The following is a 72,089-nucleotide window of genomic DNA, read 5'->3' as shown; positions in this document are numbered from 1 at the left end:
TACGTGACTTAGTTGTTATAATTTGATTCAGTAATTGATTCAATCACAACATATTAGACTAGCGTGAGGCGTCAATCTGGGTAGAGCCCTAGACCATTGTCTTATAGAATATGAAGGAATTGAATGACAGTAGAGAATGGGAATGGGTAGTTGCATGTGCATTGAATCTTATCATGATTTATTCTATTCTTAACTTTAGTTGTAGTCATTATAAATTGCTTTACAAAAAGATTAATAAATAATTTATAAATTCAAATATTTTTGGAATCTTGACTTTAGGGTTGGGAATCGCCATCACAATTCCGTTCCAAAGTTGGATTCTAGTATTACTCACTAGGTTTTCCAAACCTAACATACTATTTTGGACATGTACTCACAGATTGAGCATCGGAGATTAGGTGCATGCATTTGGACATTTTGAAGGCAATGCATGCATGGTTCATTTAAATTATGTTATGATTAGTTTCATTTATCTATATGTGATATGTGATGTAGTTGTTTATAACGATGAACAATGTTTTTTTATTGGATTTAACTTGTTCCACCTTTTATCCAATGAATATTTTCTTTTCTTTTGTTACTGTAAGTTATATGTTTTGATGTTGTTTAGTTTTACATGCATGTTATTATATAAAATCATGATTGTTATGTAGATTATATGTAAAATTTGTAATCATAGTTCATTTAAACAATTATGATAATTTTGTTTTTGTTACTTGATGATATTGTTAAATTACTTGTTTTTGTTCATCTGATTATGATTGAATCATATACTCATTGTGGATCATATGTATTTGTTTAATCCTAGAATCAGATCTGTTTGAATTGTTTTTTATTGGATCAGATGGTTAAGTTTATTATTTCTGAATCATAGATTGATGATTGTATCGTATGGTTATTTACATCATATACTAATTATTGATTATTTACTTATTATGGATCATATGAAATTTTTTACTTCTAGTTCGTTTAATAAGTTTTGATCATTTGCTTTATTAATGGATGATTTTATTATATTTCTTATTGTGGATATTATGTTAATGATTATATCATATTCTTAATTTGGTTATTATAGATCATGTTTAAATTGTTTATTATGGATCCTATATTGACATTTTTTTGTCTATGTACAAATTCTTCAAAGAAAAGGCATAAACTGTCTCTTCCAAAAGAACACATTTAGAAAGAAAAAGAAATTTTCTATGGTCTGAAACTTTATGCCACTCTCATGAAAGATAATAATATTGAATGTGAGTTATGTCTTATGAGGTGTATGGAAGTGTATCTTAGTGGTAGAACTATTAATATTGAGGTTGAATTATAACTTGAATCTAATGATCAAGCCCCACATTTGGCTAACATAAGGAAAAATATGTTGCAAAGATGTTGTTTGATTTTAATCTATGCAAACCTAGCTTTTTGATAACTTTAGAGGATTTTGATAATTTGTCAAGTTACAATAATAACAAGATTTATAGTGAAGCACATATGAAAGAAAGATCAAGTTATAGGTGTTTGATTTACCTCTTACTCGATCCGAGTCGAAGCGTTTGATACCATCAAAATAACATCTTACTCGGTCCTTATGCATCTGTCCGAGTCATCTAAATAACATAGTTGATTGTGAAATTATATAGAATTTCCCTTTTGGCCATGCCTGCTCCTTATTCCTTCTTTACTAGCCAAATGCCAACGCCCTTTGACGAAACCCTTACACAATGCTTTCCTCCTCTGCTGCCTTTCTTCTCTGACACATTTCTTCTATGGCATTGCCTTCCTTCGGTGTCGCCCTTTTTCCGTCACTTAATAGGCTAGCCTATTCCTTCAAGCAACTCTTCTCGCGTCGTTAATTTTGATTCCAGCTGTTAATTCAAGTAGTTATTCCCACCTTGCTCATTCAAGCATCACCCTCCTTCCGCCCTGTCCCTCCATCACTCCTCCCCTCGTTAGTTTTCATTCCCGAGTTTCTAAAATCATTTTTCTTGAAATCAATTTTCTTAATGCTTGAAGTCATTTCTATTTGTGGTTGATTTGATGATTAATTCATTATCTGTTTTTATTTGCAATCAGAAACCTAGAAATTAAATTGGGTATTGTTGTAATCATCCACTTTGATTCTATCTATTTTCCCCATTGCCCTCTCTTCTCTTTTATTTGATTGATTCGGTAGTCATTGGATTTGTCCTTCCCTGTGACAACCCGAAATTTCTATTCTGTACAACCATTCACTTCAATTGAAGTCAGAACTGTTTCTACTAACTTTCAAGCTTTTTTGGAATAAGTTTGAGTGTTTTAAAGTTAGTACTTCAGGAGATAACAGGAGAGAGGATGCCCTAGGGTTTATTGTGCAACAATAATATCCCAAAACTCCAAGAGTTTGGAGTTTACGGCCTAAACAAAGGTGTTTACGGCCGTAAACCCTAAAAGGGGGTATAAATATGACACTTAGTCATTATTTACCACTTTTCACATTTTCAAGATCCAAAACCCATTTCTCTCTCAAGTATCATCCGACTTTTCTTCAAGATCTTCAACTGTGTAAGTGTTTCTTGCCCTAATAAGTTGATATCTTACTTAATCTAGTGATCTTACGTGATTCCATCCATTAAATCATTCCATTTGTGTAGATCTTCAAGTGTTCTTAGTTTCACCAAGAACACCAAGAACACACACTAGTGTTCTTGGACTTTTAGCACCTTTTCAAGCTTCTACATAGTAAGTACTCTTACCCTAGAGTATTATAAGACTTGTTACACTTCCAATCATCAAGAAAACACCCAAGAAACACAAGATTAAAGGTGTTTACGGTCCAAGATGTTCTTGGACCGTAAACCCTAAAAAGGGTGCCAAAGTGTGCCCTAGTCCCTTACCAAGCCTTGGAAACTAGCCTAGACCCTTCCTTGATGTGCTTAGTACTTGAAAACATCAAAAGACCATAAACCATTTGGGTTTACGGCCGTAAACCCAAAGACAAATGGTCCAAGGACCGTAAACTCCATAAGGGGGTGAAATGTTGCCACAATCACTTCCTAAGGCTTAGACTTGAAGTAAGGATGCTTCATTATGACTTTTAGGTCTTCAAAACACAAAATGGTAGAATTACCATGAGTTTACGGCCGTAAACTCATGGGTTTACGACCGTAAACTCCAAGGGAGTTGGTCCCTAAACCGTAAACACATGTTAGTGCCATTTCACTTTCCTTTGATGAATCACATGTGATTCCAACACTTGATCAAGGTGTTTCCTAGTCCCGGAAAGTGTTTCCTTTCATATAGTTGTTTATAAACACTATATTCATGTCAATATGTGTCCTTATATGTCATTTATGACTTATTGTGTCTCGGGACTTCATTCGTGGAACTTCTCATCCTTACACGCATACCCGTTTGAATCACCCACATCAGGTGAGTTCATACCCCGTAATGAATCTTTTAACTGTTTTAACTGTTTAAGGGGGCATACAAGTTGAACACAATGTTAATTGTGTAAATGTTTGTTATAAACATCTTTCAAAATGTTACTTATGTTATTTATAAGTTTTCAAAACATTTCAAAAACTCTTTTAAAAGTTATGTTACTTTATAGTTATACAAAACTCTGTTTTTTTTTAAATACAAACATAACTTGGTAGATAAACGAGTCTTTCCAGTAACAGTTCAAGTAGAACATTAGCAAACTATAATAGGTATAGTTTAGGAGAATGCTATTCATTACTTCTAGTACAATGAAGCACATAAAGAGTCAGTTCTTACATGAATCAAACAATACCATACAGAACATATAGTGAAAAGAATCAAACAATACCATACAGAGAGAACGTACAATATACAGTACAAAACAAACAAGTTAGGTTGCTATAGCATGAGAATACATACAGGATCTAATTATACCAATGAATCACTAACTCATTGTTTTAAACAAAAGGTGATAGTTATATTGGGTATACATGATCATATACTTTAATGTGAATTACATGGCTTGCAAGAATTTGCAGAGGTCGTGTTTAGTTCCCCTAATCTCCTGACAGGGAGAGCGTATAGTAAGGGTTCTAGCCTTCACATCATAACCGTAATAAAACAAATATGTTTTTAGGTTATTAGTACATCCGCATGTCATTATAAACGACAACTGTGTACTTACACTTCCCTTTCTTTCATAAAGTGACAGTACCACTTGAAAGTCCAATTCAAACTATTTTCGAGTCAAGATAGTTTAGGGAAAATATACATTCTTACAAACGACAAACGGAACAGTCGAGTCTAGCACATAACAGAAGATGCCTTGGTAGAAGGATACGATTAAAAGATAGGACCATAATGCTAGCCTTATGATTCCTTAATGTATACACCACATGATATATATATACTAATAGGGTCCGACAGGTAATAGGATGTGTGCCCTCCGCTTCACTTCCTGTTCCTTGTTTGGTTGTGGGCTTGGAACGAATTCACCCAATCTATTTTCTACCCGATTCTATATATATGTATGCTTAGTATACATTAAGTCATCATAAGGGTACCAGGTATGGGTCAGGTTATAGCACACAGAGTCAAAGCACAGTTTTTCTAGTACAAAACATACTTTCAGTACTTTTAGTATACAAAACTAGAAACTTCCCGGTAAAGGGTTTAATCCATTTTATTAAACCAGTACAATTTAAAAGACCTTAGGTGAGTAACTCTACAATACCTTAGTTTATACACCATGTTTATGTATAAAACTAATACCCAATAGGTAGTTGGATGTGTGCTTTCCGCCTTAATTTCTGTTCCTCGTTTGGTTGTGGAATTAGGGCAGATTCGCTCAATTAACTTTCTATCCGATATTAGATTATATATAGCAGTATAAACTAAGGTATTATAAAAGTAGTCACTATAGTCGCCATTTTATTATAAGAAATAAGGGTTTTCTTAGAGAACTTCATCATTAGATATAAAGGAAACATTACAACTAACTCCATGAGTAACAAGTGAACTCACCGGGGTTATATATGACGATGATCTAACAACCAATGGAATGTGCGCTATCCGCCTTAATTTCTGTTCGTTGTTTGGTTGTAAGCTTAGGGCAGATGCGCACAATCGATTGTTTGTTTACTCTGAGTCTTATATAACTTGTACCCACTTAGTACCCATAGAAAGGGTTGTAGTGCCATTTTACTTAAACTTCCATCAAAGTAGAAAATATATGATTTTCTAGAGGAACAAGCGTACTTTTCAAAATAGAACTTACCACTTACAACATTTTACATCTACATTTTTAATAACACTTTACAACTTACTTACAGCACTAAACTCTTATGAACTCACCAGCTTAACTGTTGATCAACTCTTTCAAATAACTTGTATTCTCAGGAGACTATTAGACAGGTGCTCGTGCTGGGGATTCAGAAGATGAAGCATTATAACTTCAAGTCTTGTTTTGTTATTTGTGTATGAATTCTATGTTTTGTGAACACAGACATTGTAAACACATTCTTTCGAAAAGAAATGGTTGTTCATTACTTGCTTACCATATACATATCTCGTGATGCTAAACATGACGTCCTCCACCCCTGAACGTTTCCGCCGTTCCGATTTTGGGGTGTGACAGATTGGTATCAGAGCATTGTTTATAGTGAACTAAGTATATCAACCGATAAAAGATATACAACTATAAATACAATGGGGCTTAAGTGCTCCGAATAATGATATATTTTTAAAATATAACTATAGGTTATAAAAATTTACCTACTTTTTTATACATGTACATAATAGAACTAGTATCACGAGGAGAACAGAACTAAAGTATTTAAAGGTTGGACACTGTCGTCAACCTGAACAGTTATGTAATCATAGCTAGGATCAATATAGCTTGATCAACTATATTCATTCGAGATGTGACCGACATGTGTTTGGGAATGATGTGGTGTTGCAACAGTGTTAAAACTTACCTGAACACCAATCAAGAGAACACCAGAACAAGTACATCCAGAGTTAGAATACTATAGGAGTATTTTAGTCCATATAAATAACTTAAGTGATAACCTAAAAAGACCTTTACGGATAAGTCTATAATCTTGCAAGGCATATTCCTAAAGTTTTATATATAATTAAGATCTTATAGACTTAGAATCTGTGGCCTACGCTTCGCTATCCATTGCTCTTAAGGGTGTAGTGTTGGAGTAGGATCACTTATTCGAAGGTCTATTTAATCTTCAATTATATACAAACTTGTGTACCTTGTACAATTATAGGAGGACTCCGTAAGGATCACCCCATAAAGTTACCTTAAAACTCATAGATTCTTTAGTCACTTTCATTCTCGCACGACAAACCCAGATAGATGTAACCACTTCCTCATAGTAGACAACAGAAGAGTCCAGGAGGAACAAAAACAAGTTCATGAGAAGTTTTCAAAGAGGGATCAACCGAAATAACCAAAACGTCTTACACGTCACACTAATAAATAATAATCTGGTTAATTTAATGAGCGAGTGGAAACACTGCTCACATTATTTGTTAAGATTATTTTCTTACATGCAGCTGGTAACAGTTATTCAGGAAACAGATATTCATTCGAGGATAGTCATTTCAAATTCATAGAGTTTATTAGGTATAGACTCTTTTATGAATTGTTTCTAGAACCCTGTGGAAGTCAGGACCCGATACATCCAGAACTAGGATAACCTTGTCTTTTCAGCTTTCGGCTTGTGTCCATTTCTTTAGACTTATTCTGTCTCATCTTTGTGTTCTTTTAGCAAAGATGCCTCCTCGCAGATCTATCAGACGCACTACTCCGATAACTCCAATACCGCCTCCTTCGCAAATCGATATGGCAGCTATAAACGCTGCAGTGGCTGCGGCTGTGGCAACAGCCATGGCTCAATATCACTCCATCAGTACCAGTGGAGGTGGAACGCCTACTGATTCTACTCGAGGTGAGGTCCTCGTGCGCTCGAGAGAGTCCTCCTACAAGGACTTCACCAAATGCCAGCCATTGTCCTTTAATGGGACTGAAGGAGTCATTGCCCTCATGCAATGGTTCGAGAAAACAGAGTCGATATTCGAAATCTGTTTATGCCCAGAAGGAAGTCAGGTGAAGTTTGCTGCCTGCACCTTCTCTGTCAAGGCCCTAACATGGTGGAACAGCCATGTTAAGTCACTGACCCTATCAGTGGCTAATTCAATAGGCTGGGAAAACCTAAAAGAGTTAATGCGGGAGGAATACTGCCCGTTAGGCGAAATTCAAAAACAGGAACAAGAGTTGTGGGATCTCACAATGGTCGGCTCAGACATAGTGACCTACACTGACCGGTTCAGCGAACTAGCAGCTCTATGCCCCGGGATGATTACCTCGGAGAGCAAGAAGAGAGAAAGATACATTTGGGGTCTGACTGCTCCGACCCAAGGAAATGTGTTGTCTTCTAACCCAAGCACGTTCGATAGTGCTAAACGCCTGGCACAGCGACTCATCGACCATGGAGTCCGCCATGGTGTAAAAGTCCTTATTCCCGAACCATCAAGGGACGAGGACTATAATCAGAAGTCGGGGAACAAGAGGAAGAAGAAGTGAACAACACAAGACACCCCGCAAGAGCAATGAGCGAGTACTATGTACGCCGCTACGACGCCTATTGCTTCAGCACCTGCCAGTCGATATGTTGGAAACCTTCCGAAGTGTGGAAAGTGCAACTTTCACCACACCGGAGTATGCCGGGAACTGCAGTGTCTGAACTGCCACAGAAAGGGACACACAGTCCGTTTCTGCAGGTCACCGGCTCAACCGATCTCCCAAGTCCTTGGAGCTGAAGAAAACCAAGCCTGCTATGGCTGCGGTGAGACTGGACATTTTCAGAGGGACTGCCCGATAATAAGGAACTCAGGCGCGGATGGACGCATTCTGATGATCACCGCAGGAGAATCTACCCCGGAGTCGTCGACAAGTAGCGGTACGTTTTCCGAAATAGTAATTACTTTTAAAAATTAATTTATATTCATATAAGATTAAAATTTGGGGATAACACTTAAAAGTAACTATAACAACTCACATGTTGAAATAGGTCACAGTATTCAAGAGAACTAAAAGATCCCTTAGAGAAGCTATTATGGCTTACCATATACATCAGGGTTGTGCACAACTAAGATGTTGCAGACTTAGAGTGAGTGACTCCGCTTAGGTCCCCATTCCTTAATTGGTTGAGGATTTGAGGCAGAGTTACTCAGTCGACTGCCTTGTTCATCTTAAATATTCATAACTTATATATGGTAGGCGATTGTAGTGGTACCAAAGAGGATTATGATATAAAGTATCCCCACCAGTTAGTAGAGCACTTTTGTTTGTATGTATGCGCACATAGCGGTATGATACGTAGGAGTGTTAACTTCAAAGAGAAAACAGGAAACACGGGAACATTTACAAGAGTACATTGTCGAACATAGTAGGAGTACAGTATCGAACATACAAGGGATACATCGTCGTATATCAGACGTTTCTTTCATTTGACCAAAACTTTGTTCAGTAAAGAGTCTGTTGCTTCCATTCGTCATGAGTTGGCGTGGTCCTCACCATACTGAGTTCATATGTTTCTATCGCCTCGATCGGCAAGTTCTAGAAACTTTCGTCCTTCGTATCGAAAGTCCGACCTAAACCTCGATTTTATCTTTCGTATTCTAAACCCCGAAGTACTCATGCGAAGAGTACTTTGTCCTCACAAGCCTTATCGTCAGATATCCGCAGACCGTCACGAAATACCGCTCGTCCAGCAGACCAAGTTCGAGCACAGAGGCTAAGGACGAATACAACCCACCTATTACTATTTAGTGTATACGCGAGGGTGGTATATGATTTTGATTACGCAGATTTAGTATGTGTGTTTCCGCCCTATCTCCTGTTCCTTGTTTGGTTATGGACCTGGGGCAGAGTCGCACATCCGACCGTCTTACTAACCCTAATTATATACGACTTGTATACACGAGGTAATGATAGATGGACCAAGTACGAATCCTATCATGAACAGAAGGGCAAAGTTTCCAAGTCTACGAGTGGGTATTCTGCCAATCAGAAGAGAGCAACCCCAGTAGTAATGCTAAGAAAGCTAATTTCGGGACAAAATTCCTTCTAACGGGGGGATGATGTGACAACCCGAAATTTCTATTCTGTACAACCATTCACTTTAATAGAAGTCAGAACTGTTTCTACTAACTTTCAAGCTTTTTGGAATAAGTTTGAGTGTTTTAAAGTTAGTACTTCAGGAGATAACAGGAGAGATGATGCCCTAGGGTTTATTGTGCAACAATAATATCCCAAAACTCCAAGAGTTTGGAGTTTACGGCCTAAACAAAGGTGTTTACGGCCGTAAACCCTAAAAGGGGGTATAAATATGACACTTAGTCATTATTTACCACTTTTCACATTTTCAAGATCCAAAACCCATTTCTCTCTCAAGTATCATCCGACTTTTCTTCAAGATCTTCAACTGTGTAAGTGTTTCTTGCCCTAATAAGTTGATATCTTACTTAATCTAGTGATCTTACGTGATTCCAACCGTGAAATCATTCCATTTGTGTAGATCTTCAAGTGTTCTTAGTTTCACCAAGAACACACACTAGTGTTCTTGGACTTTTAGCACCTTTTCAAGCTTCTACATAGTAAGTACTCTTACCCTAGAGTATTATAAGACTTGTTACACTTCTAATCATCAAGAAAACACCCAAGAAACACAAGATCAAAGGTGTTTACGGTCCAAGATGTTCTTGGACCGTAAACCCTAAAAAGGGTGCCAAAGTGTGCCCTAGTCCCTTACCAAGCCTTGGAAACTAGCCTAGACCCTTCCTTGATGTGCTTAGTACTTGAAAACATCAAAAGACCATAAACCATTTGGGTTTACGGCCGTAAACCCAAAGACAAATGGTCCAAGGACCGTAAACTCCATAAAGGGGTGAAATGTTGCCACAATCACTTCCTAAGGCTTAGACTTGAAGTAAGGATGCTTCATTATGACTTTTAGGTCTTCAAAACACAAAATGGTAGAAGTACCATGAGTTTACGGCCGTAAACTCATGGGTTTACGACCGTAAACTCCAAGGGAGTTGGTCCCTAAACCGTAAACACATGTTAGTTCCATTTCACTTTCCTTTGATGAATCACATGTGATTCCAACACTTGATCAAGGTGTTTCCTAGTCCCGGAAAGTGTTTCCTTTCATATAGTTGTTTATAAACACTATATTCATGTCAATATGTGTCCTTATATGTCATTTATGACTTATTGTGTCTCGGGACTTCATTCGTGGAACTTCTCATCCTTACACGCATACCCGTTTGAATCACCCACATCACGTGAGTTCATACCCCGTAATGAATCTTTTAACTGTTTTAACTGTTTAAGGGGGGATACAAGTTGAACACAATGTTAATTGTGTAAATGTTTGTTATAAACATCTTTCAAAATGTTACTTATGTTATTTATAAGTTGTCAAAACATTTCAAAAACTCTTTTAAAAGTTATGTTACTTTATAGTTATACAAAACTCTGTTTTTTTTAAAGTACAAACATAACTTAGTAGATAAACGAGTCTTTCCAGTAACAGTTCAAGTAGAACATTAGCAAACTATAATAGGTATAGTTTAGGAGAATGCTATTCATTACTTCTAGTACAATGAAGCACATAAAGAGTCAGTTCTTACATGAATCAAACAATACCATACATAACATATAGTGAAAAGAATCAAACATACCATACAGAGAGAACGTACAATATACAGTACAAAACAAACAAATTAGGTTGCTATAGCATGAGAACACATACAGGATCTAATTATACCAATGAATCACTAACTCATTGTTTTAAACAAAAGGTGATAGTTATATTGGGTATACATGATCATATACTTTAATGTGAATTACATGGCTTGCAAGAATTTGCAGAGGTCGTGTTTAGTTCCCCTAATCTCCTGACAGGGAGAGCGTATAGTAAGGGTTCTAGCCTTCACATCATAACCGTAATAAAACAAATATGTTTTTAGGTTATTAGTACATCCGCATGTCATTATAAACGACAACTGTGTACTTACACTTCCCTTTCTTTCATAAAGTGACAGTACCACTTGAAAGTCCAATTCAAACTATTTTCGAGTCAAGATAGTTATAAACTAGGGAAAATATACATTCTTACAAACGACAAACGGAACAGTCGAGTCTAGCACATAACAGAAGATGCCTTGGTAGAAGGATACGATTAAAAGATAGGACCATAATGCTAGCCTTATGATTCCTTAATGTATACACCACAGGATATATATATACTAATAGGGTCCGACAGGTAATAGGATGTGTGCCCTCCGCTTCACTTCCTGTTCCTTGTTTGGTTGTGGGCTTGGAACGAATTCACCCAATCTATTTTCTACCCGATTCTATATATATGTATGCTTAGTATACATTAAGTCATCATAAGGGTACCAGGTATGGGTCAGGTTATAGCACACAGAGTCAAAGCACAGTTTTTCTAGTACAAAACATACTTTCAGTACTTTTAGTATACAAAACTAGAAACTTCCCGGTAAAGGGTTTAATCCATTTTATTAAACCAGTACAATTTAAAAGACCTTAGGTGAGTAACTCTACAATACCTTAGTTTATACACCATGTTTATGTATAAAACTAATACCCAATAGGTAGTTGGATGTGTGCTTTCCGCCTTAATTTCTGTTCCTCGTTTGGTTGTGGAATTAGCGCAGATTCGCTCAATTAACTTTCTATCCGATATTAGATTATATATAGCAGTATAAACTAAGCTATTATAAAAGTAGTCACTATAGTCGCCATTTTATTATAAGAAATAAGGGTTTTCTTAGAGAACTTCTTCATTAGATATAAAGGAAACATTACAACTAACTCCATGAGTAACAAGTGAACTCACCAGGGTTATATATGGCGATGATCTAACAACCAATGGAATGTGCGCTATCCGCCTTAATTTCAGTTTGTTGTTTGGTTGTAAGCTTAGGGCAGATGCGCACAATCGATTGTTTGTTTACTCTGAGTCTTATATAACTTGTACCCACTTAGTACCCATAGAAAGGGTTGTAGTGCCATTTTACTTAAACTTCCATCAAAGAAGAAAATATATGATTTTCTAGAGGAACAGGCGTACTTTTCAAAATAGAACTTACCACTTACAACATGTTACATCTACATTTTTAATAACACTTTACAACTTACTTACAGCACTAAACTCTTATGAACTCACCAGCTTAACTGTTGATCAACTCTTTCAAATAACTTGTATTCTCAGGAGACTATTAGACAGGTGCTCGTGCTGGGGATTCAGAAGATGAAGCATTATAACTTCAAGTCTTGTTTTGTTATTTGTGTATGAATTCTATGTTTTGTGAACACAGACATTGTAAACACATTCTTTCGAAAAGAAATGGTTGTTCATTACTTGCTTACCATATACATATCTCGTGATGCTAAACATGACGTCCTCCACCCCTGAACGTTTCCGCCGTTCCGGTTTTGGGGTGTGACAGATTGGTATCAGAGCATTGTTTATAGTGAACTAAGTATATCAACCGATAAAAGATATACAACTATAAATACAATGGGGCTTAAGTGCTCCGAATAATGATATATTTTTAGAATATAACTATAGGTTATAAAAATTTACCTACTTTTTTATACATGTACATAATAGAACTAGTATCACGAGGAGAACAGAACTAAAGTATTTAAAGGTTGGACAGTGTCGTCAACCTGAACAGTTATGTAATCATAGCTAGGATCAATATAGCTTGATCAACTATATTCATTCGAGATGTGACCGACATGTGTTTGGGAATGATGTGGTGTTGCAACAGTGTTAAAACTTACCTGAACACCAATCAAGAGAACACCAGAACAAGTACATCCAGAGTTAGAATACTATAGGAGTATTTTAGTCCATATAAATAACTTAAGTGATAACCTAAAAAGACCTTTACGGATAAGTCTATAATCTTGCAAGGCATATTCCTAAAGTTTTATATATAATTAAGATCTTATAGACTTAGAATCTGTGGCCTACGCTTCGCTATCCATTGCTCTTAAGGGTGTAGTGTTGGAGTAGGATCACTTATTCGAAGGTCTATTTAATCTTCAATTATATACAAACTTGTGTACCTTGTACAATTATAGGAGGACTCCGTAAGGATCACCCCATAAAGTTACCTTAAAACTCATAGATTCTTTAGTCACTTTCATTCTCGCACGACAAACCCAGATAGATGTAACCACTTCCTCATAGTAGACAACAGAAGAGTCCAGGAGGAACAAGAACAAGTTCATGAGAAGTTTTCAAAGAGGGATCAACCGAAATAACCAAAACATCTTACACGTCACACTAATAAATAATAATCTGGTTAATTTAATGAGCGAGTGGAAACACTGCTCACATTATTTGTTAAGATTATTTTCTTACATGCAGCTGGTAACAGTTATTCAGGAAACAGATATTCATTCGAGGATAGTCATTTCAAATTCATAGAGTTTATTAGGTATAGACTCTTTTATGAATTGTTTCTAGAACCCTGTGGAAGTCAGGACCCGATACATCCAAAACTAGGATAACCTTGTCTTTTCAGCTTTCGGCTTGTGTCCATTGCTTTAGACTTATTCTGTCTCATCTTTGTGTTCTTTTAGCAAAGATGCCTCCTCGCAGATCTATCAGACGCACTACTCCGATAACTCCAATACCGCCTCCTTCGCAAATCGATATGACAGCTATAAACGCTGCAGTGGCTGCGGCTGTGGCAACAGCCATGGCTCAATATCACTCCATCAGTACCAGTGGAGGTGGAACGCCTACTGATTCTACTCGAGGTGAGGTCCTCGTGCTCTCGAGAGAGTCCTCCTACAAGGACTTCACCAAATGCCAGCCATTGTCCTTTAATGGGACTGAAGGAGTCATTGCCCTCATGCAATGGTTCGAGAAAACAGAGTCGATATTCGAAATCTGTTTATGCCCAGAAGGAAGTCAGGTGAAGTTTGCTGCCTGCACCTTCTCTGTCAAGGCCCTAACATGGTGGAACAGCCATGTTAAGTCACTGACCCTATCAGTGGCTAATTCAATAGGCTGGGAAAACCTAAAAGAGTTAATGCGGGAGGAATACTGCCCGTTAGGCGAAATTCAAAAATCGGAACAAGAGTTGTGGGATCTCACTATGGTCGGCTCAGACATAGTGACCTACACTGACCGGTTCAGCGAACTAGCAGCTCTATGCCCCGGGATGATTACCTCGGAGAGCAAGAAGATAGAAAGATACATTTGGCGTCTGACTGCTCCGACCCAAGGAAATGTGTTGTCTTCTAACCCAAGCACGTTCGATAGTGCTAAACGCCTGGCACAGCGACTCATCGACCATGGAGTCTGCCATGGTGTAAAAGTCCTTATTCCCGAACCATCAAGGGACGAGGACTATAATCAGAAGTCGGGGAACAAGAGGAAGAAGAAGTGAACAACACAAGACACCCCGCAAGAGCAACGAGCGAGTACTATGTACGCCGCTACGACGCCTATTGCTTCAGCACCTGCCAGTCGATATGCTGGAAACCTTTCGAAGTGTGGAAAGTGCAACTTTCACCACACCGGAGTATGTCGGGAAATGCAGTGTCTGAACTGCCACAGAAAGGGACACACAGTCCGTTTCTGCAGGTCACCGGCTCAACCGATCTCCTAAGTCCTCGGAGCTGAAGAAAACCAAGCCTGCTATGGCTGCGGTGAGACTGGACATTTTCAGAGGGACTGCCCGATAATAAGGAACTCAGGCGCGGATGGACGCATTCTGATGATCACCGCAGGAGAATCTACCCCGGAGTCGTCGACAAGTAGCGGTACGTTTTCCGAAATAGTAATTACTTTTAAAAATTAATTTATATTCATATAAGATTAAAATTTGGGGATAACACTTAAAAGTAACTATAACAACTCACATGTTGAAATAGGTCACAGTATTCAAGAGAACTAAAAGATCCCTTAGAGAAGCTATTATGGCTTACCATATACATCAGGGTTGTGCACAACTAAGATGTTGCAGACTTAGAGTGAGTGACTCCGCTTAGGTCCCCATTCCTTAATTGGTTGAGGATTTGAGGCAGAGTTACTCAGTCGACTGCCTTGTTCATCTTAAATATTCATAACTTATATATGGTAGGCGATTGTAGTGGTACCAAAGAGGATTATGATATAAAGTATCCCCACCAGTTAGTAGAGCACTTTTGTTTGTATGTATGCGCACATAGCGGTATGATACGTAGGAGTGTTAACTTCAAAGAGAAAACAGGAAACACGGGAACATTTACAAGAGTACATTGTCGAACATAGTAGGAGTACAGTATCGAACATACAAGGGATACATCGTCGTATATCAGACGTTTCTTTCATTTGACCAAAACTTTGTTCAGTAAAGAGTCTGTTGCTTCCATTCGTCATGAGTTGGCGTGGTCCTCACCATACTGAGTTCATATGTTTCTATCGCCTCGATCGGCAAGTTCTAGAAACTTTCGTCCTTCGTATCGAAAGTCCGACCTAAACCTCGATTTTATCTTTCGTATTCTAAACCCCGAAGTACTCATGCGAAGAGTACTTTGTCCTCACAAGCCTTATCGTCAGATATCCGCAGACCGTCACGAAATACCGCTCGTCCAGCAGACCAAGTTCGAGCACAGAGGCTAAGGACGAATACAACCCACCTATTACTATTTAGTGTATACGCGAGGGTGGTATATGATTTTGATTATGCAGATTTAGTATGTGTGTTTCCGCCCTATCTCCTGTTCCTTGTTTGGTTATGGACCTGGGGCAGAGTCGCACATCCGACCGTCTTACTAACCCTAATTATATACGACTTGTATACACGAGGTAATGACAGATGGACCAAGTACGAATCCTATCATGAACAGAAGGGCAAAGTTTCCAAGTCTACGAGTGGGTATTCTGCCAATCAGAAGAGAGCAACCCCAGTAGTAATGCTAAGAAAGCTAATTTCGGGACAAAATTCCTTCTAACGGGGGGATGATGTGACAACCCGAAATTTCTATTCTGTACAACCATTCACTTTAATAGAAGTCAGAACTGTTTCTACTAACTTTCAAGCTTTTTGGAATAAGTTTGAGTGTTTTAAAGTTAGTACTTCAGGAGATAACAGGAGAGATGATGCCCTAGGGTTTATTGTGCAACAATAATATCCCAAAACTCCAAGAGTTTGGAGTTTACGGCCTAAACAAAGGTGTTTACGGCCGTAAACCCTAAAAGGGGGTATAAATATGACACTTAGTCATTATTTACCACTTTTCACATTTTCAAGATCCAAAACCCATTTCTCTCTCAAGTATCATCCGACTTTTCTTCAAGATCTTCAACTGTGTAAGTGTTTCTTGCCCTAATAAGTTGATATCTTACTTAATCTAGTGATCTTACGTGAATCCAACCGTGAAATCATTCCATTTGTGTAGATCTTCAAGTGTTCTTAGTTTCACCAAGAACACACACTAGTGTTCTTGGACTTTTAGCACCTTTTCAAGCTTCTACATAGTAAGTACTCTTACCCTAGAGTATTATAAGACTTGTTACACTTCTAATCATCAAGAAAACACCCAAGAAACACAAGATCAAAGGTGTTTACGGTCCAAGATGTTCTTGGACCGTAAACCCTAAAAAGGGTGCCAAAGTGTGCCCTAGTCCCTTACCAAGCCTTGGAAACTAGCCTAGACCCTTCCTTGATGTGCTTAGTACTTGAAAACATCAAAAGACCATAAACCATTTGGGTTTACGGCCGTAAACCCAAAGACAAATGGTCCAAGGACCGTAAACTCCATAAAGGGGTGAAATGTTGCCACAATCACTTCCTAAGGCTTAGACTTGAAGTAAGGATGCTTCATTATGACTTTTAGGTCTTCAAAACACAAAATGGTAGAAGTACCATGAGTTTACGGCCGTACACTCATGGGTTTACGACCGTAAACTCCAAGGGAGTTGGTCCCTAAACCGTAAACACATGTTAGTTCCATTTCACTTTCCTTTGATGAATCACATGTGATTCCAACACTTGATCAAGGTGTTTCCTAGTCCCGGAAAGTGTTTCCTTTCATATAGTTGTTTATAAACACTATATTCATGTCAATATGTGTCCTTATATGTCATTTATGACTTATTGTGTCTCGGGACTTCATTCGTGGAACTTCTCATCCTTACACGCATACCCGTTTGAATCACCCACATCACGTGAGTTCATACCCCGTAATGAATCTTTTAACTGTTTTAACTGTTTAAGGGGGGATACAAGTTGAACACAATGTTAATTGTGTAAATGTTTGTTATAAACATCTTTCAAAATGTTACTTATGTTATTTATAAGTTGTCAAAACATTTCAAAAACTCTTTTAAAAGTTATGTTACTTTATAGTTATACAAAACTCTGTTTTTTTTAAAGTACAAACATAACTTAGTAGATAAACGAGTCTTTCCAGTAACAGTTCAAGTAGAACATTAGCAAACTATAATAGGTATAGTTTAGGAGAATGCTATTCATTACTTCTAGTACAATGAAGCACATAAAGAGTCAGTTCTTACATGAATCAAACAATACCATACAGAACATATAGTGAAAAGAATCAAACAATACCATACAGAGAGAACGTACAATATACAGTACAAAACAAACAAGTTAGGTTGCAATAGCATGAGAACACATACAGGATCTAATTATACCAATGAATCACTTTAAACAAAAGGTGATAGTTATATTGGGTATACATGATCATATACTTTAATGTGAATTACATGGCTTGCAAGAATTTGCAGAGGTCGTGTTTAGTTCCCCTAATCTCCTGACAGGGAGAGCGTATAGTAAGGGTTCTAGCCTTCACATCATAACCGTAATAAAACAAATATGTTTTTAGGTTATTAGTACATCCGCATGTCATTATTAACGACAACTGTGTACTTACACTTCCCTTTCTTTCATAAAGTGACAGTACCACTTGAAAGTCCAATTCAAACTATTTTCGAGTCAAGATAGTTATAAACTAGGGAAAATATACATTCTTACAAACGACAAACGGAACAGTCGAGTCTAGCACATAACAGAAGATGCCTTGGTAGAAGGATACGATTAAAAGATAGGACCATAATGCTAGCCTTATGATTCCTTAATGTATACACCACAGGATATATATATACTAATAGGGTCCGACAGGTAATAGGATGTGTGCCCTCCGCTTCACTTCCTGTTCCTTGTTTGGTTGTGGGCTTGGAACGAATTCACCCAATCTATTTTCTACCCGATTCTATATATATGTATGCTTAGTATACATTAAGTCATCATAAGGGTACCAGGTATGGGTCAGGTTATAGCACACTGAGTCAAAGCACAGTTTTTCTAGTACAAAACATACTTTCAGTACTTTTAGTATACAAAACTAGAAACTTCCCGGTAAAGGGTTTAATCCATTTTATTAAACCAGTACAATTTAAAAGACCTTAGGTGAGTAACTCTACAATACCTTAGTTTATACACCATGTTTATGTATAAAACTAATACCCAATAGGTAGTTGGATGTGTGCTTTCCGCCTTAATTTCTGTTTCTCGTTTGGTTGTGGAATTAGGGCAGATTCGCTCAATTAACTTTCTATCCGATATTAGATTATATATAGAAGTATAAACTAAGCTATTATAAAAGTAGTCACTATGGTCGCCATTTTATTATAAGAAATAAGGGTTTTCTTAGAGAACTTCTTCATTAGATATAAAGGAAACATTACAACTAACTCCATGAGTAACAAGTGAATACACAAGGGTTATATATGACGATGATCTAACAACCAATGGAATGTGTGCTATCCGCCTTAATTTCTGTTCGTTGTTTGGTTGTAAGCTTAGGGCAGATGCGCACAATCGATTGTTTGTTTACTCTGAGTCTTATATAACTTGTACCCACTTAGTACCCATAGAAAGGGTTGTAGTGCCATTTTACTTAAACTTCCATCAAAGTAGAAAATATATGATTTTCTAGAGGAACAGGCGTACTTTTCAAAACAGAACTTACCACTTACAACATTTTACATCTACATTTTTAATAACACTTTACAACTTACTTACAGCACTAAACTCTTATGAACTCACCAGCTTAATTGTTGATCAACTCTTTCAAATAACTTGTATTCTCAGGAGACTATTAGACAGGTGCTCGTGCTGGGGATTCAGAAGATGAAGCATTATAGCTTCAAGTCTTGTTTTGTTATTTGTGTATGAATTCTATGTTTTGTGAACACACACATTGTAAATACTTTCTTTAGAAAAGAAATGGTTGTTCATTACTTGCTTACCATATACATATCTCGTGATGCTAAACATGACGTCCTCCACCCCTGAACGTTTCCGCCGTTCCGGTTTTGGGGTGTGACATTCCCTGGTATGATTATGAAGTTTTCTTGGTTTATTTATAAATTTCCTTGGCTGATGTATTGAACAAGCCTTTTATCAACTATACAAAGAGGCAAGAGTGCATGTGGTGTGTCTAATAGAACCATATGTACCTATTGAAAGGGTTTGCTCATAATATTTTTGAAATTGAGTTGCAGATGATTATAGATAATATTTAAAATCAACAATTTTTGCATATTATTGAGGATGGAAGGAGTGACACATTTTCTTAGGAAATGATCAATTTCTAGTTTCCCTGTTATATCTTCCTAGTATTGTGGAATCTTACAAAACTTATGATGAAGATAGATCCATTATTTTGATTTATGTTTGATTTTAGTAGAAATTAATAATAACCTTGGTGAATTGGATACAATCTCAAAGTACAATTCCATAATTGGATACAACTTCATGTTCAATGTCATTCATGGTTGGTTTCATTTATGTAGAAAAAATGAATTTGTATCGTTTGAGTTGCAAATAGAAAAAAAAGGTAAAATTGTCATTTTCATCATCTAACACGAGCATTTAGATGCATAATCAAACACCATAGTTTTAGTTAGATGTAGATTCAATCAGACTTCAGACATAGTTAGGCCTCTGACTTAGTCAAATCTGACTCAATCAAAAACTATCAAACAGCCCCTTAGGATTTCATGAATTAAGGTTTTCTCAATTTTAGTTTGGGTGTATTTTAAGACAAATTGTTTATTTGGCCGTTGTTAAAGAATCTTAGAAATGTTTGGTTTGGTAGTTATTTGCATTTTTAATGGTTTTCATGTCTGGTTGTTCAAGAAAACAATATATTTTGATAAGTTTTTGGGTTATGAACTCTATTAAGATACATTCTCAGTTTTTAGTAATGCATGGTTCATAATGCATGGTTCTGGATATAAAAGATGGTTTTGGATATTAAATTGTGATAATGGTTTTTGGATCTTAAAATTAAATTATTAATTCTGAACTTCTATTATCTATCATATAGAAATTGTTTATCATAATAATAAAAAATTATATCAAGTTAAGTTACATATCATATTAGTTGGATCATTATTTTATGGATCATAGATATGACATAAATTTATTAATATTAAATTATTAATTTTTAGGATGCTAATCTATCTTATATAAATTGTCCAACGAGAAAACTTTATAATCCATTTTGTATTTTTAAATCATAGAAATTTTTTGATCATGTTTTTTTTGGATCATAATTTATAAATATCTGGATCATTCATAGTTTCTTTGTTATAAAAGTACTTCGATTATTTACTTCATAAATAATAAAGATCCAGACTTTTATCTTGTATTTTTTTTATCATAGATAACCTTTTTACAACATAACTTTTGGATTGGAAATTTAAGATCATAAATTTCTATTAATAATAGTCATGATTCAAAACATTATGATTCATCATATATTATGGATCCTAGTCCTTGTACATCATAAATATTAGATCCTAAATTTTGTACATCAAACTATTATTCTAAGTTTCATACTATTGAAAATGTCAAAGTAGTTTATTATAATGAATTAAAACGTGTTATGATCCAAAACATGTTATGCACCAAAACCTATTATGAGTTAAAACCTATTTGAAAAAGCATTCATGATTCAAAATGGTGTGGTTCAATTAGGATATAAACCACATGATAAACTTGATATGAACAAATTCATGTAATATATGATATAATTAAAAGCATGCAACCATTTTCATCATAACTAAATAATAAGCAAATTATCTATAATCTTTTAATCAAATATATAAAATTTTAAATGCTTAAACATCTTAATACATATACAGCATGCCATCCGTTTGATATACAAATTGAGATGTATATATTGTTACATTACATTGATACTTTGATTTTGAGCTTAAGCAACATATCAACATTAAAGGGCGACCATGTTTCAATTGCAAAACAGGCTTAAACTCAAGATATGTAGATGGTGAGGCATATTCAAGAACACAAACAAGGAAGATCTAATTGTTTTCCTATGCATATACAACATTTATATCCAAGATGTTAAAACACACAGTCTGTTGCTTGAAACCAGAAGATGATTGTCACACCCCCGGCCGACGGCAGAAACACTGGGCGGTGTAACATCATTCCTTGTGTCATAGTTATTAAACATACATTGAACAATATAAAAGAATTTTATAAACTACGTACCTTTATTGATGATAGAATGTTACATTATTCCTGTTTCCTTGTAATTATCACATAGTGTCCGAACTATCGCACACGTCTTAACATATATATGTTCCATACGAACAGAAAAGATAATAGTAAAAATTCCCCGGTTCGAGTAGCAATCCAGCTTGTCAAGTTCCTGAAAAAACATGCATTTTGAAAATACGTCAACATAAAGTTGGTTAGTCCACAAGTTTTCACTATGAGTAAAAATAGTACTTTTTCCAAGTTTGAAAAGTATGGAACATAGTTTGAAAATATCATTCTGACTCATACTTGTTTCTAATATATAGTATATATCCTAGGTATAATGGTTTACTTACTAAATAAGTAGTATACCTATAAGTTTCATATACTATGGATATATGTATTTGTAACCCCATACAAATGAAGGTTGCTACGTATAAATCTTATTTCAATTCTATACGAGTAAAAACCGCTACATATAAATCTTATTTTAATTCTATACGAGTATGTGTGCTAGGTATAATTGTTTACTTAATGAATAAGTAGAATACCTACAAGTTCATTGTACTTAGAGTATAAGTGTTTGGGAAACTAATACTTAACAATAATAATTGTATATCGACAACGTATAATTCTTCTAAAATTGTGCTACCATGAGTCCATAACTGCTGCTATACGATGCCACTACCTCTGAATGGTACTACAAGTGTCGCACATTGTGATAGATTTATGCATGCTTCATCGACTTCAGAATAGAATAAATTGGGCAAGTTTGTCACCCGCAAACCGTTGGGTTGTAGTTAGCAACCACGGGTGGGGGTGTCAACCTGCATAGATCTACACACAACTTCCTTGTTTGAAAAATGGGCAAGTTCGTCACCCGTAAAACCGTTGGGTTGTAGCTAGCAACCACGGGTGGGGTGTGAACCCGCGTAGATCTATACACAACTTCCTCGCTCACACGGGATTAGCGGCTACAGGTCAGAGGATTTCCACTAAAATTTCCAATCTTAGTTGATGAATAAAATAGCTCATGTAGACTTTTTCGAGTTCCTATAGTTTTAATAGTGAAACCATATTAGTGTCTAAAACCCTAAGTTACTAGAGTATGCTTTAAATGTTACTCCTAATTTCTATAATACTTAGGCAGTACAACAACTATAACTTGAAGTAAAACCATGTTTTATCTAACATAAAACCAATAGTAGTAACATACTTAACAAGTATATATAGAACTCCCGAGTATAACTCTGGGGCTATAACACAAATAGTATATATAGAACTCTCGAATATAACTTCCGGGCTATATTAGTAACATACCAAGTTTTATCTAACATAAAACCAATAATAGCAACATACTTAACAATTAGTTTATATAACTCCCGAGTATAACTCCGAGGCTATAACACAAAATAGTATATAGAACTCCCAAGTACAACTCTGGGGCTATAACACAATTTAGTATATATAATACTCGAGTATAACTCCAGGGCTATATTAGTAACATTTATGATAACAACAAGCTAACAAGTTTAAGATAGTTGTATGTTTTCAATATATTAGATATACTTTAGGTATATATGATACAAAACAACTATATCCCGGTTAATATAACTATTTATGTTGATACAGATATACTATCATATAACTTTAATATTAACTTGTATACAATATTTAGCATGCATTTTCCCCCGAAAAAAATAAAAAGTGGTGTTGTGAAACTCACCCTAGTAGCATGATTTTATAGAATCTAACTAGAAACGGTCAGCGGTTCGTGATCGTCGGGCTCGGGACAAGGAATGCCTTTAGCAAACGAGAGAAGGAAAGAAGGTTTTGGGTAATGAGAGAAAGGGTCTCACTTGTTATTTATAGGCTGTCCAGGGCGCATTCACGTCGTGGCATACCTATGTTCACATGGTGAACTTCCATGAGTCATCGCGTAGCCTTACCACGTGTTTTCTAGCCTTGATCAATATCCTTGACTACTTTCACATCGTGGACTTAATGTTCACATCATAAACCAAGGCGGCTAGGGTTTCTGCCACGTGTCATGCTCTCAGACAGCTACATCTTCGGAAGATCATAACTTTTGCATACGAGCTCCGTTTTTCACGTTCTTTATATCCACGTGTAGTTATTTTTGAGTACTACAACTTTCTTTAGATTCCAATAGATAATTATAAGTCTATTTTAAATTCCTATTGTTATAGAGGCTATAGTGCTAGAATTTATCATAACTTCTTCATGCGAAGTCAGATTTAGACGTTCTATATATTTTTGGAATCGTATAGACTTGTAGTGTTGAATGAAAATGTCATTAAAGATTAAATTAAATTGATTATAATATGTGTGTTTTTTTAATATTTATGGGAATTATATTTGACCTAATTTTTACTAGTGTTACATTCTCCCCCCGTTGAAACAATTTCGTCCCAAAATTTATCTTGTGGACGAGGAACTGTTAATTAGTTAGGGAAAACATTGTGTATATTGCTTAGTTCTTGAGGTAACTTAAGTTGATATGTGACATAACCAATTCTTGTTATAATTTCAAAGGTACTATATATTGCAGGTTTAGTTTGCCTCATTTGCCAAATCGAATCATGCCTTTCCATGTAGAGACCTTCAACATTACTTTATCTCCAACTTGGAATTTCAAAGGCTTACATCTTACGTCAGCATAACTCTTTGAAGATCACGTGCGACCTCTAAATCGATCCTTAATTTGCACGATCTTTTCAGTTGTCTCGTGGATTATTCTGGTCTGGTACGTAAGGTATCACATGTATGTTCTCTGGCCAATTTTGTATCTCCAACTTCTGCTGATGTCTTTGGTTCTTCCCAATTTTTAATTGCTTTAATTTTGGAGAGGTCTACATGAATTCCTTTGTTTCTAATTACATGCCCTAAAAATTGTACTTCTCTAATCCAAAATTCACATTTGGAGAATTTGGCATACAACTATTCTTTTCTTAGTAGTTCCAAGATTATTTCGAAGTGTTGACCATGTTCTTCCCTGGTTCGTGAATATATCAATATATCATCGATAAATACTATCACCAATTTATCCATGTACGGTTTGCAAATACGATTCATGAGATCCATGAACATTGTTGGGGCGTTGGTTAATTTAAAAGGCATAACTAAGAACTCATAATGGCTATACCGAGTCCTAAATGTTGTTTTTGGAACATCGTCTTCTTGTACTTTGAATTGATGGTATCCTGATCTGAGATCTATCTTTGAGTAGTAGCTAGATCCTTGAAGTTGATTGAATAGATCATCAATTCTTGGAAGTAGTTAACGGTTCTTGATCGTTAATTTTTTTAGCTCCAGATAATCAAAACACATTCGAAAGGATCCGCCCTTCTTCTTAAAAAACAAAATTGGTGCTCCCCAAGGTAAAAAGCTTGGTCTGATAAAGCCTTTGTCAAGAAGTCCCTATAATTAGCTAGATAGTTCTTGCATTTCAGATGAAGCCAACCGATAAGGAGATTTCACTACTGGTGTTGCTCCTCGGATTAAGTCGATTCGAAATTCGACTTGTCAAATAGGTGGTATTCCAAGTAGATCTTTAGGAAACACATCTGTGTAGTCACATACTTGAGGTATATCGTTGATTTCTTTTGTTTTCCTTTTCTTATCTACAATGTGAGCCAAGAATCGGCTACATTTCTTATGTTGATATTTCTGAGCATTGGTGCATGAAATGAATTTGAGGTTTTTCCCAGATTTATTACCATAAATAATCAGGGCTTCGTCGTTAGGTAAGGGTAATCGTATGGCTTTTTCATAGCATAGGATTTCTTCATGGTGTGAAGATAACCAATCCATGCCGATGATGACGCCAAAGCTTCCAATGAGGTTGACATGAAAAGTATGATTATTTAGAGTTAGAAGGTAATTTTCTAAAATTTCTTGGGTGATTTCATTTTATTCGTTTTGCTACTTCTACTTTATATGCTTCTTTTAGTTTACTAGACTCATGATTTAAATGTTGCCTAAATGTTGGAGTAATAAAACTTCTATCAGCTCCAGAGTCGAAGAGTATTGTAGCGTATAAGTTATTTATGAGGAACATACCAGTTACCACATAAGGGTCATGGGTAGTGTCCCTAGTTCCAATTACGAATGCTCTTCTAAGAGAATTATCTCCCTGGTTCCTCTATTTTGGAAATTCCCTCCTGAAGTGTCCAACTTCTCCACACTCGTAACATGTTCTTCCTCCACCAGATCCTGTTCCGGTGTTTGTTCCCTGATTTACTGTTGTAGGTGTCGTGCTTTTGTAGTAATTGACAGTTTGCCCCTTCTTTTTACACTTCGTGCAAACAACATAGTCACCTAGGCGATGACGGTTGCACTGATTACACAATGGATGCTTTCCTTCATATTGCTTTGGTGGCGTGGGTGTTGTTGTTGTTGTTGTTGTTGTAGTGGCATAAGCAGTTGCCACTTCTTGTTTCTTTTCGGATGATTGTCTTGGGATTCTTCCATTAGACTTACGCTTGTATATTCTGGATTTGGGAGGCTCAACTTTCGCTACCATGGATCCCCCTTGGATCTCTGTATTGGTTAAACGATAGGCTAAGCGTTTCGTACTGTCATAGGTTGTGGGTTTTGAAGCGATAACCATACCTTGGATCTATTGTGCTAGACCCCATATATATCATTCAACTTTCTTGTATTCAGGGGTTACAAGTGTCGGACACATCACAACAAGGTCATTGATCCTAGCGGTATAAGCATTTATCTCTGAACCCTTCATTCTTAGGTTCCATAATTCTTGTTCCACGTTCTGCACTTCATCTCTAGGACAATCCTCTTCTATCATCTTCAGATGTTTCCAATTCATGGAGTTTGCAATACTGATGCCCATTGTCTTTGAATGGTTGTTCTACCATGTTAATGTCGCATAAGAAAAAAGTACATGATGTAAATCGTACTTTGCAATCATTCGGCCACAAGTTTATTTGGAAAATGGATTATGTCTTTTCAATCTAAAGAGTCATTCCTACAACCCCTTCAACATCATAGAAGGATCTCCCTTTGTAGCTCATGAATGTTCCGCATGTGCAATCCCTTGAAACGCTACTGTTATTTCTACGGTTGTTGCTCCAATCTCTACTTTGTTTAGAGGCGTTGTTTGATTGTTCACTCGATTGAAGCTGTAATTGCGTTGGTGATGAATGCTCACTTGTTGATCTCTTACGGAAATTTGATGAGTCGTGTGAAAGTATTGTCGAAAATATAAGCGATAACACTACAATCGTCGATATTAATTGAATTCCATAACATAGTAGTCATCAATAATCGTAATTCGTAATGATTTACAAATATATGTGTTTCCGAAGGTGTTCTTAAATATCTAATAGGAATATACGTAGAGTATCATGACTGGACAATTATGGTTCTATAATAAACATCAGACATGATTGACGTTTATGAGGATTTGCAACACTTGTTTTTCCCAGGCATAAGACGTTGATTGATTTTGAGTTCCTTAGTGTTTTTCCTTTGTGTCTTGAACTGCGATCTTTCTTGAATCTTCTAGAATCTTCAAGTGTTTTAGTCTATCAACCACCGTATCCAAGTTTAGTTGTGCATCGGTTTGATCATAATTAAACATATGTGATCAGTCTATGTTTAGTTGTGGTTATGCCCATGTACAATAAAACTTGACTAAGTAGTTTGACCTAAAACATTGTGTTGTATAGTTATCAAGGGTTTGGGTTTTCTATATTTTTGGGTTATATATACATGCGTTCTCATCGCGGGCTGAGTTCATACATAACTCTATATCTTTGTGTTTGTTGTGTTCACGGGTATTATTAATTATTGTTTGTTACTTGAGGTCTACCTGATAAGGCACCAGCCAGTCAGGACAGTCGGTGGGCAGGACCATTCCAGCAACCCAATGCGACGTGTCTATCCTGTCACCGCTCCCGTAAGTAGTCCCTTAGTAGTATAATTAATAGTACTTTTTATTTGTAGGTTAAGGAATATATCTAAACCAAAAGAGTAAGCCTTAGACTATAGTCATGCTTTCCTAAGAAAGTACTAGTTCGCTATAGTCAATAGCTCTGATACCAATCTGTCACACCCCCAGCCGGCGGCGGAAACAACGGGCGGTGTAACGTCATTCCTTGTATAACAATTATTAAACATACATTGAACAGTACAAAAGAATTTTATAAACCACATACCTTTATTGATGAAAGAAAGTTACATTATTCCTATTTCCTAGTAATTATCACATAGTGTCTGAACTATCGCACACATCTTAACAGATATATGTTCCATACGAACATAAACGATAATAGTAAAACTTCCCCTATTCGAGTAACAATCCAGCTTGTCAACTTCCTGAAAACACATGCATTTTGAAAATACGTCAACATAAAGTTGGTGAGTCCACATGTTTTGACTATGAGTAAAAATAGTACTTTTTCCAAGTTCGAAAAGTATGAAACATAGTTTGAAAAATATCATTCTGACTCATACTTGTTTCTAATATGTAGTATATATCCAAGGTATAATGGATTACTTACTAAATAACTAGTATACCTATAAGTTTCATATACTATGAATATATGTGTTTGTAATCCCATACAAACGAAGGTTGCTACGTATAAATCTTATTTCAATTCTATACGAGTAAAAACCGCTATGTATAAATCTTATTTCAATTCTATAAGAGATCTTATTTCAATTCTATAGAGTAAAAACTGCTACGTATAAATCTTATTTCAATTCTATACGAGTATGTGTGCTAGGTATAATTGTTTACTTAATGAATAAGTAGAATACCTACAAGTTCCTTGTACTTAGAGTATAAGTGTTTGGGAAACTTATACTTAACAATAATACTTGTATATCGACAAAGTATAATTCTTCTAAAATTGTGCTACCATGAGTCCATAACCGCTGCTATACAATGCCACTACCTCTGAATGGTGCTACAAGTGTCACACATTGTGATAGATTTCTGCACGCTTCATCGACTTCGGAATAGAATAAATTGGGCAAGTTTGTCACCCGCAAACCGTTAGGTTGTAGTTAGCAACCACGGGTGGGGGTTTCAACCTGCATAGATCTACACACAATTTCCTTCTTTGAAAAATGGGCAAGTTCGTCACCCGTAAAACCGTTGGGTTGTAGCTAGCAACCACGGGTGGGGTGTTAACCCGCGTAGATCTATGCACAACTTCCTCGCTCACACGGGATTAACAGTTACAGGTCAGAGGATTTCCACTATGATTTCCAATCTTAGTTGATGAATAAAATAACTCATGTAGACTTTGTCAAGTTCCTATAGTTCTAATAGTGAAAGCATATTAGTGTCTAAAACCCTAAGTTACTAGACTATGCTTTAAATGTTACTCCTAATTTCTATAATACTTAGGTAGTACAACAAGTATAACTTGAAGTAAAACCATGTTTTATCTAACATAAAACTAATAGTAGTAACATAATTAACAAGTATATATAGAACTCTCGAGTATAACTCTGGGGCTATAACACAAATAGTATATATAGAAATCTCGAATATAACTTACGGGCTATATTAGTAACATACCAAGTTTTATCTAACATAAAACTAATAATAGCAACATACTTAACAATTCGTATATAGAACTCCCGAGTATAACTCCAGGGCTATAACACAAAATAGTATATAGAACTCCCGAGTACAACTTGTTGGATTAGGTGTCTAAGCCCATATAATTGGTATGTACTTGACCCTATAGTAGCATGGTCCTTTTGGATTGCCTTCACTCATGCAACTTGATAGGATGATAAGTGGAGAGAGAGTAGGATTTATTATATGAATAATGTATTGGTACTCAAAATGATTTTATTAATATATTATATGGTTAATATATTATTTGGAAATCATATTATTAATTAGTAATTATTCAGAAATTAATATAGTATTAATTTTGGGATTAAAGGAACTGATTAATATTGGAGGGACTGGTTTTGCAAATCACTGATAGTTGCAAAGTTGGGCTAATGGACTTCTTTCGGAGGGCTGGACGAAATCTATAGGAGGCCCTATAGAATTCGTCCAAGGCTTCTAATTAAGGAGGTACATGGACTGCTTAAGGCCTAAGCAAGGAAATTAGGGTTTCCTCCTGAAAACCCTAATGGCCCCAACTATAAAAAAGCCCCTTACCCTATGGATTTCGCCCCCATGAGTTTCTAAGAGATACTGTTCGAAATTCCTTCCCTCTCCAAGTCATCCTTTGCAAGAGTGTTTGTGACTCCATTAGAGGTGCAACACTTGAGACACTAAGCTTTCAAAGGTCAAGGAGTTCTTGTTATTGCTACATAACAAGTGAGGTAATGTTCCAAACCCTATTTTACATATGAATTTCAAAATTATGTATGCTAGTATTAGGGTTTATGCTTTGGATGATTATTTGCATGTATAACTTGAGAAAAACCTAGATTCAAAGCATTAGAGGTGCATGTACACCATAGGAATGTTGTAGTGCTCAAAACCCATCAGTGGTATCAGTGCCTAGGGTGTTTTTCTGTTATATTTGATGTCATTTTTGTTTGTTCAAAGCTGAAAAAAATCGTTTTTTTTACTCTGCCTGATGACCACGAGGTGGTAAAAGTCACCACGAGGTGGTGTCGGGTCTGATGGATTTATTCCGGATTTTTTGGCCTAAATTAGATTTGGATAATTACCATAAGTTGTTTTACTAATCAAAATTTTGTATTTTCTTATATGGTAATTGATATCCTAATCTAACTGAAAGATAATTGTCAAATTTTAAAATAATTACAAGATTATGTGATAAATTAGCTATTTGTAGAATTTGATTTGAATTATCTTACCATATAAAATAGATTAGGTCAATTTTTTTAAAAAGATAAAATTATATGATTAATTTAATTATTTTAAATTTGATCTAAAAGGTTTTGAAAATTTTGAAAAATTTCCCTCAAGTTTTGGAATTTAAAATTTGATTAAAATTTTAATTTGGAAATATTTAATTCTAAACCCTAGTATTTTAATAGTTTAAAATACACCCTCATTGATTGTATTAATAAATTAATTAAGTGTTTTAGTTAAAGGACAATTAATAAGTCCATAGATAGGTTTAAGTTTAATTAAATTAAAAGTCTAATTTATTAAAAGATTAAACCTTAGTATTTCAAATGTATAAAATACACCCTTATACTATATAAAATTAAAAGTCTAATATATTATATATGTATAAGTAAAAGGTCAGTCTTACCATTCGTAGGCCTCATTCACGAAGTTGGTCCATAAGGTGTGTTTAAGGAAGCGACCTGTAAAATGACCGCCATTGGGTATCCACTCTTACCCACCGCACCCTTGACCAGTGGAGGGTCGTTAGCCGAACGGGTTTGATGGGACACTTAATCCTCATTAAAAGTATAATGAATATATATTAAGTAACTAAATGCTTTTATAAATTCCTAATCTTAGTTACTTTAGGAAAAATGTGAATTTGGTGCTAATCCATGAAATTGCACATTACACCTCATTGGTCGTTAGTGGAGCGTGTGTGGTTAACCGGCACATTAATATGGGGCTAATGAAGAATGGCAATGGGTAGCTCGTAGATTATTATAGATCAATGGAGCGTGTGTGGTTAACTGGTACATTGATTAGGTGATAAATGTCTTCAAGAGTACCAAGCTAATTGGCGTGGTTATTCACACCTTGTTTGTGATCCTCGGTATCCCAGTCACAAACTTGACGGGAATAATCGAGATTAAACACGCCATTGAAAAGTTCAATGAATCTCAAAAGATCTAGGAGTTTCATCTAAAACCCAATTAGGTTAAATTTTGTTTTCGTGATGGAATTGGTAAATCGTCATTTACCTACCTTCAAATAATTTGCAATTAGATTACGACATCCCTCTTCTGAATTGTGAATTATTGTGAAGGGTTCTAGCCTTAATATTTCATTTTGGGTGTTATATTAAGGATTAAATCAACTTACTTGAATTTCTCCCTTTTTGTAGATGTGTAGTTCTGACAACTATCGTCTTCCCGAATCTTTTGGAAAAAGCTTTCCTCATGAAGATGATGTTCCACGTTTCGATCAAGGAACTAAAGATGATACTTTACTTCCTCCACCTCCTCCTATAGTTCTCCCTAACCCACGTATTCGTCGACTTGAAAAGTTCAAGGTCACTCAAGCCCTATTGGCAAGCAAACACGAAGATGGAAAGTCTATATGTGCTCACATCTTGGAGATGAAGTTGCATATTGAATGGCTGGGAATGTTGGGTGTCGTTGTCTCAAGGAAGTTGGTTGTTTACTTGGTTCTTCAATCACTTCCTAAGTCATATAGCGGGTTCATTAAGGACTACTATATGGGAGACCATGAGGTGACCCTTATTGATCTAACCTATTTGCTTATTGTTGCTGAATCAACAATGATTTGGATCACTGGTCAAACAAATTTGTCTGGAAGATCAATCTCCCAAACTTCCATGGACATTGACAATGGCAACATTGGAAGTCCAGAAAAGTTTTTCTTCCTAGTGGAAAGGGATCGGCCAAGATCAAACCGTTTGATTAAATGGTAAAGAGAAAGGCTAAATATGAGATAGTCCCATGTGTCATTCCGAAAGAGTCTGTTTGTTTCTATTGCCAAGAGAAGGGGCATTGGATGCGAAGCTGCCATATCTACCTGATGGATCGTAAGGATGGTAAAGTCAAAATGTATGGCTCTGCTTCAGGTAACTCCACTAATTAACTCTATTAAGTTCCTATTTATAGATTCTTAATACATGATGTCATAAGATTGAATTTTGATGTTTTGTAGGATCGGAAAAGAGAAAGGAAGCTTGAAGGAAGAGTAAGTTGAGTCTGATAGCGAAGAGATGGATTTCGATCGCATGGTTCGATGATCAGATTTTTGAGCTGCTGCTTAGTAGTTATGATAGATTGCTTAGGAATATTTAGTGACATAGTTTTCATTTGTACTTGCGTTGTAAGGACAAGTTTTCCGCATTTTTATAAATAAAGAAAAATTTTGATTTCGTTTTATTTATATTTCCTTGCAATGGCATTTGTGAAAATTGGTGTTTATATATTTTTAGCAATATTGAAAATAGATTTGATTCTTAGTAATATTGTTTGTGGTCGTGTCAGAAATTTACCAAATAAGGAAAGATTTTCATCACCCAAGTTTTAATTGGATAGAAACTTGGAATCATACAACTTGTATTGTGTGATGAATGAGAATTTTCATCTTTGGGAAATTAAGACTAATTCCTTATTCACATGTAGATGTGAGTCAAGTGAAGGACTAAAGGATCTGGTACACATTAATGTGCACTGGTCAAGTCCGCCACAAGGAACGATAAGACTATTCGTCATGATTTGCTAAAAGTTTAGTAAATATGGTTATGCTTACAAGATTAAGTGTGATTCTGAAAAAGTTTCAATGTATAGCAGAACAAATAAGAAGAACCAATTAGGCAGAAAGATAAAAGTTTCTCCAATCTGAAAGGAAAGGAGAGTACTTGAGTATCGTGTTTTATGATCATCTTAGTGATTATGAAACCATGTCACAATTGATCCTCTAAGGACACCTTAGTACATTTGTATTGCTAAGAAGAGGAATTGGGAATTGTTGAAATGGTTGAATCAAAAAGGGTGAGTCATACTTCGTTTCAAAATCGAGTCTTAGAGTGATACTCCAAGATTGTGCCTTGAGTGACATATCTAAAGTAGGTTTATAACACCTCATGAAATGGGGAGTGGAAATGTTTCTTACTCTTGCACATTTGAAATTGGTAGCTGTGATGTCTTGGATAAGACAAAGACCAACTAACACCAATTATATGAAGTGTTTTTTTTCTTGATAAGAATTTGTACTAACACTTGAATATTTGTTTGTCGAGGAACGTTTCTTGAAAGAGAATCTTATATGTCAAGAGGTCAGTGGGAGTCTTAAAGGTCTTGAAAATTTTCAAGAACTAATCAAGAATAAACCTAGTGTTCATCACTAGCACACGACTTGAGGTTTGTAACCTATCGTGTTGACACATTCTTGTTTCTATGCCCATTCATGTTGACTATGCATGTGAGTTCTATGAGTTCTCATTTGATTGCACAAGAAAAAGCACCTTAATCAATTAAAGTACATTGACCAGTATAGGTGAGCTGCTCAACAACCTGGAAGCAATGGTAGGCCATGTAGTACTAAGTGGCAAGAAATTAAGATTGAACAAGTTCAGTCCATATGAGTTTGGTTTTGTCACAAACCTTTTCTTGTGATTATGGTTATGACAAATTCACGTGGATAGGAATACATACACCATAAAATCTAAGTGGCAAAGGTTTCTTTCCGCTTCATAAAAGGATTGTGAGGAAACGCTTTCACTAAATAGATTTAAAGAGATAGCAGTTGTGTTAATTGCATTCTCAAATTCGATTATGATTACGGCATCCCTCTTCATAGTTCGAATTGTGAGAAATGGCAAATAATCTAAACATTTGGGAGTTACTGCTGTAAGTTCTGAAATAGTTTAGACACACATATGAGCTATCTAAGGAAAGGTGTATGAGTTTAAGAAGCCTTGATAAAGTCTTACCGAAGCATCTTGTATCATAAATCTGAACTTTGGTAAGAAAGTCAATAAGTATTGATTTCTAAAAGTCCAGCTGATTTCTAGGTACATGTCAAAGCTAGTGGGAGCATAAGTGTTATGCTAGTAAGGACATAATTATTGTGATAGTGGGAGCATAATCATTATGATAGGTGTTGCAAGTTAGCAATGCTATTTATAGGAAAAAAAGTTTTGATTTGCAAAAGTTGCAGAGTTTGAAAAGTTGTTTTGCTATAGTAAGGCAGGGGATACTTATACTTTATTTCGAATCTAAAAGTTTAGATTGAAGTATTAATCGAACTTAGTCATGAGCATATATGAATATCAAGTTGAAATGTTTCAACGTTGTAAATTCCATATATGGAAATATTATAACGAGAGATTGGTAAAGTATCATATCTTTATTATGAATCGTATCCCATATGCTTCGGGTATAGGATTGATTGCATATATTATAATATTCGTTTGTTCTGATTTTCCAAATGCCTAGGGCATTAAGAGGGAAAAAGGACCAGAACCGGATATGACTAAAGTAATTAAACAACTATCAAGGACGATCTAAGGTTCGCTAAGGATTGGTCGCTTGTGGGCAGTTGGAAGTATAATAATGGATGGACCATATTGACATAATCATGAATAAATGGGATTCTATTAAGAATGAATTGTCATATGGAAAATATGGAGATATTTCCATAATGGGAGTTGTATATTAAGAATCTATGTGTAGAAGCTTTTATGCAAGAAGGATGTTCAAAGGAATGTACTTTGAATATGAGACTTCGTATCTATGGAATTGTATTGTAACAATCTCCAGTGGAATGTTTTGTAATTGGCAAAGTCTCTGTGACTTTGGTGCCTAGACATTACAAAATGATCATTGCATGATAGCTTAGAATCTAACACATTCTAATATTGGAAGAATTTGGTATTCTTACACTTATGATAAGGATTTGGAATTGTGAAATGAGCATCATTGGAAATGTGTTCAATTGATCTATTTCACAGAGAAAGGACCATAGATAAACATATTGTGCATGCTTGGATCATGGGATAACTGTTGTTTTAATTCAAGTATTAAGTTGATTATTCGAAACAGTATACAATGAATAAGTTAAATTAATATGGTAATTAAATAATAAGTGTTTTATTTATATTCAAAAGTTTTGAGACCATAGTTGATTAGTTTATTCTTGTGTTTCACTTTGCATGTTTTACTTCCCGAATAACTAGGTTATTCAAACATCCATAGTCAATCATACTTTGGAAGTAAGTAATGAGGTAAGACTGTCATGAATCCGACTGTAGATTGTCTAAGTGTTTAGACATAGCACAAGTTTGCTGCAGTGTTCATGAGTGCTCCTGAAATAAGATTTGAGTATTGGATTAAACCCACACTCACGTGAATCACTTCATGGATTTCATCACGAGTGATTATGAGATAAAAATATCATATATTCTTGAAACAGAGACATATGAGTTGTAGTTTACAAGTCGGTTGCACATTGATGATATTTAAACGCACCAGTAACTTGGTGTTATAAAACGTATTGTTGTGTGTGATTTGATGAGTAAATTGAGAAAGCATATGAGTCGAAGTTGATCCGTTCCTTTTACCCAATGTGGGATAAAAGCGATATATGTGGGCCCCTCGATGATTTAGTGATGATAAACCTAAGCGCAGCCAAGCCTGGACTAAGTTGATGTGTTCAATTGTAGTATGTTGTCAGTCGTCATAAATCGGAAATCGGGAAACAACACATGGACAGAGAGAATGGTTATAATTCATGTCTCAGTCCATACGATATCTTACAGAATGGAGGAATATTTGATCCCTTATCTAAAGGACGCGTTAGTGATGAGATCAGAGTTCGACAACGACTTTTGAGAGCTACGATTGCTAATCGGATTTTGAAGTCGTACTTGCAGTTATAGTTATTAGACTTATTCAAGTGGGAGATTGTTGGATTAGGTGTCTAAGCCGATAACTATAATTGGTATGTACTTGACCCGATAGTAGCATGGTCCTTTTGGGTTGCCTTCACTCATGCAACTTGATAGGATGACAAGTGGAGAGAGAGTAGGATTTATTATATGAATAATAAATGGGTACTCAAAATGATTTTATTAATATGTTATGGGATTAATATATTATTTGGAAATCATATAATTAATTAGTAATTAATAAAAAATTAATATAGTATTAATTTTGGGATTAAAGGAACTGATTAATAATGGAGGGACTGGTTTTGCAAATCACTGATAGTTGCAAAGTTGGGCTAATGGACTTCTTTGGGAGGACTGGACGAAATGGACTGGACGAAATCTATATGAGGCCCTATATAATTCGTCCAAAGCTTCTGATTAAGGAGGTACATGGACTGCTTAAGGCCTAAACAAGGAAATTAGGGTTTCCTCCTGAAAACCCTAATGGCCCCAACTATATAAAGCCCCTTACCCTATGGATTTCGCCCCCATGAGTTTCTAAGAGATACTGGTCGAAATTCCATCCCTCTCCAAGACTTCCTTTGCAAGAGTGTTTGTGACTCCATTAGAGGTGCAACACTTGGGGCACTAAGATTTCAAAGGTCAAGGAGTTCTTCTTATTGCTACATAACAAGTGAGGTAATGTTCCAAACCCTATTTTACATATGAATTTCGAAATTGTGTATGCTAGTATTAGGGTTTATGCTTTGGATGATTATTTGCATGTATAACTTGAGAAAAACCTAGATCCAAAGCATTAGGGTTACATGTACACCATATGAATGTTGTAGTACTCAAAACCCATCACAACTCTGGGGCTATAACACAATTTAGTATATAGAATTCTCGAGTATAACTCCAACACTATATTAGTAACATTTATGATAACAACTAGCTAACAAGTTTAAGATAGTTGTATGTTTTCAATATATCATATATATCGTAGGTATATATGATACAAAACAACTATATATCGGTTAATATAACTATTTATGTTGATACGAATATACTATCATATAAACTTAATATTAACTTATATACAATATTTAGCATGCATTTTCCCCCCGAAAACATTAAAAAGTGGGGTCATGAAACTCACCTTAGTAGAGTGATTTTATAGAATTTAACTAGAAACGGTTAGCGGTTCGTGATCTTCGGGCTCGGGACAAGGAATGCCTTCAGCAAACGAGAGAGGGAAAGAAGGTTTTGGGTAATAAGGGAAAGGGTCTCACTTCCTATTTATAGGGTGTTCTAGGCCCATTCACGTCGTGACATACCTATGTTCACGTCGTGAACTTCCATGAGTCATATGGTAGCCTTACCGCGTGTTTTCTAGCCTCGATTAGTGTCCTTGCTACTTTCACGTCGTGGACTTAATGTTCACGTCGTGAACCAAGGCGGCTAGGGTTTCTGCCACGTGTCATGCTCTCAGACAACTATATCTTCGGAAGATCATAACTTTTGCATACGAGCTCCGTTTTTAACGTTCTTTATTTTAGATTCCAATAGCTAATTTTAAGTCTATTTTAAATTCCTCTTGTTATAGAGGCTATAGTGTTAGAATTTATCATAATTTCTTTATGCGAAGTGAGATTTAGATGTTCTATATATATATTTTTGGAATCGTATAGACTTATAGTGTTGAATGAAAATGTCATTAAAGATTAAAATAAATTATTACAATATGTGTTTTTTTATATTTATGGAAATTATCTTTGACTTAATTTTGTCTGGTGTTACAATGATGGACTGATGAAAGTTTTGCATTTTGTTATGGAATAAAGAACTCTCCAGTTGGAGCTTACAATAAAAATTTGTTATAAAAATACAATTTATAAAAGTTATCCTAATGAATAATGCACTTACTTATTAATACAAACTAAAAACGCATACCAGATTATAGAAGATGTCTCATCCACACATAATTGGGGTTCCTTAAGTGATATATGATGATGAATAACACCATCATATGATAGATTAATGATCATGAAATCAAAATATCATATTTACTATTATATTTACCCGTTATAAACTTTCAAAATATCATATTTGCTAAAGCTTTATTTTTAAATTTTTTTAATTATTTAAATCCTAATTTTTATCAGTTATACCCTTCATAAACATTTAAAATATTATATTTATCCAAATTATTATTTTAATCATTTACTAAAAATTATATCAATTTAACAATACTCATAAATGACATCCATTAGAATCATATGATAATTAAATTTCCATTGACAAAAATATGTTCAAACTCAAACATAGGAATAATAACTTAACATTAGCTTTTATGTGAAGATAACTCAAATGTGATTAAGGTGCAACAATCTTCCGCTACTCGTAATGTCGTATCCGAATAATAACGAAGGACATTATACATATGATAGTGAACTCCAACAGCTACAACCATACACACAAAGCCATATTTTAATTATAAACAAATCAACACTCTTAACTCTACCTTTTCAAAGAAGAAAACCATTAAAAATAAATTAAAAATCCTTCTTAAGAAACCTAAAATAACAAAACAAAGATATCAAGATATAAATAGCTGAAGAAAACCATTAAAAATAAATTAAAAATCCTTATGTAAATTGGGTTAATTGGCTGAAGTTTTACTTTTTTTTTTCTAGCTCTTTGTTACATTTTAATAGAAACTTGTTTGAAAAAATAATCGGTGTCATCTAAAAACATTGACATATCTGTATTTATCATTCTATTATTAATGAAATTAGAAAAAAAAACATTTTCTCCATTAGATATAAAAAACAATATTACATTGATGAATTACAAAACAACAGTTCTAAAATCTTTCCAGAATAACTAGTTTAACTTCGAGACACCCAACATAATATTTTAACATTAAATCTGATTTGTTTATTATACGTGCATTTATTTGGACACCCAAAGTCCCAAATCCAATAACAAATTGTATAAGAAGTCTTGTTGAATATTTATCGGGCTTCACAAATTACAAGAGAGCCATGCCCATTATCAACTAAAATGGGCTTCTCCAAAATATCACTTCGTTTTGTTTTTAGAATTTGGTTGATTAAGACATTTATTGGGATGGAGCCAAGTGTGTAGAGACAACAAAGATATCTCCACAGAAGGTTCAAGTGAGTAAATAACATTTATCTGGAGTGATAAGGGGAGCTACTATTTATAAGAAGGGAAGGGCTTTGCATTATAATGTATTGACCTATTCAATATAATATTATACTTAATATAATATTAGAGCTTGTGTCGAGTCAAATCTCATTTTAAAGTGCATGAATAAGAAACCGTTACTTTTCTATTCGGTTGTCCTTCCTTTCTATCATTCATTGTCTATTCTACACTTCCTTTTGGCAAGGCTTTGGCAGGCTTGGTAAACAATTGCTTTTGTGCCGGAAATGGGTTAACCCATTCACCATTAATGTTTTTAACATTTAATTAAAACTAGAAAGGTGACCCCCGCGTTGCGGGGGTCGGAAGGTGTCACTTTTGATTGGAAGTATAGTACATTGTTCTAATTGGTAGCTACAGTAAAGTATGTTGCTTGAGTCAATTTTATTTTACTTTGCTGCTTTACAAATGATCTTCTACCACTCTTTGCACCTTCAATATAATTCCGGTCATACTGATAGTCAACGTTGATTGCATCCATCTGCAAACAACATAGAACCATCAATATAACATATTTCATACGGACAACAGTAAAAATTCGTACAACTTGACAGCAACAGATTTTGCTAGCAACAATTTTATCACATAATGTCATTTTGACATCAATTTGTTCTCAAATGTTTTACTCCTCTTCCTGGAAATGAAATCGAACCCGCATAATCTCCTACAGAGTACTGGCTATTGTTTCCCTTCCTCTAGTCTCATATACGACAGATTCCACACACCTGACCAAGTGGCTGATACCACTCTAAATCTTGATTTGAAGTAAGCTTTGTTGTCTGGGTTTACTGAAAGGTAATTTGCTATTAGAGAACAAAATTTACAACTATAGAACAATAATAAATAAAAAGCGCAAAAGAATATTCAAAAAAAAAAACTTACAAACAGAAGTTTTAAGTGTTGAAATCTTCATTAAACCTGCAACGAAACGAAACAAACAAAAAATCTGTGAAATATGAAATCAACAACAACTATAAGTATACTTGACTGGGTGAAGTTGAATCCATAACGATGGAGTGTGCCTAGAAAGAAGTAAAAGCAATGCAATTGAAACGAATCAGCTACAAAACTTGTAGTAAATCAAACTTGTAGAGTTTGTAGTATGATTCACATAATCGAGATGTAAGTTATCATGATTACAAATCTAGGGATTAGAGGGATCGAGACACTAATGGTCATCGAACTAACCTCTAAAACTCTGTCAGCCATTGGTCTTGAACAACCTGATATCAAAATGAACCCCTACCATATGTCCGAGTGTTTGCCTAATGAAGCAAAAACATAATTGGGTTATTCTACAAAAGTGCCAATGTATTTACCATGTTGTAAGAAATATAAGTTTAATCTAGGTAGAAGAGATCGATGATACACTTTTCCAAGTACAAACACACTCTTGTCCAGATTTTTCGTTGAGGAGTTTTGTCGAGCAGCTGGTGTTCAAAACTTAAAAAAGCACAAAGAACAGAATCAATAAGTTTAGAAAACAGTAAAAATCGTGAAATTCAGAAACAAATGATGGAATCAAACTGCTCTTACACTCTTTCCTGTCTTCCCTCACCTTCTGTCTCCCCCTGAACCAAATTAGTTGATGGCAGTTGGGTTCGATCACCATCAGTTTCCAAGTACAAACACACTCTTGACCAGATTTTTCGTTGAGGAGTTTTGTCGAGCAGCTGGTGTTCAAAACTTAAAAAAGCACAAAGAACAAAATCAATAAGTTTAGAAAAGAGTAAAAATCGTGATATTCAGAAACAAATGATGAATCAAACTGGTCTTACACTCTTTCCTGTCTTCCCTCACCTTCTGTCTCCCCCTCCCTCACCTTTTGTCTCCCCCTGAACCAAATTAGTTGATGGCAGTTGGGTTCGATGACCATCAGTTGCAGCAACAACAATCAATTGCAATAACAGTGTGCATCTTGTATGCTTCATATAACCTGATGCAGTTGTCGACTGTAAAAAATAAGTGAAAGACCCTGAGATGAGCTTGCTGGTCCAGCTGAGTTCATCGGTTTGGTATTTAAGTGAGAGAATGATGAGATCGATGTTGAATATGAACAATCGATTGGGTTATCCTACAAAAGTGAAAGAAGACGGATATGGGTGAGACGTAAAGACGTAAAACAAGAAGAGAACAAAATCAAACGAAAAATCAAACACCCAACAGAAAATAAGAATGTTCTCACTCCATGTTCATTGATAGTTCAATATTTATTAAGGTAAGAAACATTAGACATCCCAAACCATGGACCTGGAGCAACAAACATAGATACATGGCATACCTTCAGGTTTGCAAATCAATGAAAACAATAAGCACAATAGGACATAATGATCTAACGTTTAAAGGAGAAAATAACACATTTTCTTGTATAAGGATGTATGAAAAGCCTTGGGCTCAATAAGAAGTGTTCCTGAAGCAAAAGAGAAACAAAAATTAACATACATATAAATAACTATAATTATTATTTATTTTTCTTTTTTATAGATTTTTAACAATAAATCTTTTGTATTTATAATAATTACCAATGAATCCAATCTTCTTTTGCTTCAAAAAACCATGTCAGCCAATAAAATATAATTATATTTATTTTTTAACTACTATTAAATAATTATTGGATTGTTTTTAATTTTTTTATAAAGAATTTACCATATGGTCAAGCTTTCTCTCCATATCAGCACTGATAAGAGTTTGATAACCCCCCCCCCCCCCCCCCCACGACCACCTTAACAACATATCCGTCCATTTGTCTGGAAGCAAGCAAAGAGAGTCGACTCAATAGCTATTTCAATATAAAAGCACAAAGTTATTATAAAATGCAATATTTAAAAGAAAGGTCATAAAATGGGAATGTTAATCAATAATTGAGGATATGTTATGGGTACCTTATCATTTTGAGCTACCGCAACCAAAATTAACAAATCAAAATCAATAAGAAATATATTTCATACTCTCATCCTTAATGTATCAGCTGATATATTATACAACACTCTTCTGTGATATGTGTGCAGGTTGAGATTTTTGTTAACATAGGAACATAAACATTTTTTATTAATTGAGACACTAATTACATAAATCTGATATATATATATATATATATATATATATATATATATATATATATATATACAACCTACAACCATCACAACCCTTCAAGATGACAATTAATTTTAACCGCTATAACTACCTTTAACCACCGTATAAGTGACTTATATAACAACTAACTGATAACAAAATTTAACAGTCATAACCAAGTATATTAAATGTCAAGATTACCCTTCAACATTACAAAGAACAAATCATCATTTTAACCAATAATTGCTGGTGCTCTAGTCCAATCCAAAAGATAAGGGTGTTATGGTACAGGAAGTCTAATTAACGCATACTAAAAGGAAGCTAGTTTTCATATTACAATATAGAATGTTCTTTAATATTCCCATGACGATTATACAAAACGACAGTCGTACATAGAAAGTCAGATATAAAATAAAAACTATAAGTTAATGAAACAAATGTTTAAAGTTTACCTCTTTTGTCCAAAGACAGGTTTCCATCTGCTAATGTTTTAGACATGTGTTGAAAAACCCCAAATTAAGATTTCAACACTGAAAATAGAATCGAATAGCGACTCTTCACTGCTGTTGCCCAAATTGTGCCTACATATACGTTTTTATCAAGACTCCATTATATTTTGTGAGTTTGGTTATTCAAAAAATCAAATCAATCATTATATTGAATAAAAGTTAAAGTTTATAAATTAAACTAACCATTGCTGGTAAGCTTGTGGTTTGAGACCCAAAATTGCAAGCCTTCCATTTGACCTGCATCATACTTCCAATTTTTTGCTTCATAATAATTATATTAAACTAATAGAAACTTCAAAAAATATTTTCTTTAACATTCAAAGACTGGCTGGAAAAAGAAACCTTATGAGCTGGTTACAATCGTTGTGAATGCCTCAAAGATATTTCATCGAACATGTGGTAAGCAAAGCTGATAAGAAGTGCAAATTCCAATCTCAGAAACAAAGTAGAGAAGGCAGACAGAGTTGGTAGAAAAAGAAAGTGTCGATTGAAGTCAAAATCAATTACCCAACTGAATCCATTGTACTCATCTGCTCCCTTCACAATTTCTTTTCCAAAACCCATGGCGTGTTTCTAGGTCTGTAATCATCAAAATTACAGAAATCATTTTACAACATTGTTTTATAAACTCCCATGTATATAGATTTTATGTTCCCAACAACTTCTTTTTGTTGGCAGGTCAACGAAAGGGATTCACATTGTGCATTTTTCTTTCTTACCACGTCGAAATGAGTTAAAGTTACTTTTTTGTTTTCATATAAAATAATATTTCAGTAATTAAAGTGAAGCTTTTCTAGAGCAATTGAAGTTGTAAGTCTAGAAGTAAGCATGGCAAAAACTTCAGGGTCTGGTCTTGGAACAGGAAGAATGTGTTTCTTACTTTCATTTATTTCTTTATTATAGTAACATACTTTTAATCCCTTCTATTATAGGATTGCACTTTAAAATCTAAATATTAGACTGTTGCAGTTTAGATTGGTAACTCATCTAATAGCTGATTGAAAAATTTTGAAATTAATTTGAGTAAATACATAGAAAACAATTTAATAAGTCAATAAACTTACTTTTGCGGTCTCTTGAAGAGCTATGAGACTTTCTTCAACATGTTTCCTCTTTAAAGACACATTATCAACTTCTTGTAGCAATTTTTTAAAAAGGCTCTCCCTGTTAAAAAGTGAAAAAGATATAAAATCGTTAAATTTATTTAAAGTAAATTTATGAAACCAAGTAAGTTGAATCTGCCAGATGGAACGACAACATCACCACCTCCAAAATGGAAACCATTTGCAGCTGCGTTGCCAAGTTGCATGGCATCATCTTGTATTCTGCATAAGGGAAGAAAAAACAAAACACCCATTAATAAATTAATATTTGATGGTGCTTTTTTATTTACCCAATGATTAAGTAGACTTGCATGGGATGGAGGGTGGTGTTTTTGGTTTAGATGTGTGTACATAAAGTCAAAGTGGGATGCTCTAATTGGTAGATTTTCAAAGTACAACGTTCTAAGTCAAAAAGTACGATGTCGGAATTAGTAAGTGGATGTATAGCAACACAACTTTCTTTATTATGTTTGTTATAACATCCTACTTTCTTTTATTTCTATTATGATATTATACTTTTTTTTTCTTATTAAAGTACTGTACTTTGAAATATCAACCTAATTATAGCAGTGTACTTCCACTTTGAAAAAAGCTACTCAATTTTAAAACGAAATTTGCTTTGTAATTAGATGATATTGCTATAATATGATAGATTTTGCAAAGTAATCTCTAGAAATGTTGAATTTCACCAAAGAAACACCAGGGGCAAAATGGTGAAAAGTCGAACTGGATAGGAGAAAGCCATCTGTTCAATAAAAAATTACTATTTATGTGAGGGAATGACCATTTCACCCTTCTGTTTAGAGTAAATGACCGTTTTACCCTTATGTTTAAAAGTGATGTTGAATAACAAATGTGTAATTATGTGTAAAATTGACAGTTTAACCCTTCTGAAAGTACCTTAATGCCCTGAAATGCAGCCCAATTCTTCAGTACATCTGGATCAACTGAGATGACAGCCACCAAAGAGAGTTCAAGCTATCGCTTATCACAGAAAAATAGTGAACATGTTATATTTAGATTAATATGTTTCATAAAGCAAAGTGGTGTTCATTAATAGTGAACATGTTATACTCACCACCATTTGCCATCTGCAGTTCCATGTTTACCCAACACCCAACATATCACCTGTTTTTAAAATAAAATAAAATAAAAAAAGATAAAAACACCCAACATATCACCTGTGCATAAAATCGTTCCCTAGAACCTTGAAATAAGAACCAACTTGGAGCTGCAATTCGGCTTCAAATGGTGTAAACATATTTTCTTACATAACAGGTCCTGTGTAGAATAAAAGATTACAGATCTTATTTTGTTGCTCCTTTGTAGCTTAAACTAATAGCCAACTCATTTGGTAAAATGTGACAATACTCGTCAATTATAATGGAAAAAGTAACCCATTGGACACTAAGTTGACTGCAACCTCGTAAAATTACACAAACTTAAATGACATTCCAACATACCTACACCAAATCCTAAGTGACCGTACAATAGGGTATCTCAATGTCCTGTTTAAATCGACGAACCAAAAAATTACTCAATTCCAGGCGTAACCTAAAAACACAGAAACAAATGAAATAAATTAAAGATTGGGATGGATAGGTCTAGTATGAAATAAAAACTTTAAAATTGGATCGGATAAAAAAATGGAATCTGAAATTGATTGTTACTTAGATGCAGAAATCATCGAAAATACTAAACCCTCCCGAACTTGAAGTACAACAGAACGATTGTTTTTTAAACTGGGATTGTTTTCTTACGAAAAAGAAAAAATGAAAAATGAAATAGAATGAAAATCCTTGATGTACGGGTTCTTGGCACCAATCGGTAGAAATGGATTTGTTTTCAACAAAAAGAAAAAAAAATGGCAAATCCTTGTTGAAAGCTGAACAAAAAAAAAAGAAAAAGAAAAAATGAAAAATGAAAAATGATTCCATTCCATCTTTGTGTCCAGCAATTCAAATGATATCAACTCTGGCACATAAGTATAAAGATCCAATCTACTATAATTGAACACTTTAAATCTTTATACCAATTCACTTGATAAATAACTTCTTAAAATGTACCTGGTTTTGACAAATACAATTACAATCTGTCCGAAAGAGCCATAAAATAGAATCAGACTCCGATTTTGACTTTTGACTAAAAGTCTATCCAGTTTCTTTAACCCAGAAGTGAACCTCATTCTTTGATCTTTGAACAACTATTAGCTTTAAATGTAGGGAATATCGAATAGAAAGAACTGACCCTTCACTTATTGTATCAGTTGTTGAAGCAAATTGAGGGGTATAAAGGGAAGTTTTCCAAGAAACAACCTAACACATGAGAACAAACTCATACATTTAATACGAAACAATCAAAGGGAAATCGATGTAAGTTGTTCTATATGTACCTGTTTAGAGCCGGATGAGATTAATTTTTTTTCCATCATCATAAAATAAACCCGTTAATCCATTGTTTGTGCATCTTAGAGGTGGATGTTGGTTGTTTCTCTTTTGACAGCTGTGTTCCTTGTTTCTCCTTTGACAGCTGCACAGATCGCCATGTCTGAAGAGATTCTGACGAACAGTATTCTTAATATAACAGGTATTTGCAATAAATCTATTAAAAGCATTTGTAATAAAACTATTAAAAATCTTGATAAAGACCTGCAATTCCTTACAGAGAAATCTCATCCACAGCAAGGAACTGTAGCCCTGTGTAATCCCTTTGGGGATATAACGGTGGTGTTCTCGAATAGCAAAACTCACTGAAAAGCAAAATAAATATAAATCAAATGACATCTGAAGTGTGTTACTTAAAAATTAGTGGTCAGCAGATTTAGGGGGAATTAGTTATCCTTGTAGGTATGTCGGTCAATTTCTATTCCATAGAAAATTTATTAAATATAAGCGAATAAATGAAGCCACCTAAGAATGAAATCGATTTTAAAATCGTCGGCATCAGACCACCTTTTGATGAAATCGACATCAAAACACCTTCGATAATCCATTGTAAGTCGGGGTCTAATGGTTCTGGCCGGGGCTGCTGAGCCGCTTTGCTTGTCGCAGTCAGACCCCCATCCTTTCAGCATATAATTTGACGGAAGTTTGGAGGCAAAACGGATGGAAAATGCTAAAAAAAAATATCAAGTTGCAGCTTTCAGTTTTGTTGGATGCACGGTATGTACAATATTGCTCTGTAGAATGATTAGGAAGTAAATGAGCATTTTACCCTTATATTCCAAACTAAATTTAGTCGTGTAGATTAACTGATTAACCCATTACAAAAGGTGGACTGTAGAGACGTACTTTGGTTCTGTGTCGGTAACCGAAATTCCAAGAACGAATGAATTTTTACTTTTGGGTAACTTGTGTCAAAAGCTATAGCTATACTCCAATCTCCAATTGCGTCAATGACTTCACCCAAATATTGGTTTGCAACAGCATGATTGCAGAAACAAACAGCTGCAAATGAGTGTGATTGTATACTCTTTGATATTGCAACACTATAATGATCTACTGCTTCTGTATGCTTACCATTCTGAAAGGCTTCATTTCCTACATTCTGATTAACCCAACTAAAAGAAATTAAATTCACACTGAGTGTTAAAACAAAGACGAATGTTAGCTATCTATAATTCCATACCTTGCAGTGTAAAACCAATGTTTGAAGAGTATTTGTTGGACAGATTTGCCCTTAATGTTGAAGAGTATTTCCCATAGAGTGAAGTGTACCTCAGTACCTGGGATTCAAAAACAAAAACCAATATTTCATTCTTTGATTTGTTTGTTTGAACAAATCTCATAAACCAATAGATGATCAGTATTAGTTAGAGACGACATAAAAAATATGAGAAATCAGTAAAACTTTTAACAAACAGTTGGTGGGCAAATGTTTCAAATCTCATAAACCAATAGAAGAGTATTTGTTGGACAGAATAGCACCATTCTGCAACAACACATCTGCTGCTGCTGCTGCGACTGAACCACCAACAGCCGCCCAATGCAACGCCGTCAGCATCACACCGTCACCCGCCTGCACATCCCCACCATGCTACATCGCCAACAAAAGTAGCCCATATTTGAGAATGGATGTAACCGATGAAAGCATACCTCGATAATGTACTGAGCAACATCGGGGAAGTTATTGACGGACGCCCATTGAAGGGGGTAATAGCCATTTGCATCAGGTTGAGAGAGAGAAACAACATCATCTTCGACGAATTTTCGCAATTTCAGCAGATCGCCATAAGCAGGAGCGCTAAAGACGTGAAAGACTGATAAAATTTCGATCTCTGATGAAGGCATTTTTTTGTATAGTTTGGGGTTTTGATTTGGGAGTGCTAGAAACAACTTCTTGAGATGGGATTTGAAGGAGAATCACTCCTTTGTGGAGTGGTTGAAGATTGCAACTTGAAATTGGGTTTCTTGCAGAGAAACCCTCACAGAGGCTGGAAGGGTCGAGATGAAGAAGCGGTGGGAGATAAAAGGAAGACGGTGGAAGGATCCGGAAGTAAAAGGCGTAAGTATGTAGTAACCGATGAACAGTATCCTGGTGAGGTACTGTTTAAGGTACTAAATTGAAAAAATAAACCTAAACAGAAATACGAAAACTACATGGACTGAAATAGACAAAAAAGGAGCGATTTTACTGTTGCTAAGTTTCATAACTTTAATATATATAATAATGGGGCATTATGTTTACATAATTAAATAAATAGATAATATTTAAATAAATAGATTAAGAATGATTGAAATTTTCAACTAATCAATTCATTTAATATAATATTTATATTTAGTTTATATTTAACTTAATATTAAAAGTCAACAGAATAACTATGAGGCCAATAGGCCAATGACCGACGAACCCTAATCTCATTGTAATTCTAACACTCAGCCACTAACCACTTGTTCGTTTTATTGTTTGTTTGGTTGTCAAACCAACAAATGATATTAAGGCTGCAAAAAATGTTACATAATATAATATTGTGTATACTATATGATAGTATAGAAGAAGTTGGCTTCGAGTCTGCAATGATACAAATCAAATATCAAATGCCCCTTTTGCATAAAACGTACAAGTCTTAAAACAAATAATTATAAAATAAATGGATGAATTTTATGTTTAATAAATTAATCAATTCTTTAACATGCACTAAAAGTAGTTGAAAGAAACAAAAAGAAGTAATATCATATATATTTTGTGTTCATTCCATCAATTATACAAGTTACTTTTATGATCTGATGACAAATTAAATTCAAATCTAAGTTGTATTAGGAAATATTAACAAGTCCTAGCATTTTCTTGTTTATCAAAACATCTAGTTTCAACAAACTCTTTATCTAAACATAACCTTACTAAATCAATTTATATGAACTCCTAGAATGTATTGAAAAGTTTCATGAAGTTTAATATAAGTTTACAACAAAATTAAATTATTTATTAGAATTAATTCAATGTTTGTTATTTGTTTTAATTCATAAAACAATTACAAATTTATGAATTAAATAAGAATACAAGTACTTGTGACAAAAAAAAATATAATAAAAGATGAAACTTGAATACTAGATCAAAAAATCATATCTAATGTCAAATCATAGAAATCAACCTCATAAAAGATGAAATCCAAACAACAAATCCATAGTTACTTTTTAGCCTAACAAATTTATAGTTACTTTCTGACCTAACATGTCTAAGACTATTTACATAGTTACTTTCTAGCCTAACATGTCTAAGACTATTTACAGGTTCACACTAAAATCAAATTATTAATTATACTTACAAACGATTAAAATAAGTGTTTGTTGAATCTATATGTCTAAAAATCATTATTGAACGACATTGTTAATGATATGTTGTACTATAGGGTCACATATTCATTAAGTTGACACATTTTGTATGTTTATTATTAATATGATTATTAATAAATAATATAATTTCTTGTATTTAATTACAAAATAATTATTGTTTTGTGAAAATAAAAATTATAAGAGTATAACTAGTTATTATTTCATATGATATGAATTAATAAGTCATGTACAACCTTTTGGACTAGTTGGATTCTTGTCTTTTACCTAAGAACAAAGTTTATATTTTATAAACTTTGAGTTTATAATAAAATAAAAGAATCATTCTCTCTTGAAGGGTATGGCCGAAACTAGGTAAGGGCATGAAAGGTTGCTTGTCAACCTCCCTTCTTTGTCTCTCATGCCTCTAAAGTAAGGCGATTACTTTGTATTATTTAATGGGGTTGCTTTTGCTTTTGTATAGGTATATAAGAGAGTGCTTTGCATGAGTTTTTGGCTAGTTTTCTAGTGAATTCTGTACATTCCTCTCTATGGCTGAAACCACCTCTTTCTCTTTGTTGTACTTTGAAGATTGTTGCAAGATTAGACGCCCTCTTGAGTTGTCTAATTTAGTTCTTATTTGAGTTAAGTACTTAAAGGCTTAATACACTCAAGAATACAAGAAGGAACTAGCATTCCATGTATATTACTCTTGATGGTGGATACACATAGAGAAATCATATTCTTTGATTTTTCTATCTTCATCAACACCCCAAAACCAAGTGGGTTCAAAGACTTCAAAGGTTGTCATTCTAAAAAATCTTTGGTTGTTTTTATTTCATTCTAATCTCTATAAATAAGCCATTGATGGTTTGGTTTTGTTGTAAATTAAAAATACACTTATTATTTTTATAAGACTTCCGTTATGGTTTTTGTGAAAAACAAACTTATATTTTATATCAAAATCCATCAGTGGTATCAAACCCATTTTTTATTTGTTAGAATGGTTTTTTATGTTTGATAATATTTGGTTTTTGGAAAACAAGCATGAATTTCTTTTGGTTAAGAAAAATTTATATTTGATTTATTTGACAACTTCTTGGTTAAAATTGTTTATTTTTAAATATAACCATTTTTCATGCATTTGGTTATATAAAAGTTTCCTTCGAAAAAATAAAGAGTTTTTTGTTATTATATTTGATATGTTGTTGTGTATAAACAATACATTTGGACCTTTATGTTGTTGTTGGTTGATATTTATTTATTCATAAGATGTAATAGATAAATACGTATTTTTTTCATTTGTTGGTCTGTAGTAATAAATTAGTTAAACTGGTTGTTTTATTTTAAATGTAATAAGATGAAGAGATGACCATTTTTAAGGTGACTTAACCATTTGAGACCATAATCCCAACCATGAGCTTCTACTTTTGGTTTTGGGCTTAATTATAGTCTTAATGGTTTAAGTGCAACAACCTTTACAACATGAATATTGAAGTCCTTTTGCAAGCAAGACTTGACTTGGCAAGTGGGAGCTTGAAGACCTTTTTAAGTGTCTCTTAAGTCCTTTAGAAAATGCTTAATAATTCGTGTGATGACTCACAAAAATTATTACTAGACATGGCATGGTTTATACACATTAAAATGTATGCATGTGATGTTTATTTTTATGTTATTGTGTGTTATGTTTTTTGTATGAAATGAGTTTTACATGTCAAAAACATTTTAACATAAGATACTATCACTTGGAGTTTGAGTAAAAAATATTTAAAAGATAACATAAGATGTTTATAAATGGATATTTATAAAAACGTTTTTATCGGTTACAGGTTAAAATGGATTTTTTTTGTTAAAAATAGTTTTATTTTAAAACTTATAAATAAACAACTTTAAAATATTTGAAATGGTTTAAAATACAATGTTATATAAACTCAATGTCTTTATAATAAATAATGAGTTTTTATTATAAAGATTAAAATCGGTTTATAGCGTTATAACAACAAATAATAAAACTAGTGATTAATTTTTGCGTCAAAACTTAATATATGATATTAGTATTTTAAACATAACTCAACATGTTAATATTATGTTTTATGCATGCCAAATGAGATTTAAAACATAAGTATCATTCATGTTTTGGTTTATCAAAATATGAGTTTTATCATAAGATGCATAAAATTGAGTTTATAAAATAAAATGAGTTTATTTTAAAAATTCATGAAGTCATAAGATTTTGATTATTAAAAGGAGATTTAAAATTGTGATTTTAGAACTCATCCAAAACTTAAAGTCTTAAATATAAAATGATGTTTTATTAAGACTATTACCGGTTCCTAAAACCGATCTACGACTAAACTTTAAAATGTCGGATTTTAGTTTATAATTGATTGCAACTAATGGAAAATAAATGAAGTATTATTTGGCACCTAAATAACCTCATAACAAGTGGTATGAATTTTACAAAAGAGTACTTGAATTGTTGGATGCATGCAATATTCATGAGACCATGTTTTTATAAATTGTAACTGTAAAAACATAAAACCTTTTCTAAAAATGCTAGTCATTATCGTCCTTTTGAAGAACACTCGGTATCATTTGTATGGTCTTCCTGTCATAGAGTCACGTGGTCATTAGGATTGTCTTAGGGTGTTCGGGGTAGTATTGTAGTTTCTAGTGTCTAAAGGGTCACCTTGTCACTGGTTAGTTGTAATACTACAAACTGTTTCAAGTAGGATGACTCGATCATAATCTTGTGTGATAAAGGTCACCTAAGCATAAAAGTTATGAGGCATAGATAGGATGAACATGCCAAGTTAAGCAATAGTTGTTTAGGAAAGCAATAGTTGTTTAAGATCCCACAATCTAGGAGTTACATATTGTATGCAATTGGTACTACCTAGTGAGTTTGATTAAGTTAATGAGATAAAGGTCACCTAACCATTTACTTGTTTCGTTACTTGGATCCTAGAATTTAGTAAATTAATTTTTTAAGAAACAATAAAAGGTATTAATTTTTAAAGACTTAATATTGAAAATACCAAATGAAACTTTGTTAAATTCTATTAATAATTGTCAATACTCTTATGCCACATAAAACCTCTCTCTTGTTGAGTTTCAAGAGACAGTAACATTTGATGATTATAATTTCTATAACTAGTATAACATCTTGAGGTTCTTACCTTAAGAATAAAGAGAAATTATATATAATGAAATATCCCATACTTGAACAACCTCTTCAAACCAGTCAGTCTGATCATGATACTTTGATGGAAGTATTAGTGTGATAATATTGATGTGTCTCACATCATACTAGAGTAATTGACCTTGACTTACAGAAAGTCTTGGATAATTATGAAACATGTCAGATGTATCATCAAGTAAAGCAGATATTCAATCAGAACAATAGAAAGTGCTTCAAATATGTTCAACCATTGAATAAAGGAAGATCTAAGAGATTGTGTACAGAAATAGAATTATTTTTCAGTCAAGGGATATACAACACAAACCCAGAAATCAAGAAATGGTCTAAATGATTAATGTTGTTTCTATTTTGGAAGAAACTGGACATTAAAAGAGGATCTGCTTCTCTAATCTCATCGAGCTAAAGAATTCTGACTTCGACAAGACTTCAGATAAATATATGATAGAACTATTTATTTTTCCAGCATTCACTTGAGTATGTTATACTTCAGGTGACACTAATAATTGATATTTTGTGCTAATGATTGGAAGAAATAATAAACTGATTACAAATGAATGGTATTTCGTGTTGAAGATATAACAAGTGTTGTTATAGTCTTTCTTTAAACAATAGATGTTTTGTACCTATTTTATACGAACACGTAACAGTTGTAAATTTATGAATAAATCTAGATTTTCTTATCGTTTAATGGATGTTCATATTCATGATCTGAAACGATGTATTTCGTGTTAAAGAATATTTTCTCATAATGTCATTTATTAAGTAAATCTATAAGCTTTCATTAAATTAATAGTTCTAAAGATAACACCTATATAATCAAATGATATTTGATTGAAACTTATCTATGTCAGAATCATCATGACTATATAAATATGAAACACATATACCAACTTCAAAAGTATGGAACTTTTGAAGGAAAATGAGTTTGATTCATTTGATATATGTGAATCCTATTTATATCGGAAGATGATTTGCAAGTGTCTTTATCTATTAGTAGTTAAAAAACAAAAGGCTTGACAAAGGAGTATACATAAGTGATGTGTGTAATCTTTTCAATCCATGAACAAATTTGGTGATATATACTTAATCAATTTCACGGACGACTTTTATTTGTTTTTGTTGAAACTTTTGATTTGCTCAATTTGTTTCATAGTGAAGATTGAAATAACACTTAATGAGACCATCATTAACCTTTCATTGTGATAAAGAAAATAAGTTTTGTAAACCAAGTCTTCTTGGAACATCTTTGGAGTTGTGGAATCGATTCATAAATCATTCTGTCCAAAACCACTCACTCGTCATTAGTATGGTTCTTGTGTCACAAGATCACCTAGTCACTTGGATCTATCATTTGATGTTCAAGGTAGCCTTTGTATTCTCTAGTGCGATAGGGTCACCTGGCTAGTAGCTGAATGATGATAGTACATGTTTTTGAAGCGGATAAAAATAGACCTTACAGTCTACTATATGATATTTTTAAAAGAACTATTTAATTTATAAATTTTTTGGAATTATGCTCACTGCAACAAAATATATATATATATATATATATATATATATATATATATATATATATATATGTTTCCAACCAAACAAGTCGATTAAATACTTTCATTAGGCTAAGGATGTAATGGTTTATCCTTATCTAAAAGGTATGGAGTTTTTAGAGCTTATGTTAGACAATACGCTAAACCACTTTAGCATCTACTAATTTTATTTATGTAAATTGTCCTAAATGATTGCTTAGGATGAAGTTTCTACCATCCCACTAATTTTAATTCTAAACACAAGTACTTCAAAATTCCTCTTTCTGAGTGGAAGCAAATTGGAACTTAAAGAGTTAAAGATCCATAAACTAAATGCATCATAGTTTGGAACTAGCATGTTTTCAACTATTGTTGAATCCGCTCAATGGTTGATCAAAAACTAATAGAACACATAGAGATGCATTTATGTATGATTATCAAGTATGTGCTTGATTAATCTTCCTAGAGATATTATGAATATAAAGAGTAAGTGAGTTTTTAGGGAAGAAAACATACATGAATGAAAATCTTTCCAAGATTTAACCTAACATCTCAAAGTAAGAATCTTCTTTTTTATAAGATAATTACATAGTGTGATTTAATTATAAATCAAGAAGTCTTTTGTTTTTTCTAAAAAGCTAGTGGGAGCTCAGTAACATTCCTAGTATTATATGTAGTCGGCATACTAATTTTTGGAATAAGGATCTATATAGATAGATCATGGCAACTTAAAAGATTAAGTAAAATTACATTAATTGTAAAGGATCTTATAGATCTTAAGATATAAGAATCTTAGAGAGTTATTCTTGTCAAATACCACATGAAATGATTTTTCGAAAAATCCTAGTGCAAATGTTTGAACTAGATAATATGATTGTATTCAATATGCTGCAGCAATTGGATTAATCATATATGTCATGATTATGTATAAAGGCCAAATAAGTTGTATTCGTGGAGCATGTCGAATGATACCATTATAATCTGAGAACAAGTCATGGTATAACTTTTAGGAACATTCTAAAGTACTTGAGAGGACCATATAAATATTCCTAATCTGCAGAATATTTGAAAGAAAGCTATGTTTAAAGTTGTTGCACATGTGCTAAACTTCCAAATAGATTGAGATGATTCTCAATCACAATCAGGAATGTCCTCATTATGAATGAAGGAGAAAGTTACATGTATAGTGTTTCCATGTAAAATTTAATTATAGTTACACATAAGAGTTAGAGTACATTGTGGTTTGGAGAATCACATAAAAGATGCTTAATGTATAGTTCATTATGACTATGAATAATCTAATTACGCAAGTATTGGTATCTAAGTCATATTTAAGCATCTAATACATTATCAATAGTTTTCTTTATATATAAGTTATATATATATATATATATATATATATATAACTGAATATGCTTGTATTCGTAAAGTTTATATAAATCAAGTTTGTCAAATCTACTTAGCATAGCTCCTTCATTAGTTAAAGCATGAAAGTCAAGATGGTGCTATAGGACCTTGTTGATATAAGTAGATGTATTTGATTGAAATTTAGTATTTGGATATTGGAACAATACAAACAACATATGTTGTAATGACTTGATATATTGGATATGAGTCTTTCATTGAATAACTGTTGTGTTGTATATTAGCATGTTTAAATCCTTAAATAACTAGGTTATTCTAAATATCCATAGTCGTTCATAGTTGTAGGAGTATCTATGAGGTAAGACTAATTTGGATGGATTGGTTGATTCTCATGGAGATGAAAATAGCAAGAGCTATTACCAACTTCATAGATACTTGATTATGACAATAACTATCGGACCTGACCCGCATCAAAATATCTTATGAATCGTATTCATGAGTGATTTTTTGATCAAGGTTGTATCTTTGTATTCTTAGACCTAAGATACATATTTTGGACTTAAAGTGTACGAATTGTTGTGCTTTGACATGGTTTAACGTTGTTCCGTAAAAGTCAGTCATAAGGGAAATCGTTGGGTATGACATGAACTACATTGATGGGTGTATGTAGTCAAGATATGATTTGTTCCTCTTATTCGTTGAAATTTGGACATCTAAGTCCTTACTCAAAGTTGAACACTAAATAAGATTGATCGCAATCTATATCTCAAGTTCAACATGACGTCTGAGACAAATGAATAATTGATACCACACCTTTAGTAACAATTGTAGTTTAGAGCTCCTGGAATTGGCTGTTAATAAGATGAAACCCTTCATATGTTATTAGGGCAGTAGCTTGTTGCTAAACGACAACTACTGTCTATGTCAATCTGTAATGAATCTTGTGCAAGTGGGTATGCCCAAGAATCATTATTGAGTGACAATGCTAATAATATATGATCCTATAGGGTCACACATTTATCAAGTTGACATCTTTTTTATATTTATTATTAATATGATTATTAATAAATAATATCAATTGTTGTATTTAATTAGGGAATAATTATTGTTTTGTGAAAATAATGATTATAAGAGAGTATAACTAGTTATTATTTCACATGGTATGAATTAATAAGTCATGGACAACCTTTTGGACTAGTTGGATTCTTTTGTCTTTTACCTAAAGACAGTTTATATTTTATAAACTTTGAGTTTATAATAAAATAAAAGAACCATTCTCTTTTGAAGGGAATGGCCGAAACTAGGTAAGGGCATGAGAGGTTGCTTGTCAACCTCCCTTCTTTGTCTCCCATGCCTCTAAAGTAAGGCGATTACTTTGTATTATTTAATGAGGTTGCTTTTGCTTTTTTATAGGTATATAAGAGAGTGCTTTGCATGAGTTTGTGGCTAGTTTTCTAGTGAATTATGTACATTCCTCTCTATGGCCGAAACCACCTCTTTCTCCCACTTATTGTTGTCTTTTGAAAATTGTTGCACAATTACAAGCCCTCTTGAGTTGCCTCCTTTAATGCTTATTTGATTTAAGCACTTAAAGGCTTAAGACACTCAATAATACAAGAAAGAACTAGCATTCCAAGTGTCTTACTCTTGATGTTGCATACACATAGAGAAATCATATTCTTTGATTTTTGCTATCTTCATCAACACCCCAAAACCAAGTGGGTTCAAAGGCTTCAAAGGTTGTCATTCTAAAAACTCTTTGGTTTTTTTTTTTCATTCTAACCTCTATAAATGGATCCTTAATGATTTGGTGTTGTTATAAACTAAAAATAAACTTGTTATTTTTATAAGACTTCCCTTATGGTTTTTGTGAAAAACAAACTTGTATTTTGTATCAAAACCCATCAGTGTTTCCAAATGATCTTGAGGGGCAAAGCAATCTTAAAAATGACCCCCTTTTGTCTCCGTGAGAAGATAAAAAAGGACCCTAACTTCTCTTTTTATGAAATAACGAAATTACTCAATAACTATCAAGGAAAAAACAAACGCCATGTGTTTTTCAAGTTATTAAATACACGACCCATGTAACCATCAAAGCATATTACCTTTTTCCACAACCCGTTGCCATTTTCTGTTGAAAATCACCAAAAGACAGGGGCACATGTTTTTTTGGGTGGTAAAAAACATGGTCGTGTTTCTTCAAAACACTGCTACAATCCTAAAATCTTCAAATACATGATAATGTATTTTGTCATTCATTAACATACAAGGCCCGTGTAAAGTTTCTGTTTAGCTAAATACATTTCTTTAAAACTTCTTCATTGTTTGTCCGTTTTGCTTGAAACCTTGCCCGAAACCTCCATTCATCATCTTAAGGCCAACCATGTCTCCAAATAGACATACACCTCAACGGATAGTTCAAAGGGTCCCACCTATAACCACAAAATATCCATGAGTTAACTAAAATGCATGAAGTTAAGACTAAATTGCTATGCAATGACATCAATTAATCACGGTAAAAGATGCTTAAATTGCATCTAACACACTCCCCCTCCCTTTTTTTCTTATTAAAGTGGAACTCGAGATACTTATAAATTAAACAGTTTCAATATATTTTAATAAATAGGTTGACTCGAAACCAACCCATGTCACTTATTGGCACATGTATTAATGGGTATTTAGATATATGATAGGGTCAAATGATTTTCTTATACTTTAGGTATGTTCAACAATGAGCTTAAGAAAGATTTTATATGCTTTTAACTTTTTTTTTTTGAGAAAAATTTGAATTTATGAAATAATTTTGTTCGTAAGTATACGTATAAAGCTTTTAGTTTAAACAAAATACTAATAATCCAAAAACTACTTCAAACAACCTTTAAGATCTTTTAAGGGATTTTAACTTTTATATATTATGTTTAATGTCATTATACATGTTTCATAAATTTATAACTACTTTTATTGATCATTATATATATATATATATATATATATATATATATATATATATATATATATATATAGTTTTTAATTTTAAACTTTTAGCAACCAACTAACGACCAATTTGTAACATCCGTATCCCGAGGTAATTCAAATTTTGAAAATTCTAAGTATTTAGGGTTGCCACGGCATGGGGGAAAGCGCCACGACGTGGAGTTTCAAGAAATATCACGATCTCATTTAAGGTCGCCACGGCGTGGCAGCCTATGGCCACGACATGGTGGCGATTTAAAGAGAAACCCTAATATATGGGGTTTACACCCTATTTAAGGGAATGTGATGGCTAGGGTTGCTCACCCTCAACCTCCTTCACACTCTCTCAGCCTCCAAGAAAACCCTAACTCCATTTTTGCTCTCTAAGCTTTTTGTGTTGATTTTTGGGGACTATAAGAAGAAGAAGGTGGCATATAGACTTGGATTTAACAAGAAACTCTTCTCATCATCTTGTTGTGCATATTCTGGACTCTTTTAAGTCCCCAAGTTCCAAGCTTTTTGGTTTATTGTGCATAGATCTAGGTTTCTATGTATTATTCTTCATGGTGGGACATATTGGAGTGTTGGGATTTCATAATGTTGCCAACTTTATGAATCCCCATAGTCCCTTTATGGTTAGGAGTGTTGGACTTGGAGTTTTATAGAGCTTTGAACTATTACATGAGATCTTGGCCACTTTTTCTCTATTTTTCCCTAATAAGAGTCCAAGACATGCATTGGACATGCATGTCTGGAAAGTATGGTTTTTTATGTGATTATAAGGTGCTAGAAATGTTCAGGAATGGGAATCTAGTAAACCTTCAAGGAAAAGTGCTTAATAGGTTAAGTCAAGTAATGTCTCTGCCCTATTTATAAGTAGATGTGAGATCTCTATCTCTTGGAGGGTCTAAAGGGATAAAGTTGGAAACTTTGTCCACTTGGACCTTAGAAAAGACCAGATCTGACTTTTGGAGACCTTGAAGTTAGAAAGAAAAGTGACTTAATGGTTTATGCTGCCCATATCAATCCACACGGCGTGGCTCAGGTTGCCATGACGTGGCAACTAGGTTAAGACCCGTTTTTTTGTCGTTTAGAGTCAAAGACATGACCAAGAAGGGCTAGGTAATTGCAGCCTGCTGTAGTGGACTTTAACTTTGACTTTTAACTGTTTACTAGGCCATAGAGTTGACAGTTGGAGCAACGTTCTCTCAGTTATCTTTTAAAACTGTGAAGTGAGTTTTCCTCACTGTACTTGCGGGTGTGAAGTGAGTTTTCCTCACTGTACTTGCGGGTCGAAGGCACCAATGCCGGCCTAGTAGATTGTGTATTTTGGTTTGGAATATTGTTATTCTATAGTGATATGTTAAGATCTACATGATTATACGGTTGATGTTATGTGTTTTATCAGTTATATATGTCGACATATTGTGGTTGGGTTGGAACTGTACTGCTTTGTGCTGCCAATCAACAAACTCGGGCAATCCAAGCGAAAGGTTGTGGGCCAGGGCAATCCAACCACAAGATTTTGGGCTAGGGGTAATCCAACCAGAAGGTTGTGGACCCAGTATGTATCAGACAATCCAACCGAAAGGTTGTGGGTCAGGGCAATCCAACCGGAAGGTTGTTGGCTTGGGGTAATCCAACCAGGATGTTGTTGACCAAATATGTGTTTTGTATATGTTCTCTTGTGTGGTATTTGAAGAAAGTCACTAAGCTTTAGCTTACGGTTTAAGTTTTATGTTTCAGGTACTTCAGATGATCGGGGAAAAACAAATGCATGATCGTGTATATCCTTCTGGTTTTATGATTTTGGAATTTGGGATACTTTGATTTGTGATTATTACTTTTGGGAACGTTTTGTAAACAATTATGATTTTTGGTTGAATTTTAAAAATAAAAAATTTACCTTGATTTTTGAGATATTACACAATTTCACTAAACATTCTCCCATGGTGTTGGTTAAGAGAATGCAATTTCTATAAGAGAGTGAAAGTGGTCTCTTGAGAATTTCCTATGTCATTTATCGTTATTAGTCTTTTTGAAGTAGTTTTCTTCTAACTCTAGGTTTGCTGATATCTATTTTAATTTTTGTAATTTTATTGTTATACTATCTTTTCCATCAAAATGGTGCTCGGTTTTATAATGCAAAATTAGTTTTTTCAAATTTTATGTTTATATATTTATTTGACGGTATAACTATATTTTAATTGTAATAACTATTAGTTGTAATATCATGTTATACATTAAACTGTATTAATCACACGTAATAAAGATCTAATATTTATCCTATGAATTAATTTATAGTTATTTACGAAAAGATGTAATATAAATTGTAAAAGAAATAATAAATAGAATGGATGTTTTTGACACTCTATATAAGTTATAAATAGAATTTTGTAGAAATATGTTTTTGTGTAAAAAATGGTATATAAGGTTGACAATTAATCACGAATTGCATAATATTTTTATGCAAATTTGATGCAAAAAATGATATTGTGAGTTGGAGATGATTTAGAGAAAAGTTTCTTAGCAATATATTATATAGCCTCCACAAAAATTATCAGGACATTTTTTATTACTACATAGAAAAGAAGTAGAAAAAAATAGAAGACAAGAAGGCTTTTTATATCAAAATTACCAACAATGAAAAACATATGATAAACATAAGATGTAACGAACTATACAAAAGACGAAAAGACTTTATATATAGTACCTTTAAGATCTTTTTTTAAGATTTAGTGCTTCCAAAAAATGTGCTGCTACCTTATGCCTTTGCTACATTTAAAATAGTAAAGTCGAGAATTATTGTGTGGATAAAATAAAAGGACATATATGTATTTAGAAGATGCAAGTACTTTGTTGTGTCAGGGACCACAATGCTAATAATTGAATGTGAAGGGGTAGAAATGGTCCACTAAAAAAAGTGTTGTATGGTCTCAAAACATCAGTTTCATTGGGCTTGTGTGGGTGGGGTTACAAACTAAAACGACATGTCCAAAAGATGTATCATATATGCATCTGTCAATTCACTATTTCACCTCACACCATCCGTCACTTTTATCACTTCACGAATTTAATTATTGTAAATATTTTGGAAGACATTTAACAGTATAAGAATCAAAGTTATTAAGATCCAGATTTTATATATATGATGGTTTTCTGATTAGCAAGATTATGATCGTGAAAGTAAATTGGAAATTGGATTTTTAAGATCTTATCAAAAACATTTTAAAACATTAAAAATATTTCTTTAATCTGGTTAACAATAAATAGTTTATAAATAGTTTATAACATAAAAAATACATCTTCAATAATAAACAAACAGTGAATATTGTTAACATATTTTTTACAATATTCATATAGTAATACATGCACAATGTTAAAATATTCAAAGTTTAATATTATGAATGCTTGGTATCATGATTTCTAATATTTTTCGTGGTTCTTATTTGAACAATTTTCTATAAAAGTATATATATATATATATATATATATATATATATATATATATATTGTAATGAAATATAGGAAAAATTATAAAAAAGTCCTTATATATTTGTCTCATGATCGATTTATACTACAAAAATACCCTTTAATGACACGCATTGCGTGTCGTAAAAGTCACAGATGACACACAAATGCGTGTCAATGAAAACCTTGTCATAAAGGAAGACAACACACATTTGCGTGTCGTAACCTTACGACACGTATTTATGACACACAAATGCGTATCATTAAAGCTACTGTCATAGATGAAGATGACGCATATTTTTGCATATTATAATTTTAAATCTTTAAAGAAAATATTATATATTTATTTACTAATTTTCAAATTAAATTAACATTTAATGTCTCATAATACAAAATAAAATATCATATACAAAAAATACATTCCATTGCATAAATTTAATGTCATACAAGTAATCATTCCAATAATACATAAATGTAATACATCAAATGTGAAGGAGATGAAAGTCATCAACAAATAGTAGTAGAACCAAATGAACTTGATGACCACATTCACAACATTCGAGCTACTTTGCTTGACACTACACACATCAACAAGACCTGCAAATTTGAATCATGCAACCATTAGATTCACATATTGAGAAATCAAAGTATACTATGTTACCCAAGTAAGAATAAAGATGCTATATTTACTGAAAAGCAAGTGCAATGTTGTAAGAAGAAATGAAAGATGGATACCCTTTCAGCAACATCTCCTGCTAATGGAGACATCGCCAGTAAAAGGACACTTCTTGTCAATTTAAGTACCTAAAATAACCAAAAGGTACAAGATTTAGGTAAAAAGAGTGATCAATTCAATTTCGTCTCTTTTGTTTCATATTCGTCCAAAGGATATCAAACAACTTTCTATAGATTCGACAACTCTATGATAACAAACAAAATGATTAAACATATAAGACTTTGGTGAGAATACCTTTGATAGCTTTTCTTGGTGTTTTGAATCCAAGACCAACACTCTTCCAGAGTTAGCTCTTTACCCCAAGTAATCACTAAGGGTATTAGAATATATATATATATATATATATATATATATATATATATATATATATATATATATATGTTATGATTTACTACAACAAGAAAGAGACATAGTGAGTGTTGCATATTCCAACTGTGAAATAGTGAGTGTTAAATATATCCCTTATATGCAACATTTCCTTAATACAAAACACAAACAAACTTAGTTCTTTGATAGGGTAAAAGAGTAAAAGGGTAAAATGGTAAAAACCTTTTCCTTCAACAATTCAGACATAGTGAGTTGCATATTCCAACTGTGATGCAACTGTATCTTGCAAATGCACACCTTGATCATAGTTTTTTTTTTTAAATCATCATTGCTACATTTTCTTAGTTCATAACCATTCAAAAATACGCAGTCTCATCTGGGCTGTTATTAAAAACATGTATAAAAACTACAAACCTTAATTGCCGAAAAAATTATATTTTAATCTGATGTTCATGAAAAGAAGCATGAAATTGCCACCTGTACCAATTCATATCTTCGCAATTTGAAGACAAATTGAGGGATAATTAATAAGAGAGGACATAGGACAAACGAGGATGGGTTGTCAAGCCACCTTATGGGGTCAAATTCAGCTTATATATGGTCAAACAAAAAAAGTTAAATCAATTAAGGCTGCATAGCAAATTAGCAATCAATATATATATATATATATATATATATATATATATATATATATATATATATATATATATTCACCAAAATCTAGACCATTATATACAAATTATAAGTATTACGGATGCAACCTTGACCTGCGGATTCAGGTTCCCGTAGGTATTTGACCTAACGGGGCGGATATTCCCATCTTAACTGGTAACGGGGCGGGGACGGACATTACTTTTCATACTCGAAACGGGTACGGGGCGGGGAAGGGTATGACACTATCCGCTCATTTAATACCCTTCTAAATGCTTATGTTAGAAATGATATCAGAGCCAAGAAAAGTTTTTGGAGTGGTTATGCATGATATATTTATTTCATATTTATTTAATTTGGGTTTAATATTCTCTAAGAAATTTACAAGTTTTAATAAGTATGATTCAGAGACAAGACCAGTGATTGGTTGGATTAGCGTAAAACGCGCAGATAAGGACGTAAGTCGCGGTGCCGGACCACAATCATCGTCGAGACGATTCGCCTCTGTTCATCGTTATTAAAACAAGTAAGTTTTCTTATAGAATTTTAAAGCCAAATTAATTGAATATGAGTAAATTTTCACGCATACTATCCAAAAAATATATTCCTGGTAAAAATATCAACAATGAACAAGATTATGATAATCAAATAAATTGTATTGAAGAAACCGTTAATGGCATAGAACAAAGTTTGAATGATTGGACAATACCTAAAACTAATGTTAATACAATATATAGAATAGGAACTTTTGACTATTTTCAAGGTTATTCTATTAAAATGACAGAACAAACTTTGTCTATTGGTCAAAACCAACAAAATTTACATTTATTATCATCACGATCTATTCTAGAACATAGAATGAAATATAAATTTTTACATGTTGGTTTAGTCCAAATTGCTATCAAGCCTTTATTCAGACTTGGAATAGATGCCCCTGTTCTCCTTATTTTAAGAGACAAGAGACATAAAGATTTTCAAAATTTTATTTTAGTTATGGCTGAAACAAATATTGCTAACGGACCTATTTATTTCAATTGTTATCCAAATTTTTCTGTAGGGTTATTTGATAAAAATATTTTAGATACTTTAGTGTTGACTGTAGAAACAAAAAATTTAGAATTTAAAGATGATACGAAGCCTTTAGCAATAATTTATCGTGTTTGTTACAAAACCATGACAACTACACTTGAACCGAAAACACGTTTATCGAGTCCTAAAAATGAAACAATTATTTTTGAAGCAAATACTAACCATACCAAAGTTTACACACCAAAAAGGTTAAAATGGTCTGATATAACTCAATCATGTAACTGGAATTTACAAAATGTTATCGATCCAAAACCTCTAGACTCTTCAAAACAAATCTCAAATATTATAGAATATAATGATGGTTCAGTAGATATAAATTTTTCTTCCTTAAAAATTTCATCATCCAGATTATCGACTTCTTTTATCCGAGAAACAGGTTCTTCAAAATCTCCGTTATCAAAGTCAAGATCTTTAAAACTAAAAACTATTGACTATACTAATTCTATTCCCAAACCATTATATCAAGATGACCAAAATAGTGAAAATAGTTTTCCTAGTCCTACTAAATCAGATTTTATTGATGAACTCCAAAATTTTAAGCAACAAATATGAGTTCTAAAGTACAAATTAATTGTTCAAAAAATAATAAGTTTTGGGCTAATATGTTAAAAAGACATTGGAAGATAAATTCTAATATATGCAAAACCATTCAACGTTTAGAAGAAACTAGAATTCATGAAGATTATAATTTATACAAAATACTTCCATATACTAATGAATATAACAAACAAATAGAAAAAATTTCTAGGCTAACAATAGGAATAAAAAAATACGAAAAATCACGAAGTCATAATTTAGAATCAATAAAACATATTTCTTCAATCCTAACAAAAACAACCTGTTAAAATGAATTTCTCAAATTTAGAATATTAAGTTGACTTTGATTACTTAAAAAATATTGAGTATTTCAAAGATTACAATAATAAAAAAAGAGTTTGGCACGAAGAAAATTTTTCATACTACTTAAGATTTCTCCATTTAGGCCTTTGGGAAGATTATGTTTTATCAAACAAAATTCATTCTTCTTTTTTTCAATGGTTTGAGTTAATTTATGCCCCTAAACATAAAATAAATTACCCATTTAAAAATAATTCTGTCACTCCCATTTTAGAGAAAAAATATAAAGATATTATTTCTAATAAAGAAATTATTGCTAATTTTCCACCAAAAGGAGAAATTATTATTAACGATATGTTTATTGCGACTCCTTTAGTTCAAGCCCCAAATCAATTAACTACAGAAAATGGTCTTCAAAAAATCATTTACCAAAATAATTATGCAAACGAAACCTTATTTAGTATTACCGAGCATTTAGTTAAAATTGAAGAAAAAAATTTCAAAGACAAGAATGATAATAAGCAAGATATGGCAAGCACTAGCAATATAAGTTTTGTTCCTTGTCAAATCGATGGTAATTTTAATCTAGGAAATACGGATTTAATTAACGAATTAGAAAAAAGACTTTCAAAACTCCATATCTGAAACACTAACAGTATTAATACCCTTACAAATGATGAAGCTGAAAATAGTGATATTAATAGTGAAACAAATTTTGAAACCCTTGCTCAACAATTTGATAATTCAAATGATGATATTAGTCAACTCACTAATGATTTTTCAAATCTTAATAAAATTCATCAATCAAAGCGAAGCTCTTTCGGAAAGAATCCAAAGCCAACCATAAGAAATTATTGGAATAGGCCCTCTCTTCCAGATGTTCAACTAGAAGAACGGACTTTTCAATTTGATCGTTCTCAATATGATGGTAATTCTGTTTATGAATGGAATGTTGATGGCCATTCTGAACATCAAATTATGAATATTGTACAAGAAATGACTATGGCTGCTAATGCTTATAAAGCTCATAATAATACTCAACTTCAAATTGTTAATATTATTACTTCTGGTTTTACTGGTAGTCTCAAAGGATGGTGGGATTTCTATATTTCACAGGAAGAAAAAGATTATATTTTATCTGCTAAGAAAACTATTATAAAACAGGAAAATGATCAACAAATACAAACGTTTGAAGATGATATGGTTAACACTTTAATTTTTGCTATTATCAAAAACTTTGTAGGAGATCCTACTACTTTTCAAGAAAAAACTTCAGAAATTTTAATGAATTTACATTGCAGAAAACTTACTGATTTTAGATGGTATAAAGATAGTTATCTTGTTAAAGTTTTTTCAAGACCTGATTGTAAAGAGTCTTATTGGAAAGAACGTTTTATAGCTGGCCTTCCAAAACTCTTTGCAGAAAGAGTTAGACAAAAATTAAGAGAAAATTTTAATAATACCATCCCTTATCAAAATTTAACTTATGGAGATCTAATAAACTACATTAATAAAGAAGGATTAGCAGTTTGTACTGATCTTAGGTTTAAAGAAAAGCTCAAAAAAGATAGAATTAACAGTAAAAATGAATTGGGAAATTTTTGCCAACAATATGGTTATCAGCCCTTGAATGGTCTGTCTACTTCAAAATCTAAAGTATATAAGAAAAGACCTTCAAAATATTTCAGAAAAAAGAATTATAATCTTCCAGAAAATTATAAAAAAGGCCAAGATTATGCGTCAAAATCTAAAAAACCTTATAAACCAAATTATAAAAAATCTAAGAGAAAATCAAAAGATATTATTATTTGTCATAAATGTGGGCGTATTGGTCATACAGCTAATAATTGTTATGCTAAGACAAAAATAAATGAGTTAAATGTTTCTGATGATTTAAAAGAACAAATAAGAAAGATTATTTTAAATACTGATTCAGATTCCGATGAAAGTATTTCTGATTTTCAAACAAATGATTTAAATATTCTCGAAAATACTACGTCAAGTTCAGAAGATTCTGATGTTTGCGAATGTATTGGTAAATGTCATTGTAAAAATTTAATCAATGTAATTACTAGTAGTTCTATTAACGTTCTTTCACAAGATGATAAAGATCTTTTAAACTCTCTTGATTCTATAAAAGATAAAAATATCCAAGAATTATTAATAAAGCAGATGCTTAATAAAACTAATAACATAACTCCTGATAATAATGAAAATTTTAATTTAAAAAATATATATGAAAGATTTACTGAAGCAAAGCCAATCTCTATGCAAGAACTTCAAGAAAAATTAAAAATAGTAAAACAAGAGATAAAAGAAATAAAAAATAAAATTTTAATTTTAGAAAAAGAAAAACCTTCTATTTTTAAAAACAAAAATATAGAAATTAATAAAGAAGAAGAAAATAAAATTGAAAATGTAACTACTGGAAAAATTATAAATAATCAAGTTTCTCAAAAATGGAACACTCAAATTACTTTAGTCAAGGATAATTTTAAAATCAACCTAACTGCTTTAATTGATAGTGGTGCTGATATGAATTGTATTCAAGAAGGAATTTTTCCTACACAATTCTATGAAAAAACTGCATCTAGACTTACTGGTGCCGGAGGTACCAAATTAATTGTAAATTATAAAGTTTCCGATGTTCATATTTGTAATAACCAAGATTACTGTTATAAAACTCACCTAATTTTAGTAAAAGATCTATCTTCTCTTTTAATTCTAGGAACACCTTTTATTACAAAACTATATTCTTTTATGGTTCATGATGATGGTATAAGAACCAATGTTTTTGGAAAAGAAATTATATTTAAATTTTGTGAACCTCCTCTATATTCAACAATTAATGTCCTTAATTATAAAACACAACAAGCTAAATATTTTATTAACGAAATAAATAATGTTCGAATAACTAATCAATTAAAAGACAATAATATTCAAAATAAAATAATAGGTTTAAAATTAAAATTTGAAAAAAAATGTCTGTTCTAATATTCCTAATGCTTTTTGGAATAGAAAACAACATATTGTAAAATTACCGTATATAAATTTTTTTGATGAAAAGGATATTCCTTCAAAATCTAGAGCCATTCACATGAATAGTGAAGTAGAAAGTCATTGGAAAAATGAAATTCAAGATTTAATAAATAAAAAACTTATAAGACCTTTTAAATCACCATGGTCTTGTTCAACATTTTATGTTATGAATGCCGCAGAATTAGAAAGATGATCACCAAGACTAGTTATCAATTATAAACCTTTAAACAAAGTTTTAGAATGGATTCGTTATCCTATTCCTAATAAACGAGATTTGCTAAAAAAACTTTATGATTCAAATATATTTTCAAAGTTTGATATGAAATCAGGATTTTGGCAAATACAACTTCATGAGGAAGATAAATACAAAACTAGTTTTAATGTTCCCTTCAGGCATTTTGAATGGAATGTAATGCTTTTTGGATTAAAAAATGCCCCTTCTGAATTCCAAAATATTATGAATGATATCATAATTCCTATAAGTAGTTTTGCTATTGCTTATATTGACGATGTCCTAATTTTTTCAAAATCAATTGATCAACATTTCAAACATTTAAATCAATTTTATGATTTAATTTATCAAAATGGTTTAGCTGTCTCTGCAGCAAAAATGCATTTATTTAAAGATGAAATTCGTTTTTTAGGGCATGATATTGTCAAAAACACTATTAGACCTATTACAAGAAGTTTGCAGTTTTCTACTAAATTTCCTGATGAAATTAAGGATAAAAAGCAACTTCAAAGATTTTTAGGATGCTTAAATTATATCCATGATTTTTTCAAAGATTTAGGGATTATATGTAAACCACTTTATAACAGATTAAAAGATAATCCTGAACCATGGACTAAAAAACATACAGATATAATTAAATATATAAAACAAAAGGTTCCTACTTTGCCATGTTTAAATTTACCTCATCCCAATGCCAATATCATAGTTGAAACCGATGCTAGTGATATTGGATTCGGAGGAATTCTAAAACAAAAATTTGTTAATTCAAAAGAAGAACAATTGGTTCGATATTACTCTGGTGCATGGAATGATACACAAAGAAATTATTCAACTGTCAAAAAAGAAATTTTAAGCATTGTTTTATGTATTAAAAAATTTGAAGATGATTTATTTATGAAAAGTTTTTTATTAAGAATAGATTGTCAATCTGCAAAAACTATTTTAGAAAAAGATGTGAAAAATATTATTTCAAAACAAATTTTTGCTCGATGGCAAGCCCTTTTAGGTAACTTTGATTTCGAAATAGAATTCATAAAAGGCGAAAATAATTCGCTTCTTGACTTTCTTTCTCGAGAATTTTTGCAGGGAAAATGAGTTCATCGTCCTCTTCCAAACATGATGACAAGAAGCCCGTCTATCAAAAGCTTGTTCCATTTCAAAATCAAAATCGTTTTTCTCCTTTAACTCCTACTTCTAAGAATTCACAACTTTATTCTAATATCCTTCAGTCAAAACTTGTTACTCCAAAAGTTACTTCAACAAACACGATAAGCCCTTTTGTAAGACCTTTTACTCCTCAAACTCAAAATTCTGTGACTCCTAGCCCTTCTACAAAAACTCCTTATGTTCTTAATCCAAATTTCTTAAGAGTTCAAATTCTTGAATATTTTCAAATCCATAAGTTACATCAAGGTTTTCATATTCTCACAAATCATCTTTTTGGTCAAGGGAAAACCTTTTATGTTGATTCGTATAAAACTCGAGAATATTATCAAGCTATTTTGCAAGAATCTGGTTCGGTCAATTTTGTTCATCGTTCTAATTCAAAAGAAGGAAACATTGATTTTAGCAAAGCTCACATCATCAAAATCATTTCTCCAGAAAGTTGGGTTCCAAAACCTTCATTCTGAAAAACCTCTTATAAGTTATCCTGCTTATCCCAGATTTTCTTACTATGATTATCAAGATGCCTGGACTAAGGCGTTCTTTATTCGGAATTATTCACACTCATGGTTTATCTTCTTTGATTTGAACTTCAATTGTGAATACCCAAGATGGTTTATCAATTGGTACAAATATATGGGAATTCTTCCAAATTGTTTACCAAAAGAAATTTACGATGGATATCTCAAATTTAAGGAATTGTTTATTCAACAAATTCTAGAATTTGAATATATGCTACAATTCACTATGCTATTCAGAGTTCCATGGATAATGTCTTGGACTTTTCATTATCAAGAAGCAAAGGATTCCTCTCCTCCCTGGCTTAAATTTCGCTCAAAATGGTGGGATAAAATGAAGATTTCTCAAGCCAGTAAACAAGCAGTAATTAAATATTATCAAGAAATATATATTCAAAAACTAGAAGTTGAAGCCACTTTTATCAAAAGTCTTCCTCAAAGTGATGTGGATCTAATTTCAAGAATTAAGGATGCTGCTACCTCTTCTCCTGAAGAACTTCAAAACTTACTTCAAGAAATTCGCCAAACTCCATCAGTTTCTGACGATTCTCCAAAATCTATAAAGAATGGTTTATTTCAAGACGCTCAAGACCCTTTTAATGATCCTTATGAAGAATAAGAAAGTCTTAAATTTGGTGTAATACCTTCAATGTAGGGTATTTCGTTTCTTCTATTTATCAAATCCATTATTTTCAAATACGAGTGTGTATATACGGTGTAACTATACACTATATGTATTTATAGTGTATAAAACAAATATTATCAAATTTATTATCAAAATTATTTATTCTCATCAGCAATAATATTATGGAGACAAAAACTTTACAAGATGCTCCATAATAGATAATATGAAGACAAAAAACTTTAGAAGATGCTCTATTATGACATGTTTTATCAAAAGGTGATATTTACTGATTACAAAAAACAATTTCTTCAAAAGATGAAAATGACAACCACTTACAAATTATTGATTGGCCATTGAATCATACGGCAAGATTTCACTACAAGATTTCAAGGTTTTGAAGACTTCAAGAGCAATATAAATAGACATCATGTGTTAGAAAAGAAGGACAAGCAAAAAATATTCATTCTCCAAAAAATGTTCATTCTATGTCTAAAAAATCTCCAAGAGTCTC

At 33.1% G+C, this 72,089-nt stretch overlaps 1 protein-coding gene across 38 annotated transcripts; it reads right to left on the bottom strand.

The window, feature by feature from the left end:
• Positions 1-39,585: 39,585 nt before the first annotated feature.
• Positions 39,586-48,593, bottom strand: LOC145155623 (putative protein S-acyltransferase 23). Of its 38 annotated transcripts, none has more exons than XM_079075646.1 (24): positions 48,150-48,593; positions 47,982-48,072; positions 47,683-47,779; positions 47,574-47,601; positions 47,346-47,501; positions 46,965-47,233; positions 46,704-46,804; positions 46,448-46,613; positions 46,122-46,370; positions 45,519-45,609; positions 45,134-45,336; positions 44,956-45,039; positions 44,219-44,277; positions 44,017-44,116; positions 43,460-43,531; positions 43,295-43,361; positions 43,136-43,189; positions 42,896-43,024; positions 41,150-41,445; positions 40,908-41,057; positions 40,741-40,814; positions 40,560-40,636; positions 40,254-40,289; positions 39,909-40,159 (listed from the first exon to the last, which is right to left on the bottom strand). In XM_079075646.1, exons 1-4 carry the CDS (start codon positions 48,342-48,344, stop codon positions 47,595-47,597), a joined length of 390 nt encoding a protein of 129 aa, XP_078931772.1. In that variant the 5' UTR covers positions 48,345-48,593; the 3' UTR covers positions 39,909-40,159; positions 40,254-40,289; positions 40,560-40,636; positions 40,741-40,814; positions 40,908-41,057; positions 41,150-41,445; positions 42,896-43,024; positions 43,136-43,189; positions 43,295-43,361; positions 43,460-43,531; positions 44,017-44,116; positions 44,219-44,277; positions 44,956-45,039; positions 45,134-45,336; positions 45,519-45,609; positions 46,122-46,370; positions 46,448-46,613; positions 46,704-46,804; positions 46,965-47,233; positions 47,346-47,501; positions 47,574-47,594. The 38 variants fall into 38 exon arrangements, with proteins under 38 accessions (XP_078931735.1, XP_078931740.1, XP_078931750.1 ...); XM_079075647.1 differs by having other exon boundaries at positions 47,346-47,453; XM_079075609.1 differs by lacking the exon at positions 47,982-48,072 and adding an exon at positions 39,586-39,852 and having other exon boundaries at positions 39,916-40,159; positions 40,743-40,814; positions 41,172-41,445; positions 47,346-47,601; positions 48,150-48,574.
• Between the last annotated feature and the right edge of the window lie 23,496 nt (positions 48,594-72,089).

Source organism: Lactuca virosa, chromosome 1 (assembly GCF_052849685.1).
Source record: "Lactuca virosa cultivar CGN04683 chromosome 1, Lactuca_virosa_CGN04683_v6, whole genome shotgun sequence".
NCBI lineage: Eukaryota > Viridiplantae > Streptophyta > Magnoliopsida > Asterales > Asteraceae > Lactuca > Lactuca virosa.
Note: the sequence above shows the minus strand (reverse complement) of the source record. Positions and strands in the feature narration are given on the sequence as shown.

Coding starts and splice junctions, on each gene's coding strand:
- LOC145155623 (XM_079075609.1), bottom strand. CDS start 41,302: ATGAAGCATACAAGATGCACACTGTTATTGCAATTGATTGTTGTTGCT. Junction 41,058..41,171: donor GAGGGAGGGGGAGACAGAAG/GTGAGGGAAGAC, acceptor TGCTTTTTTAAG/TTTTGAACACCAGCTGCTCG. Junction 40,637..40,742: donor GTGTGTTTGTACTTGGAAAA/GTGTATCATCGA, acceptor TTGCTTCATTAG/GCAAACACTCGGACATATGG.